Source organism: Castanea sativa, chromosome 2 (genome assembly GCF_040712315.1).
Source record: "Castanea sativa cultivar Marrone di Chiusa Pesio chromosome 2, ASM4071231v1".
NCBI classification, from domain to species: Eukaryota; Viridiplantae; Streptophyta; class Magnoliopsida; order Fagales; family Fagaceae; genus Castanea; species Castanea sativa.
In genome coordinates, this window is record NC_134014.1 from 11,389,622 (window position 1) to 11,450,569 (window position 60,948).

Genomic DNA, 60,948 nt, shown 5'->3' on the forward strand with positions numbered 1-60,948 from the left:
ACACTGATACGGCGATACGGCAATTTTTGAAAAACAAGGACACGACACGGCATGGACACGGCAATTAAATAATTAATTAAATTTTATATTTAGGCATATTTTTAGTCATAAAATACGTTTATGTCTAGAATTTAAATTATCTAAGAACTACAAATAAGTAAACTAACACTCAAAGTAGTACAATAATACACATAAAATGTTTAAAGTACAAACCAAAAGTTTAAATAAGCTACATTCAAAAGCTATCATATTCATTTTCAATTTATACTTTCAGTATTTATTTTAGTAAAATCATCTATAATATTTAAGTTTAACTTTAATAAATTAATAAAACTATAGAAATAACAATATTATATTATAACAATTAACAACATTATATTTGGCACATAATGACAATAATAACATTACATTATATCCCACTCTCACAAAGTGACAGTGATAGTGGGATTTAAAAAAAAAAAAAAAGAAGCAAAAGCACGTTGTGCTTATAAATAGTCACTTATAATAAGTGACTATTTATAACTGATCCGTTCACCCAATGACCCAAACGTCACCGGCCAAATATCTAAAAGAAAAGAAAAGAAAAAAAAAAACAACAACAACAGAGAGAGAGACGGGACGTTAATGGAGGTCGGGGACCTGATGTCCACGCCGAGAGAGAGAGAGAGATCGGGAGGGACTGGGCACGGCGGCGACGTCTATGGAGCTCGCCGATCGGCCCGATCTAGCTCCGGCGATGGACAGAGGGCAACGGCAGCGGCAGCGGCAGCGAGCAGAGGTCAGAGGGAGGGTGGGTGGGTTGAGAAGTGAGAAATTGAGAATCTGAGATGTGGGTTTCGGTCTGACTTGAGAATCTGTGATTTTCTTCTCTTTTTTCTTTTTTTTTTCCACTGCTGCCGTGTCGGCGCCGCGTCAGAGCCGCGTCGGCGCCGCGTCGGAGCCGTGTCGGTGCCGTGTCGGAGAAGCGAAAAAAAAAAAAAAAGAGACACTGCTTGGACACCGGAGTCCGGCGAATCGTACCGGTTCCGGTGTCCGATACGTGTCGGACACCGACACGATGCCAAAAATGGCGTGTCGGTGCAACCCACTTTGAATAGTCTATATCAAGGCTCAAGCTTCAGGCAACTGTGGAGGCTGTTTTATTTTTTGTATGCTTGAGGGTTTTATTTACTGTCATTGATATCTAAATATTATTTATGATAAAGAGCTTAGAATCTAAACTTGTACGGTAGTTATAAACTCTAAATGACTGGAAAATTTTGGTTGTCTTGAACAGGACATGCAGTGGAAAGTATGTTCTGCCATGGATATATCATATTTTGGTGAATCATGGTCATCATGTCATGTCTCAGGAGCCTGCATCCCAGATGCTTAACTCCTTATGCAAGGTGAAATTTTTTGAATTTTTTTACCTTATTGTTCTTAGTTATATTTTACATTATAAATTTGAAAACTTGGAGCAGTCATTGCCTCTAATAGCAACATTTCTCTTTGTACTTATATTATAGGTAATTATATAACTAGATGTATAGAAGTTGTAAAAGTTGAAATTGATGAAATATTTATTAAATGGGAGGATTTTTTTATTTTTTTTGATAAGTGAAGGGGAGGACTGTAAAGTGTCAAAAAGGCCAAAACAATAAGCTTTTACCCCCCTGCAATTAAAATTTGATGTAAGGAGCCTAGGTGGCCTGCTTAGTAGCAGAGGCATTCAGCAAATGGGAAATTTTGTATGCCATGAGATTCATAAATTTTCCATTTTTTGGCTTCCCTGAATGGGAATGAATATGTGAATGTGAGTTCAAAGTTTATAGGTAACCGTGCTCTCTGGATCAGACTATCCGTGGTTTGTGCAGTCTATTATGAAAGACATTAAATATCTTTCAAGAAAAAGCCCAGATAGGACAAACTTAACTCAAATTTTTCTTCTTTCAGATTACCAAATGCAGAGGTGCTGCAATCCAATCTTTATTGCAATTATCTGGTCGTTTGCAACTTGTGATGGCACAGGTTTTTACTTTACATTCTCTTATGAGTGCAGAATTAGCTTGTGAATTTGTTTGTACTTAACTGTTCATGTTCTTTTAACAGATTGACAAGGCATCACAAAACAAAATTCAAATTTTGGCACATGATAACAAAATTGATGAAAGTGAAGATGAGGATGAAGATGTCGATGAAATTCTCTTTGGAGAAGAAGATGATGAATCTGAGTTAAGCAGTGATGAAAATAACTAGGTGGAATCTACCATAAGAGGTAAATATTTTTGTAAGCACAATAAGCTTTTTCTTTATGAGTTACTTGTTCTAAAAGTTTATATATTTAGTTGGTAAGCATGGTTGGATGAGAAGATCATGTGAACCTCCTTCTATATTGTGTGGTTTGATTGACATTTATCTGGTTAAGGCATTTAGAGTTTGACTTTAAGGTTTCTATTAATGTTTGGAGTAAATATTTTATATTCTAATGCTGGTAGGATGAACAAAATCTATGGTGAGAAACTTTTTCATCCTGTGGGATCTGCCTTTCTAGCAGTTTCAAGAGAATCAAAACAGAAGGCTTAGCATGGTGCAGGGTGTACTTCAATTTGCACTGGGCTGTTTACTGACGTTGCTGCAATATAAATCTGGTACCGACAACTTCAACCTTTCTTTGGTCAGTGCTGTGTCTTGCACTGTCTTTTGCCTACAATTTTGTTGCAATCCAGTTTTCCTCCTCTCTCATGGGAACTAAATTAGGTTTTGTTCAGACATGTCAATTAATTCTTCCTCTTTTTGTTCTTTATTATTTTTTGCCTGTAATTTGGCACGGTTTTGTAAGCATATATTTATTATAGTTTATGAAGGGCTAAGCAATTTTGTAAAGAACATGTGCTTCTTATGCTTTTCCCCTTTATTCTGTAGCTGCCTTTTTCTTTTTTAATGTATCAAGTGCATCTATGAAAGCCAATAAATTAGGATTGCAGTACGGGAACTTCTTGAAGAGTTAAAGATCAGCGTTAGACGTGTCAGATTTTGACACTTTACGTTATTTTCTACAAAAGTTCAATTAATGGTTGTTTTATTTCATCTAATTTTTCTTGACGCTAGTATATAAATTAATGCTGTCTCCGTTAGTGCCAACTTTATAATTTTATCGCTTCCCATGTCTGATTCTAGAATCTGTACTAGTATTTATCCGTTGTTGGAATGAACATTCTATTATTTGAGTTAGGGGAATGCTAATTTTAGCTAATCAGTATCTGCATCATGTACTTGTGGGACACTTAAATCTAGAACTTTTTTTTCCCGTCAATTTGACATGGACAATTTCCTTTTTTGAATCTTCATTTGTGGGGTTCACAGGAGCCCATGGATGTTGATTGAAGGAAACTAGCTGCCTGCATGGGGTTTACTGTAGTTAATTAGTTGCATACTTGTACCATTATGGTCTAGATGATGCAAACCCTTGGTGTATAATGTGCATGAACATAAAATCATATAAGGAGATAAATGAGCTATAACACCTTGATTCTAGTTCTTTTGTTGCTAAGGGAATTATAGGAATGTTCATGTAGATCAGAAGCATTGTGATGGTGATTGGAATATTTGAGATGACAGGGAACTGTAAGAATTGTTGCAGACCTGCAGTTGTTTAGATCAATATTAGTTCTAAATTTAGCCATGTCCATACGAGATAGATGGGGATTTCTGCATTTTAGGCCCTTGTGATGGTTTTTCTGCCCTCCTGCATCATGTATCTTGTAGGTTTGGACATTGTTGTGATTATAAATGCCATAGCAGTTGCATTCACTTCTTTGTTAAGTTGAGATTGGAAAGAATGGTTCAGAAGTTTAAAGTAAGACTTCTTTATATTCCATGCAATGGGTTACTGATATTGTTAGGACCTGTTTCCAGCATCCGATCTGATGTTATTCACTGGCAGAGTTGATTTTGTATATATAGTTGATTGCTTGAAGAGAAACTCAGCTTGGGGTTTTTTATTTTTTTGGGTAAGGTCATTAGAAATCATATTGATACATAATTTTTCATGTGCAAAATTTTTTCAGAGATAATAGAAACTACAGAAAATAATAGTGATTTTTCAAAAATGGAAGGCTGCGAAGTATACTTCTAAAAGATGATAGCTTTACCAGATTCGTTGAAAATTAACGATTATCAGGCAGTATGTACAAACCTTCTCATAAGGGGAATCCAGGAATAATGCTTCCTGCACTCACAAGCTTAGAATCTCATTCTTTCCTAACATTCTCACATGCTTATTAGAAAATATTACTGTTCCACCAAATTTAATTATTTTACTAATAATTCCCATTAACTTTCTTGCCAAAGTCTCTCTTGGAGGCGAGAGAAAGAGCCTCCCTTTCATACAGGCCTTTATGTCTTTTACATTATCCTACAAGCATTTGGATTTTCATCGCTAAACATTGATGTGATATTTCCATTGCCATTATTGCTGCTGTGATAGTCCTCACTGTAGTCCATCCTACTGTAATGTAATTGTCGTGGTGGTGACCAGACATACTCATATTCAGTGACATAAGGTGATGGCTTGTATGTGTTGTAGCTGTGTGTGACATAGACGGGTGGTGGTGGTGGTTCTTGTGGCAATCCTTGGCCATTATGGTACTTCTGCCAATGGCCACCATAACTGTGATCATAACCATATCGGTAGCCATAGTCAGGTTGATGGTGGTGTATGACATGAACCTGTCCTACATCTTTTAGTACTGAAGGGTTCTGTGCTGGCTGGCCCGTGTTACTTTCTGGAGCCATGGGGGGTGGTGGTGGTGGTGGTGGTGCAGTGTCTGGCTGTGGATTTTCAGGTGGCGGTGGTGGCTCTTTTGGTGGTTCTGATGGTCCGGATGTTGGAGCATCTGGTGGGGGAGGCTTTGCTGTATCAGGGGGTGGACCAGCGCCTTCAGGTGCTTGTTCTGTTGGTGGAGCAGGTGGCTCTGTCGGTTCAGTGTGTGAACATATGGTGGCAATTTTCCTTGTCTTCTTAATTGCTTTGACAATCTTTTCTGGATCTGCCCACCCTATTATTGTCAGTTTTTGTTGAGGGAAGTCGATATAGAGATCATATATACCTGTGGAGCATAAGAATTAACTCAACATGTGCCATATAGTTTCATTGGAAATTTGGAAGAACAAAAAAAAAAAAAATTAAGCACTGTTCAATATCAATTGCTTACCATTAATGCCATTTAGTGCTTTCTTAATCTTCTGTACACACCCGTTACAGTCCATCCGGACCTGTATCTCTGTGACCCGAGGTTTCTGCATTTGACAAAAAAACTTGATTGATTAGAATAAGTGCCTTGTGATGTATGAAAAATGAAGATAACCCTTTATATAAAATGATATAGGTGGTTTGGAGGTATTAATATTATACCTCTAACTCGGGAACCATGAGGCAATGGAAAGGGAAGAGAGAAATCCAGAGGAGCGAGCTTTGTATTGTATGGAATGGAGATAGTCCTGAGTGAATGAAGAATCAGTAGGTTGGCATTTATTTGTACAGAGGGCAGGAATACTTGAAAGGTTAATAAAGGTGTGGGACATGCAAGGAATCTTTTTTTGTGAGAGATGGGAGAGTTAAGCAAAAAGAGAAGGGTATTGCATGGTTAGCCTCAATAAGTCATTGTCAAATCTTAAAGGGGGCATAGAGAGTGGGTTTAAGAAAGGGGTCGGTGTTTTATAAGGACCTTGGAATGAGCCAAAGCCTAAGGGAATTTGCTTTATGATGGATGGCACATCTATAATTGTGGGACGTCTGTGAGGGAGGCTAGGATATCCAAAACCGACCATGTAAATTTTTTTAAAGAAAGATAGAAAAATTTAAAGTGAGAGCAGATGATAGATCTTTGTATATATGGTTCATTGGTCAACAAAATCATGGCAGCTTTTTAAGCTCTCAAGGATATCCACTATCAAGGAATCCTTTATTCACAAGAAACCATTCTAAATAAAAATGGCAAAAAAAGTACTTCTATATTTCTAATGTTACTTTTAATAGGTTGGAAGGCACAAACCTTCTTTCATTTTTGTCATAAAGGTTGATGGAGATTGGAGAACAAATTCCCTCACTGGCATTATGAAGTGAACGACTCTCCAATCTTTGGTTTTTATTTTTTTATTTTTTTATTTTATGAATCAATCTTTGTTTTTTACTGATAAACTGTGGATTGCTTTTATTTGAGATTGAGATACAAACGCTATTCAGCCAACATTAATTGTTATTTACCATTGATTATCTGTAACTAGAAGGTTGCCCGCGCGTTGCGCGGATAATGCTGTAAACTTTTATGTAAAATGGTTTTAGAAATTTTTGTACATATATTATAGCATAAATAATAGATATTTTCATTGCTAAAATCACCTACAATTATAGTAGAAACTTCAGAGTATGTAGGCATATTTTGTTGCCTACCATCAGTTGATCATAAACCAATTAATTGCAAGGATACATTATGCATAATTGCGTATCAAACTCCTTGAACCTATCCCTTGTCATACGAAATGTCTAACTAAGGCATTGATCTTATGAAGCATCTTCAATAATATTTTAATTATAGTAGTGCTAAGGTTGCATAGTGATTTATGTCTAGGCAAAGCAACAAACACACACTGATATTGTTAAGGCTCTCGTGGACATCCATACATGATACTTGACCAATAAATAAATAAAGCAAGCAACTTCAATGATAATTGAGCTAGACATGATTCAGCATATTTAACAAATTTTTAACAAAGGTGTATCAGTATAATATATTTAACAATTTTTTTAATACCATTTTGAGTTAATATAGATTATAAGCTAACCTTCAAATAATGGAGACACCACATAATTTTTTTGCCCACTTAGTTCTTAATTTGTACCTTTGCGGTTCTCATTGTTTCTTTCTTTGTTCCTATTTTTAACAATTGAGTTTTTGTTATTTAGTAGGACATAGAATATGTGTAGATTGTGTTGATTATTTTAAAACTTTGCTTCCAACTAATACTTAACCTCTCAATAGGTAAAAGACAATTATTCACCTAAAAATAATAACAACTTTCCAACCCGTAGTTAAGTTAATTTGTTTCATTGTCAATTATATAGGCTGCTACATCATACAATCAAATAAAAATTATAAATTTTCTTCAAGCATTTTATCAAACACTATAGATTCAAAATAAAATATATAATTATTCCTGGGCTCTTAGCACTTCAAATCCCACAAAAGTTTTGGCTCCATTGGCGTTTTGAATGTGATCCAATCCATATAGATACATGGGTATGTGCTCCAACTACATGTGGCATGGAGGACCTTGATTTGTTGATTAAGCTTCTTCCTCATTGTTGATCTTTCTACCTGCCTAACAAAACCGGATTATATACTCAACTTATCTTTGCCTTAGGGTCTAAATAGTACCCAATTCAACTAATTTTCTTAATCACATCCTCATGTAACATATTTAAATCACTCACCAAAAGCCAAATTATAAATTATAAAAATGGTGTGGCTCAGTAAAAATCTTGACCGCAAATAGTTCAAATGAAAAGAAACAAACTACCATCTAGTTTGATTATCAAAAACCCATTACCTCTTAGCTACTAATGTAGAGTTTTAGTATTTCATACCTCTTAGATACTAAATAAGGGTATGATAAATTAGGGGCCGGTGGCTTTTTCTTCTTGGGTTTAGTGACTTTAGTCTCCAACCAAAATAGGTAAAGTTGAAGCTTCAATCTCCTCAAGTCAATCTTCTCTCAAACATTGCAAAACACAAACTCGGTACCTCAAATAATTTTTTTTTTAAATGAAAGAAATAAACAAAGAGTGAGAGTCGAGAATATTTATTGATTTATTTATAGACACTGAGAAAGGAGTTTTTGTCCATGAACTCGTAGTGGAATTGTTGATCCATTAATAGAAGGAAGATCCATCAATTGATAAAAGAAATAGGTACATTAGTGTGTGTTTAAATTGAAAGGGGAAGTGAAATAGTTTTTATTTATTTATTTATTTTCTAAAAGAACTGAAGATTTAAGGGAGAGAATAACTGAATAAAAAAATTTAAGATGGGTTGATCTTAACGGAAATATATTAAAATTTAACAGTGCAAAGCTTGGTCTCACTTTGCCAAGTGCTTATCCGTAATGTGCATTTAAATTTGAACATTTAAATTGGTAGATTTTGTTATATACCTTTCTAAAAAATTCATGCTTATAGTACTGTTGGAATAAATAACAGTCACACTAATAAAAATAAAAATGGAAAGAATTGACTTGTAATTAATATATATATATATATATATATTCTTAAATGTTTTGAATTATTCTAATATCACTCACACATACACAATCAAAATGTTGCAAAATGGGCATCACTTAAGATAAATTTCATAGCTACAAAATTCTCCTGTCTTGTTTTTTTATTTTGTTTTGGTGTAGTGACAAAATTGTCAAGTTAAGCAAACCATAAAAACTATAGAAAAGAAATCAAAACCAAAATAGTGTTTATTTGAAGCAATTTACAACGTTACTTCTAGCACAAACCATATTTATTGCGTATTGCTACAATTTACAATATGAGCACATAAAAAATAGTTTGCTACTCCTCGCATTAATCGTTGCCTATAGCAAAACACTCAACTATTTTATCAAACAATTTGCGTACATATAAATAAAAGGAAATTGCGTCCAAACCAAAATTACAAAGTAAAATTAAAGATATCAAAGTAATAAAGTAATAATTTAAAAGACTAACAGAGAAAGGGTTGTTTTAGAGATTATATACCCACCTTTTAGAGGAAGAATGACCTTACGATTCAATTTGGGATCTAAAGGATAGCTCCAAGAAGAAGATATAATGGTTTAAGCAAATTGGCATCAATGGAGCTAGAAAGGGTAGAGGTATCTAATGGGATTTGGGTTATTGTCCAAAGAATTATTACATTGATTTATTTTTCTCAGTGTCCAGCAAGCTTTGAGGGCTACAGATAATATATATATATATATATATATATATATATATTGATTTAAAAAGAAATATATTAGTGTGCTTCAAATTTAAAGGGGAACTGAAGAGTTAAGAAAGAGAAAGAGGTGAATTTGATTTTGCTAAACAATGAGTAATGTGCATCTTTTCAATTTCTAAAAGGATGTTGGAATTTATTTTTCAAGTGAAGGTGATTTGGGAATGTTAAATGCAATAATTGGTCTAATAGAGCTCAAATAGAGCGCCACATGGCAGGACCTCATGCTCTTCCGCATGAGGTCTCTGCTTTTATATATATATTGATAGTGCTAACAAAAAGATTGGCTTGATTGTATGAGTTTGACAGCTGAATATATTCTTGTGCTAAAATTTGGACTCCTGTCTTTGTTTTTGTGTAACCTCAAGTGGCACCATGGATTTGGTTTTGAGTTTGAAATCATTAAGTAGAAGAGTATTTTGTTGAGTAATTTGTTAGGGCCTTTCTGTATTTATAGTATTTTTATATGGACTTTTAGATCTACTTATGAATTTATAATTAATGGTATTTTGGCGCAGCGGGAATGTGATCATCTCTATTTATTTTTTTGGAGAATTGATCCTCACCATTTTGAGAGTCTATTTCATTGTGAAAATGATAGTTTTTAGTGTCATGTCATTTAAAACGATAAAATATAAATGATATGACACTGGATACATCTTTAGATTTATAATGTTTTATTTCAACCATAAAATCAATCCATTTTAAATGGAGAGGATCTTAATATGGTATCGTATTGTTGTACCTAATTTTATTGCATATTGGAGAAGTTATGCCTAAACAAGTCAAACCCATTTTAGTGATTATTGTAAACAATTATAATGTGCACTAGTGCGTATCACACCCTCCTAAGATAAATCTTACTTGTAAGTCCTGTATATAGAACCTATCCTTATTTATGAGGGAAGAAGAATAATGCAACGGGTCTATAGAACACTTTCTCTAATCACATCATAAGTAGGAGATTCCTTCATACAACTTGATGCCCATGAGTTTTGATGCTAGCCCAGTTTTTTTTTTTTTGACATTTTGATTTGAACATAGTGCATGAGCTTGATGCAAGTGATAGACTGTGAGGCCTGACCACGTGGTGCCTGCCAGATGTCTGCTAGACATTGCAGTACCAAGTCAATTGTTATACTTTCATTTAGATTAGTGGCTAGTTTTTTTAAATTCTAAGCACCTGATTGACCAAAAAGCTATTTGCCAACAAGAGTACATGTTTAAATTGTATTCAGTTTGGCTTTTGAGCAGCTCAAAAGTTGGGTATTGTTTGATATCGCTTGCAGTTCAAAGATTCAATCCAAACTGGCTTGAGCTTGGCTTTTTGAGAGGTACCTCAATTAATATGTTCTATTAGTGGTCCTACTTTATAGATTTTCTTTTTCTTCTTCTTTCTTGTTTGTTTGTTTGTTTGTTTGTTTTTTTTTTTTTTGGGGGGGGGGGGGGGAACTGGGGGCCATACATATTAGTTAAACAATGATGCCACCAAGGTTAGATGAAAAGTTCTGCAGTGACACAGAAGGTTGAGACTCAGATTTTAGTTCTATGCCATGGGAGATTTTGTTAGAATATAATTGTGAAAAATATTGATTACATTTTTTTTTACCTGTAATAGTCTCATTCTTTTTGGCTTTTAGGCTTTAATGTTAGGGGTAGGTAAGCTTTAATTTGAAAGAGAATGAGTTTTTTTTGTGTGGATGAATGAATTTATGTCATTTCTACAAGAATAAGAGAAACAAATGTACAATCAGATTTCACTACAAACAAAAAAAAACGAATAGCATTGATGCTGCAGATGTCTAGCTTTAAGGCCAAACCAAACAAATGTACACACAGATCCCACTACAAACAGAATACAAAGCAGCACTTATGCTGCTGGCCTAATGTACGAAATAGGACATTTCGTTTTTTCATCTAATAGTGAATGTGCAATCAGTATCACATCAATTAAAATTCTGAATGACATAGCACAACATATGTCTTTGGATTTGTAAATTTGTTTTATACTATAAAATTTACTCTTTTCATTTCAAATGAAAAATGGGGATGATCCTTATCCAATTTTTTGCAACATTTTAGGCCCGTTAAAAGACACTGGTCTAAGTGCATTAGAAGAAGTTTGCCTTCCCTTCGAAATAAAAATGATCGTTTGTAACGTTACCCTCATGTATGTGACATTTATTTGCTCGCATGAACCCTATATGCATGTAAAAATGATGTATACATAGAGTATTTATATCTAGTCTAGTTTTGAACTCGAATTTTGTTAAAGAATGTTATATTTATAAAACTAGAACTATAGCTGATCCGTATGGTATTAGAATCTAGTTTGCTTTCCTTCTAAATCTAGGTTTTGGCTACACAAATGAAAACTCTTCAAGTACTGTTGTCACCAATCATATGACATCATACTTTTCCGTGATAATTTCTTGTGGTATTGGGAAAGGAATATTTGCTATTTATGACAACTACGTTTGCTTGGTGATTAGCCAAAGTGATAAACTCTCTTTTATCTCAGAGTCAAAAGAATATTATAGCCAAGTGGGAAAAAAAAAAATCACCTCCTATCCTATGTTGAGGCGGGTTTCTGGTCTTCATGTGTAAGCATTTTCCTATTGACCAATCTGATAGGATAGAGAGCTCTATGATTGAAGCAGAAATTTAGATGGGTTGGAACAGGTGTGCTTTATAAATATGGTCCATTTGTAAAGAGTAAAGAAAACTGACTGGCTTTCAATTTTGTTGGATGGACGTTGATTATGGGGAATATATACAGGCTGGCTATGCAATTGTCATCCTTGTTTTGTTATGGACATAAGGCATCTCAAGAAAAACACAGTGAAAATGAAAGCAAGCACTCTCTGAGTATTTCAATATAACATTTGACTTGTACCTAGCTATTCCATGAGTTTTAACCAAGATAAATGCTGATGAACAACTTATTAATGATGGTCTGCCTTCTAAGTTATGGTATGACGCATTCTAGACCTCCTTCACTGACAGAGAAATCGAATATATGGTGCCCATGGTCCATCACTTCTGTGTGATCCTTAACTTGGCCAAATTCTTTAGCAACTAGACCATTCTATGTCAAGGAACAAGTAATAAGTATCTTGTTAGCATGGTTAGCCTTTGTTCATGACTAAGACATAATAATCAAATTTTGAATAGGATTCATTATGTTGAGGGCAAAAAGTTCTTGACAGTGTCAACATCTTCATCACCTTCAAAGATGTGATTGCTCAACATGACCTCAGTCAGGAGCATAGCCACAAGATTATGTGGGTTGCAAGAGAATTAAATCTTCTGTAGTTCTTAGCTAGGGAACTTTATCCATATTTACTAAAATTCTATCTATTCATTTTGAAATGAGTTGATTGGATTTTGCTACATTGTTAATAATTTAAATTGATTTAATATTTATTTAAAAGTTGACAACGTATTAAAATCCAACTCACACATCTATATAATATCTAAAAGCGAAAGTGTAGCATTTATTGTTACTACGCTCTTATTGAGCCCATTTGTTAGGATTAGTGCCCTTAAATCCTATTGTATGATGCTATGTATGTTATTATTTATGACATTATGTATGACTTAATGTTGTATTTAATAAAGTTGTTTTATTATTATCTAAAAATAATGGTAACATGAATATTGGAATATTATCATATAGTCCATGAGATGCATAGTATGTGATTTATGTGAAAAGTTACAGAAGATATAAATCACAAATTCTTTGTAAACTCAGAAGTTTAGTTTGCAGTCGGTGATGAAATTGGGCATTTTATCTGCGAAGACTATAACATATCAACTAAGATGATTTGTCTTAATCATGGAAATAGAGATTTCTAGTTGATATGTTGACATGTTTTAAGAGTTAAAACATATTGAACTAGACCAGTGTGAGATTTATTATTCTCCTAATGACTGTCAAATGAATAATAAACTCACGATTTATATTTGCATGAAATCTTAATCCTGAGAGAATAATGAACTTGATCATGAAGTGTAGGTTGTTTTGATATATCAGGAGTGAGATCTAGAGTTACGGTCAAAATCTCAGTATGTTAGGCAACCACATTTAATGTTGATAGAACATATATTCTCAAGATGGAATTCATAGTTTTTTAACGGAAATACAAAATATTCCCTTGAGATAAGTTTAATGGGTTTGTTATTCAGAATGTTAGGCTTAACTACTTTAGTAAATAGTTACTAAAGTATATATTTATGAAATTGGATTTCATAAATATATTATGAATAACTTAAAAAATTAAACCGGGTACTCAAGGATAAGATGTAGTAATCTACAAAGTGGCAGTCTACATTCATGACTTTGTGTTACTACGAATATTTTATAAAGGAGTTGTATGTACAATAAAGTCTTGGGATATAATTTATAGATAAGACCTAGAGTGCAACTATATTTATGTAGTGGTATTAAATATAATTAATGGTAACTTTGGACTTGTCAAGAGTTGACAAAAAAGCCTAAGGCCCATTGGAGCTAGTGTCTTATTGGTCCCTTTTGGTTCCACTCCAAGCCACACACTTAAGCCCAATTGGAAAGGCCCAAAAGACTAGCTCAATTAGATAATCGGTTAGACATAAAGGGAGAAATATACAGAATTTTCAGAAGAGAATTTTGTAAGAACACTATTGCAAAGTGATGCAAAAAAAAAAAATGTTAAACACTTTGACATTTTTTTTTTCCTTTGGAACTGATTGAGAGACTACATATTTTGGGCGTTAGTGGAATTGGAGTGAAGATTGAAAGTCTTCCTAAGTGATTTTGATCTTCGTTTTTTTTTTTTTGAAATTCACCGCTCCAAGGTACACTCTCTTGTTCTTAAATTTTGAAACTTATATAGTACATGTTAACTTTTATGAATGAAGTAGATCCGTTTGTTTTTCGCTGCGCACATGCATTTTTCCATCAAATGGTATCAGATCGATTTTCATTTTGTATCTGTTTAACATGTTTATAGTTTTGGAATTATAGACAATAGTTTCATGTTGTTAGAAATTTGTTTTCTGCATGATTGTTGAAATTATTGTTTGATAAAAACTGATTTTGATGTTATGATGTTGTTTAATTTTTAGTTTTAGTATGTTAAACTGAACTTTAAGGCTATAACATCAATGTAATTCAGTTTTGATATCAATTTATGTTCATTATGATCGTATGTTGGTTGTTTTGTACATGAAAACGTAGAAAAACTATCTTAGAAAAATTCTGGAGAATTCAAAATTCGTGACGCTCGATTAAGCGAGGATCTGTCGAGCATCTATTGAGCTGACAGAAGATCTCTCGATCGATCGAGGATCTGTCAAGAATCGATCAAGCTTTGTAGAACTTATTCTCGATCGATCGAGAATCTGTCGAGGATCGATTGAGGACTGTGGATTCAAAATTTTTCCTAAGTGTTTTTACATATATAAAGAGCAAGGCAATGTGTAATTAGTTTATGTATGTTTTAAATTTAAAAACCTTTATCTTAAAACATCTAGTGAGAGAGAGATACAAGAGTTGGATCTCATGGCCTCTATTGTTAGTTTATAGTAGTGTGAAATATATACTTTGTCTTTGCCTTGAGCTTAGCATTCCATGCGGAGAGTATTTATTTCATGGTCCTACAAGATTGAATTTCTTGGTTTATAGTGGTTTGATCAAACGCCTTGTCTTAGCTTCAAGCTTTGCATTCCATGCAGAGGGTGTTTGTATCATGGTACTACAAAATAAGCTTGTTAAAGGAATGAAATGTGGCTATACATGATTCTAGACAATGGTATACACTAGACTAAGTATTATAGTATCATTTATGCTGAGTTTTTACTAATATTACTAAGAGGCTAAATGTAAAACGGCATATTATTAGTGTTTGGTAAGAGTTATCATGATAGCATTAATAATGAGAATAGTTCTCAATCAATTATAGTATTTAATGTTCATTCTATGCTGAGGAATATTGAATATGAGATTGGGTTGTCGTTGCATATATTATGTTATGGTTTTATTAAGGTTCCATACTATATGTTTATATGCTAAATTGATAATTTCCAGTTTACTTATTATATTCATGTTTATTATTTTCAGATTTGAACATGACATCATTTAGCTCACTTGTTTCTATTCTTAATAAAAAAAAAACTGACTGGATCCAATTGTGTTGACTGGAAAAAAAATTTGGACATTGTTTTAACAGCTGAAGAGCACAAATATGTGCTTACTCAACCATGTCTTACTTTCCCTTCATTAGATGCTCCTCTTGAGGAAAAACAACGATATGATCGTTGGCAGAAATCTAATGAAATGACCAAGTGCTATATTCTAGCATCCATCTCAAATGTTCTACAGCATCAAATGTAGGATGTAAAACTTGTTCTGGACATTATGCATAGTTTGAAGGAGATGTTTGGTGAGCAAGGCCGTTCAGCAAGTCAAGAAACCATGAGGCAAATTTATAATACCAAAATGGCTGAAGGTACTTTAGTGAGAGAGCATTGTCTTATAATGATCTCTAATCTGAATACATTAGAGGTTTTAGGTACTGACATTGATGGAGAATCCCAAGTGGATATGATACTCCAGTCACTACTGGAATTATTCAAGGAATTCAGACTCAATTACAATATGAACAAAAATATTTATTCTTTGTTTGAATTAATGAATGAGTTAGTGGCGGCGGAAGACATCCTTGGTACTTCTAGTGTTGAAGCCAATGTTGGTGAAGCTTTTACTTTTTAACCTAAGTCGAAAGGCAATGGTAAGAAGAAGAAGAAGAAGAAGGACTTCACTAAGCAAGAGGGTAAACAAATTGCCTTGGGAGTTGCTGACAAAGGAAAGAAGCTCAAAGGAAAGTGTTTTCATTGTGGTGAGAAAGGACATTGGAAGAGAAATTGTCCAAAGTTTAAGGCTGCCAAGAACAAGGGTATGTAAACTTCCTTTCTTCTTGAAATATGTTTGGTACTAAATCCCATGGATTCCTGGTGTGTGGATTTAGGTTGTACTAATCATATCTGCAATTCTTTGCAGGGGTTTCAGGAGACCAGAAAGCTGAGTGAAGGGGAATTGTTTCTTACTTTGGCTGATGGGAGCAGAATTCCGGTTGAAGCTGTTGGTGTTGTTAATTTGTGTTTTGAGTCTAGGGTTTTAATATTGCAAGACTGTCTGTTTGTACCTAATGTTCATAGGAATTTAATTTCTGCAACTTATTTAGGTAAACATGGGTATTGTATTATCCTTAAAGACAATGTTGTAATAAAGAAGGGTAAAGTATTTATCTGTTCTGGCAATATTGTTGATGGTTTTTATATTTTAATTCCTGATAAGCATGAATTATACAATTACGAATTAGATAATAATTCACATGTGAAATTATTAAAGAAAAAGTTTCCTTCTACTAATGAAGCATATCTTTGGCACTTGCGTTTGAGTCATGTTAATTCAAACAGAATTCAAAGACTTATCAAAGATGGACTCTTACAGCCCATGGAATTTGATGAATTTTCAGTTTGTGAATCTTGTTTGGAAGGTAAAATGACCAAATAACCTTTTAATGCAAAAGGTAGAAGAGCCCAAGAATTGCTTGAATTAGTACATTCAGATGTACGTGGTCCTATTTCAATCCAAGCAAGAGGTGGTTATGAGTATTTCATCACCTTCACTGATGATTACTCTAGATTTGGTTATGTGTACTTAATGAAACGGAAGTCCAAAACTTTTGACAAGTTTAAAGAGTTTAGGGCTGAAGTTGAGAATCAATTGGGTAAACGCATAAAAGCCATTCGATCTGATCGAGGTGGCGAATACCTTCTTGGAAAATTCAAGGATTACTTGACTGAAAATAGGATTATATCCCAATTGATTGCATCTGGAACTCCACAACAAAATGGTGTAGCAGAAAGAAGGAATAAGACTTTTTAGATATGGTTAGATCCATGATGAGTTATTCAACTCTACCAATTTCCTTTTGGGGATATGCTTTAAGTACTGCAATGTATCTTCTGAATTTAGTACCTTCGAAGTCTGTTCCTAAAACACCTGTGGAGTTGTGGAATGGGCATAAGCCTAGTATAAGACATCTCCATATTTGGGGTTGTCCAACACATGTGTTAAAAGGAAACTCTGACAAGTTACAGTCTAAAACAGAAGTGGTTTTCTTTGTAGGGTATCCAAAAGGAACAATTGGAGGTTTATTCTATAGTCATAAGGATAATAAAGTGTTTGTTAACACAAATGCCAAATTCTTGGAAAATGACTGTATGAATAATTTTACTTCTAGAAGTAGAGTTGTCTTGGATGAAATGAATGAACCTGTAGTTAAACAACCAATGGATGAAACTAGGGATGATGTGATTGTATTGGATACACCACAAGATACTATTCATGAGATGTCTAGTACACAGGGGCCTCGTCGTAGTGGGAGAAATGTTCGACCTCCTGTGAGATTCATAGGTTTGGGAGAAACTTATGAAGCTATCTCTGAAGAGGCTGAATCAGATCCTTACACTTATGATGAAGCAATAAATGATATAGATGCATATCATTGGGTCCAAGCTATGAAATCTGAATTGGATTCTATGTATTCTATGTATTCCAATCATGTGTGGGATCTTGTAGAGGTGCCTAACGGCATTAAACCTGTTGGTTGCAAATGGGTTTACAAGAGGAAGAGAGGGATAGATGGAAAGGTTGAAACTTTTAAAGCAAGACTAGTGGCGAAAGGGTATACACAAAAAGAAGGCATTGACTATGATGAAACTTTTTCGCCAATAGCCATGCTTAAGTCTATCAAAATTCTCTTATCTATTGCTGCTCATTATGATTATGAGATTTGGCAAATGGATGTCAAAACTACATTTCTTAATGGCAATCTTGAAGAAGAAATCTACATGTTGCAACCGAAAGGTTTCATAGCAAAGAATCAAGAGCATATGGTATGCAAGTTGAAAAGGTCCATTTATGGACTTAAGCAAGCATCTAGGTCATGGAACATTAGATTTGATCAGGCAATCAAATCATTTGGTTTTGAACAAAATCTTGATGAACCATTTGTGTACAAAAGACATCAAGACAACATAGTAATGTTCCTAGTACTTTATGTTGATGACATTCTACTCATTGGAAATGATGTAGGGGTAATGTTATCAGTTAAAGTTTGGTTGTCAAGCCAATTTGATATGAAGAACTTGGGCGAAGCTAACTATATTCTAGGGATCAAGCTTTGGCGAGATCGAAAGAATAGGATGTTGGGTTTGTCACAAGCTGGATATATAGATAAGGTTCTAGAACGGTTTAGCATGCAAAACTCCAAGAAATGATTACTTCCTTTTAGACATAGAGTTCCTCTGTCTGATGACCAAAGGACTAAGATTCAAGAGGAAGAAAACATGATGAGACAAGTTCCCTATGCTTCTGCTGTGAGAAGTCTCATGTATGCCATGCTTTGTACTAGACCGAATATTTGTTATTCAGTTGGCATGGTCAGCCGATATCAATCAAATCTAGGACCTAAATATTGGCAAGCTGTAAAACATATTCTCAAGTATTTAAGGAGAACTAGGGATTATATGCTTGTTTACCGTTGTGAGGATTTGATTCCCATTGACTATATAGATTTGGATTTTCAGTCGGATCTAGATTTCAGAAAATCCACGTCGGGATGTGTTTTCACCTTGGGAGGTGGAGCCATAAGTTGGGGGAGTGTTAAGCAATCTTGTATTTCTGACTCCACCATGAAAGCCGAGTATGTTGCTGCTTGTGAAGCAGCAAAAGAGGTTGTTTGACTCAAGAAATTCCTTTTTGATCTTGGTGTTATGAGAATTGAGCAAGTTCCTATTACATTGTTCTGCGACAATAGTAGAGCAGTTGCACAATCCAAAGATCAAAGGAATCACAAGAAAGGAAAGTACATTGAGAGAAAGTATCATATCATTCGAGACATTGTTGCTCGTGGAGATGTGGTAGTAGCAAAGATTGATGATGCAAAGAATCTAGTAGATCCCTTTACCAAAGCCTTGCCCCAAAGGACTTTCGAGTCACATTTGGAGGAGATGGGAGTTAGATTAGTGCACAATAGTCTTTAGGGCAAGTGGGAGATTGTTAGGATTAGTGCCCTTAAATCCTATTGTATGATGCTATGCATGTTATTATTTATGACATTATGTATGACTTAATGTTGTGTTTAATAAAGTTGTTTTATTATTATCTAAAAATAATGGTAACATGAATATTGAGACATTATCATATAGTCCGTGAGATGCATAGTATGTGATTTATGTGAAAAGTCACAGAAGATATAAATCACAAGTTCTTTGTAAACTCAGAATTTTAGTTCGTAGTCGGTGATGAAATTGGGCATTTCATCTGCGAAGACTATAACATATCAACTAAGATGATTTGTCTTGATTATGAAAATAGAGATTTCTAGTTGATATGTTAATATGTTTTAAGAGTTAAAACATATTGAACTGGACCGGTGTAAGATTTATTATTCTCCTAACGATTGTCAAATGTATAATAAACTCACAACTTATATCTGTATGAACTTTTAATCCTGAGAGAATAATGGACTTGATCATGAAGTGTAGGTTGTTTTGATATATCGGGAGTGAGATCTAGAGTTACGGTCAAAACCTCAGTATGTTGGGCAACCACAATTAATGTTGATCGAATATATATTCTCAAGATGGAATTCATAGTCTCTTAACGGAGATACAAAATATTCCCTTGAGATAAGTTTAATGAGTTTGTTATTCAGAATGTTAGGCTTAACTACTTTAATAAATAGTTACTAGAGTATATATTTATGAAATTGGATTTCATAAATATATGATGAATAACTTAAAAGATTAAACCGGGTACTCAAGGATAAGATGTAGTAATTTACAAAGTGGCAGTCTACATTCATGATTTTGTGTTACTACGAATATTTTATGAAGGAGTTGCATGTACAATAAAGTTTAGGTATATAATTTATAAATAAGGCCTAGAGTGCAACTACATTTATATAATGGTATTAAATATAGCTAATGGTAACTTTGGACTTGTCAAGAGTTGACAGAAAAGCACAAGGCGCATATTGCGAAGTGGTGCAAAAAAAAAAAAAAAATGTTAAACACTGACATTTTTTTCCTTTGGAATTGATTGAGAGATCACACATCTTGGGCGTTAGTAGAATTGAAGTGAAGATTGAAAGTCTTCCCAAGTGATTTTGACCTTCGGTTTTTTTTTTTTTTGAAATTCACCGCTCCAAGGTACACTCTCTTGTTCTTAAATTCTGAAACTTATATAGTATATGTTAACTTTTATGAATGAAGTAGATTCGTTTGTTTTCCGCTGCGCACATGCATTTTTCCATCACCATCAACATAGCATTTCGGTCTATTTAGTAGATTCTTGATAAAATTACATTTAACTTTTATGAATCAAGTTTGGTCTATTCTGTCTATTTTGGTCTAGTTCAGTCCATTCGGTCCACTTCGGTGATGCTTTGAAAGGAGTGATTGATGTAGAAAGAGGAGTTGCTTCATTGAAAATTATGTCACTTTCTCAGCATAATGTTAGTAGATTCTTGATAAAATTACATTTTTTATATGTTATTAAAGTCTTGTATTTTTTTTTCTAATATAATTGATGGATTTACATGTATATGCTTTTTCTTTAGGCTAATTAAGATGTATAGAGAATGGACAGTCTGTAAGGAGCATAATATGTAAAAATTGAACCGTAATATTTATTGTTGAAATACTCTTGTTGAGCCACATTAGCGTAGCATTTTGGTCTATTGTCTACAATAGTTATGCTTTGAGAGGTGAGATTTGTGTAGAAAGAGGAGCCACTTCATTGAAAATTATGTCACAAAATAAGCATAATGTTGGTTGGTTCTTGATAAAATTACTTTTTCATATGTTATTAAAGTCTTGTAATTTTTTTTTTCAAATATAAGTAATGAATTAATTTACGTATGCTTCCTCCTTAGGCCATTTAAGATGTTTATGCCATTTAAGATGTATAAAGAATGAGTCATTTGTAAGGAGCATAATAACTAAAGGTAGAAGCATAGTATTTATTGTTATTATGCTCCTATTGAGGTATATCAATATAGCACTTCGGTCTAGTTTGGTTCACTTCAGTGCATTCGGTCTACTTTGGTCATTTTCACTCCATTTTGTCTAGTTCAATCCATTCTAGTCCACTTAAATCCATTCCGGTCTACTCCGGTCCATTTCGGTTCTATTCAGTGATGCTTTAAGATGAGAGGTTTGTATAGAAAGAGGAGCCACTTTATTGACAATTATGTTAAATTTTTAGCATAATGTTGGTAAATTCTTGATAAAATTACATTTGTAATATGTTATTAAGTATTTTATTTTATTTTCCTAATATAAGTGACATTTGCTTATATATGCTTCATCTTTAGGTTATTGAAGACGTATAGAGAATGAACCGTTTCTAAGGAGCACTAAAAAAAAATTTCAACTACACATTATGTTATTTACAAAATATCTCACTTTATATAATAAGTAATGTGGGAGCATTTTTTGCAAATGTTGGGCTGGGCTGCCTCCTGCTGCACTAGACCCTAAAGTTTTCTAGATTAGGGAGTTGAGACTGGTCCAATAGCAACCCTCCTTGGTTTGGTTTGTGCGCAAATAATGCCTCCATTTACCAAGATTGTTTATCACTTGCCCGTGGCAGACAGAGCTGTTATAATAGTTGCGACAGACAGATATAATAAAGCCAATAACAAAAATTCTTTCGCTATTCTGACAAAGGTAAATAATGGGCTTGGATAATGAATACTCGTCTTATGAAAAAAGCAACAAAGGATAAGTATTGAATGAATAGCAATAAGCTTATTAAAAGAAAAAATGTTAGTCTGCTGTATCAAGTTACGTTGCTAGGTCTAAGTCAAGAAGGGGCACCATTTCTTCAACGCGACTAATCTCTTTGAAGGAGAAATTAACTACTTTGAAGGGGCGTGCCTGAATGACTTGTATTTAGAGAGGTCCTTTGCCGTTATCAGAGAACATGGGTCAGAGAGGGAGAGGGAGATCAATCTATTTGGTGCATGCTTGCCACTCTATTCTTTCCGTTTTTACTTTTCTTTCTATTCTCTCCAATTCTTTCCTTTCTTTTTCTTTGTTTTTTCTTTCAATGTTTTTTTTTAGTTTTGGTGATTCTCTCCCCAGAGGTCGCTTTGCCCCCGTCGTGCACAGTAAGGGCTCCTTATATAATGCCAACCGTGGCTGGCTTTTACCATTTTAGCCCTTAACCATTTTTGTCTTGTGCGGGTGTCCTTGTCGACCATTACTGATTGGTCAGTCACCCAACCAGCGCCATTTACCTGTGCTGGCCGCGCCACTCAACCTCACCAGACAAAGAAGTCTCTTTTGTTTGTTTGCTTGCTGTGACATCCTTACCTGCCATAGTATAAGTACTCTCTTCCTCTTTGTCCCTTATAGCATGCACCTAGTGGTTCCAACTCAGCTTTGCCACTTTTGGGTGGTATGTCATCCCAACATGACATTGCCTCCAAAAGAGCCTGAGTAGGAAACACGAAAATAAGTTTTCCCCTTCCCCACTGCCAGACTATGCTCTCTTACCTCTGAACCATGACCCAACACTTCCTGTATTGGTTGGGTACAGGCTGGTGGTGTTTGGATTTGTGCGTGCCTTACTTTCATTCTCGTCCAAAATTTGCCTGCTGCTTGCCGTGATTTGAAGATTTACTCGTTCTTCTGTTTGTTTTTAACTTCTTACAGCGTGGGCTGCTTTATTAATCTCTGATTCTTTATGGCTTGCTGGGCTTTGCCTGATTGTGGGCTTCCTTTCCTTCGTGCCCTCCTCCATGTTCTATTGCTAGCCTTGCTATTACTTCCTGCCGCGTTATTCTGTCATGCCTGCTGTGATGTTTACTTGACCTAGGGCTACTGGGATTCTTTGGGCTTGCTGTTCATCCCTTTTCTAATGGCCTAATAAACTTATTGGACATTTTATTACTTGCGGGATCCCGCTTCCCGCTTATTTCCTTTTGGGCATCATTGGCCCGTTTACTTTCTTGGGGCATCCTTGGCCCTTTCCAGTTTTGTGCTTCCCATGGGCTTTTACTAATTCCTTGGGCTTTCTTGGCCCAAGTACTTCATACTTCATCTTTGTGGCTTATGGATTCTCCATTGCCCCTTACTCTCTTTACTTACATTGCTTTGGGTTTGCTGTGGTCCATTTTCACTTTTCTACATCCATACTGCCGATGGGTTTGCTATTTCTTTCTTTCTAGGCCTTCTTAGGCCCATTTACTTTTTCATGGTCCATTTGTTTGCTTTATGGACCCATGATCCATTATTCCTGCCACTTAGGCTCAATGGTATTTCCATCCCACTTTCTGCTGCCCACGTCTTTAGGCTTTCTCCTCCTGCTGGGCTTCTAAAAAATGAGCATCTACAAGTGAATGTAAAATGTATTATGTTTCCTTAAAAAAAAATACTAAATTCAAAGTACTTTCAAATAAAAAATAAATAGCTTAATTTAAAAATCTAATATATAGTATTATACTTCGTTAGAAAATAATCACATCACTTTAAGAAGGGTAAATGTTGATGGTGCTGTCTTTTCGTCACAACATGAGGCTTAGGTTGGGGTTATTATTCGTGATGATTAGGGGTTGGTTATAGTTGCTCTTAGCAAAAATATTAACTGTTGGGTCCATTGGAGATTGAAGCTAAAGCTTCTAACGAAGGAATTCTTTTTGCTAGGGATATTAGATTTTGAGAGTTTGTACTTAAAGAGTGTTGATGCTCATTTTGAGAAGCCCAGTAGGGAGAGGAAGCCCAACAATGTGGGCAGAATAGAACTAGCAATTGGATAGAAAGACCATTAAGCCCAAGTGGCAGGAATAATGGATCATAGGTCCATAAAGTAAATAAATGGATCTTGAGGAAGCAAATGGGCCTAAAAAAGCTTGAAAAGAGAGAAGTAGCAATCCCATGGGCAGTATATGACGTAGAAAAGTGAGAATGGGCCACAACAGCCACAGCGGGCCCGAAGTAATGCAAGTAAAGAAAGTAAGGGGCAATGAAGAGTTCATAAGCCCTAAGGATGAAAAAATAGAATAATTGGGTCAAGAAAACCCAAGGAGTTAGTAAAAGCCCATGAGAAAAGTAGAAAGGGCCAAGGATGCCCAAGGAAAGTAAATGGGCCAAGGATGCCCAAGAGGAAGTAAATGGGATACAGGAGCCCGAAAGTAATGTAGTGAAAGGACCAATGAGCTTATTGGGTCGTAAAAAAGAAATAAGTAGCAAGCCCAAAGAGGCACAGCAGATCTGGGTTAAATGACATCATGACAGGAATAGTAGAATGATGCGGCAGGAAGTAATAGTGAGACTATAGGAATAAAGCACGAAGAATGGCCTGAAGGAGGAAAGATCCACAATCAGGTAAAGCCCAGCCCCTAAGGGAGCAAGCCATAAAGAAATTAGGAAACGACCCACGTCATAAGAAGTTAAGGACGAATGACAAAATGAGCAGGCGGACATTCAAATCACAGCAAATGCATAAGCAGCAGGTAGATTTTGGACGAGCATGAAAGTGAGGCACGTACAAGGCCTAGACACCACCAGCTTGTATACAGCCAATACAGAAAGTGGTGGGTCATGGGTTAGAGGTAAGAGGGCATGGTTTGATAGTGGGGAGAGGGGAAAACCTATTTTTGTGATTCTTGCTCAGGCTCTTTTGGGGGAAGTGCCCTACTGGGATTACATACCGCCCAAAAGAAGTAAGGATGAGTTGGAACCTCTAGGTGCATGCCATGAGAGATGGAGAGAGAGAATACCCATACTGTGGCAAGTAAGAATGGCACGACAAGAAAATAAACAAAATAGTCTTCTTTGTCTAGTGTTGTGGAGTGGCGCGGCTAGCACAGGTAAGTGGTGCTGGCTGAGCAACTGACTAGCCAGTAATGGTCGGCAAGTAAGGTTGTCCATCTCACCCGCTGACCTGCCGAACCCGACTTGCTACAGCCTGATTCGACAACTTCGGTGGTCGGACGCAGGTCCCAAGCTCCAAAACCTGACGCCGGCGGTTCAGTTTCGGTTCCATTCCTTCAAAACCTATTCAATTCGACCCGCCCGAAAAGAGAAGGACCCCCTACGATTTCAAGCTTTTCGGTAAGTTTTCCAATACGATTTCGCAGATTTCGGAGACCAAAACACCAGATCCGGAGATTCTAGGCACGATTTGGGGGAAAAAGCGTCAGATTTGGCGAAATCTTTGGCAGATCCGGCTAGATCGCACCAGATCTTGGACCAAACAGGAGAGATCTTGCTGATTTCTCCTTTTTTTGGTGCTCTCCGGCGGGTTTCGGCCTCACCTGAAACCGCCGCTCACCCGACGGGAAACCGACGGGTAAAACCCGACCCTAATATGGGTCAGTTGCGAGTCCGGCACCTCCCTACCCGATCTCTGGTGGGTTGGCTGTGGGTTGGCTGTGGGTTGGGCACAACCTGACCCGCCCAACTCGTGGACAGCCCTATTGGCAAGGACACCCACACCAAACAAAGATGGTTAAAGGCTAAAATGGTAAAAGCCATCCGCGGTAGGCATTATATAAGGACCCTTGCTGTGCATAATAAAAGGGGGGATGGCAACAGTAACCTCTAGGTAGAGGATCACAATAACTAAGCAAACATCGAGAGATAAAAATGAAGGGAAAAGAAAGAAAGAAAGAACTGGAGAGAATAGGAAAAACAAAAAAAGAGAGAATAGAATGACAGACATGCACCAGATAGGTTGATTTCCTCTCTCCCTCTTCGACCCATGCTCTTTGCTAAAGACAAGAGACTTCTTTGGGCACAAGTCATTTAGGCCCGTTCCCTCAAAGCAGTTAATTTCTTCCCGGAGAGTTTATTCGCATTAAGGAAATGACTTTCTTCTCGACTTAGACCCCGTAGCATAACTTGACACGGTAGATTGATATTTCCCTTTGATTTAATAAGCTCATTACTACCTCTACCATATTTATTTTTGTTTCTATTTCATAAAACGTGCATTCCTTGTAATGACTCATTATTTGCTTGTGTCTAAATAGCGAATGTATCTCTTTTATCATCTTTGTCAATATCTGCTTGCCGTAATTATTAAACCAGCTCTGCCTGCCATGGGCATGTGATAAAAAATCTTGGTAAACGGGGCATAGTTTGTGCACAAGCCGGACTAAGGTGGGTTGCAATTGGATTGGTTTCAACTCCCTGATCCAGAACACTTCTGGCCTAGTACAGTAGGAGGCGGCCTAGCTCAATATTACAAAAAGGCCCACCACAAAGAGAATTCTCTTGTGGATGTTAATGCAATTGCAGGAAGTTCCCTCCTCCATTTGTTATTAGTGGAATTACTTATCTGTCACAGGAGTTTCGTGGATTTGAGGCCTGTCATACTTGTAGGAATGGTAATGAACCAGCCCATTTGTTAGCAAAATATGCTTTAGGTATAAAATATTATGTTACTTGGACTGAGGAGAGCCCTTATTTCTTAGAACACGCTCTCTTAAATGATGTAATTTCTTTTCGTTCAATTCAATGAAATTCTAGCCTTTATATCAAAAAAGAAAAAAGAAGAAGAAGGGTTTCAAACTAACACTTATAAGTCTCGTGTACTATTTTCATTTTTAATTTAACCAAAAAAAAAAGTTGTCAAATTTTTTTACACTTTGCGTGGGCCTAGGACTAGTTTTATAATAAATAGAAACAACTTTAGGAACTCTATAGGGGAGTTACTTGAGAACTCTAGAAGATTCAATAGCTGTTCCCTCCAATTAGATACGAAATTTTGTTAGTGGTAGTTACTGAGCATTTGTTAGCATAAGCTGTCAATTATAGATCCATAAATCACGCTTGAACTCCGTGATTATTCAAGCTAGTTATGGAATATTGTTAGTGAGTGATTAAGAGTTGTATAAATATAAAAACAGTTTGTATTGTATTTAATTATGAATGATATACAAGTTTTACTCAGAATTCTCTAGCTTTCTTCTCTCTGTTCTTTCACTCTCATTCTTCCATTGTTGTTTAGCTTGAGAAATACAAAAAAGTATTCAATGTCCACAGGGATAAAATTGTTTTAGATGATGAAAAATTGTCGATATTAACCTGAAATACTTTTAAAGTATAAACATCATTATCACTGAACATTATTTGAGAAAAAAAAAGCACAAACAACTAGTCTTATAAGACCTCCACAACATGAGGAAATGGAATAGTGGTGTGCCCAACACAAATTTGTCCCTTGGAATTCTATATAAATAAATCTGATACGTATTAATCATCATTGACCGTACCTTCATATTTATTTTCTTCATTCTATATCACATAACAAAGATGTCTGGGACCATTGTTGATGAGTACGCGTCTCCCATTTCTGTTGAAAGGCTATGGAGGGCAGGCATTTGTGATTTCAAGAACCTCATGCCTAAGCTTCTTCCCCAGGTTTTATCAAGCATTGAATTTCTTGGAGGAGATGGTGGAGTTGGCACCATTCAACAATATAAATTAATAAAAGGTTAGTATGCTACATAATGAAAGCCTTATTATGCAAATCATGTAAACAAAGTATTGTGATTATGCTAACTGTGTTATTTTTTTTTTTCTTGACATGATCATGTGCAGCTGATGAGCAATTTGGTGATGTTAAGGATCGAATTGAAGTAATAGACCACAAGAATCATATATTCAAGTACTCTATCATTGAAGGTGGTCTCGTTGGTCTCAAATTGAAGTCTTTTGTGGCTGAGATTACCCTCAATTCTACTAGAGAAGGAGGCTGCTTAGCCAAGATGAAAATTGAGTACGAATCATTGGAAGACAGCTTACTGTCCGAAGAAGAAATTACACGCATAAAAGATGGGACTTTGGCAATTATGAAGGTCATCGAGGGGTACCTTCTGGCAAATCCGGATGCTTATGCATAAAATTTTACCAATAAACAAAATGGGCTTAAATAGGCTCCGATGACTATGTATTGTCTGTTGTCTTAACAGCATAAACATTTTATTGTCTAAAATAGGTTCCTTTGGCAAGAAGATTTGATGCTACAGTTTTATTGTTAGTGTGAAGAAATGGTGATGGCATGCTGAATTTTTAATCTGTCACAATAGAAGAATTTTCTATCTCAATCAATCTGTTGTGATAACGAAGTGCCACTCTGTAAAGTATCGATAACATCTTAAGGAGACTCGAAAAAGAAACAAAAAAAAAAAGTAAAGGAGTTTCAAACTACACATCCAAAAACTTAAAAAAGGACCAAGAGCTCTAAATCTGACTCTCAATGTGTATACATACCCTTTTTACTCTTTATGGGGCATATAATAAAGAACAAGCAAAGAACCATATCATGTATGGAATTGAAATTAATATTTGAGAATTGGGTGTAAATTTATATTTAGGTCCCCAACTAAGCATAGACTTGAGGGTTCTCCAAGAGGTAGGCTTCCACAACTTTGTAGATCCCAATAGCACTGTCCTTGCCTGCCTTAATTTCTTCTTCTTTGATTTCAAAATCACCAATAGTGTTGTATTTGCTTATCATCTTGCAGATGCAACCCCCATCACTAGCTGCCTCAAACTTGACCTCGTAAGCAATAGATTCAAGCTTGTCACCCAAAGCATCCCCCTCAATCATAGTGTACTTGCACACAAAATTTTCCTTATCAAGCTCATCAAGTCGATGTTTCACATATTTAAAGTGGCTAGCTACATGATTAACAAACAAAACAAACATTAAAGTCATTGTATGAAAAACACTGCCACAATTAAAATAATTTTTGATAGCTAGTTTGAGAACAAAGTTTCTCTCCAAACTAGTTTGGAGAGAAACTCTTCAAACTTCTCATATATCTCTTTTTTGATGTAAATTTTGAAAATGTAACCGTTAAATTTCATGTTCCTTAGGTTCTTAACATGCATATCAAATTTTGTTCAAATCAGATGTTATTTACTATTCGATCAATAAATTTATGTTTTATACATAATTTTAGATCATAAAAATTTGAAATTTTAACATTTGTTTGATGACATAGTAATTGATCTTTGACCTTATTGAAATTTTATAAGCATGAATGATATAGTAAGAACATGCAATTTAACGATTAGATTTTCAAAATTCATACTTAATATAAAGATATATAAAGAGTTTGTAGGTTTTCTATACAAAGAGTTTGTAGGTTTTTTCTCCAAACTAGTTTAGAGAGAAACTTTATTCTAATGAGAAATAGTTATTGCATACACACTAACACACAACTTACACACGTGATTTTAAACTGAAATTGTGATTTCAATTTAAAAACGTGTAATAGACAACGACAGTGCTCTAAAATAATGACAAAAACTCAAACTCAAGGGATAAAGTCAATTTTTTGGATATTAATTAGTTCGTTTTTCTATTGTTTTGAAGTACCATGTCAGCTGTATTCATGATGTACCTAATAATTTTCCTGTTAGATTACTAACCTTCAGTGAAGTTGACTTGTTCAATGCTCCCAGCTCCTCCATCTCCTTGAATAACCTCAACACTTTTTATGAATTTAGGCAAGAGCTTTGGAATCAATTGGTTAGACTCTAGGATCAATGCCTTGAACATTCTTGATGGGGCAATTGGACATGTGAACTCTTGTGTAAAGCTGGTGACCCCCATGGCTTATAGATTTTAGTGAGAAGAAGGGATAAATAAGAGGATATATGGTAATGAAAGTCACATAGAGGATAGAGCTATATATACATTATTAGATGGCGTGGGGTTTGGTGACAAGTCTCACTGGGAAAAATGGGAAGTTAGATATACAGCCAAAGAAAGTAGACTTTCAAACTTAAAAAGGCTTTTCAATTTTTGTGGCTCTTGGAATGATTACGTTTCAATGTTCAAACATATGGGCGGCGCATACTAGGTTGAATGGGCTTTCGAGCTCGCGCATATAGCCCAAGTTTTGAGTTCAGCTATCAAGCAAAGTTATAATTGTAGCCAATTTTTTAAATTTTATTTTTAAGGTTAAAATACAATTTATATACTTTAAATTTTACTTTAAATTTTGGTAAGTTATTGATATTTTAATTTTTTTACCAACCATTTGGCACAATTAAGAAAGAAATGATGACAAATTATTTAAAATATGCGTTCTTTGAATTTACTACCATCTCAACAAAAATTTTGAGGAAAAAGAAATAAAATAAAATATATTGATATATAAAAAAATGCATGAGTGCATACACACATAAGAGTAAACAATTATTTTAGAATTGAAAGAAAAATAGTGAAGGACCTAAGTTTCTTATTTCTCATTTTGCCTTTAATTTTCTAATGATTAAGAAAAAGAGTTTTAATTTTTATTACTAAAGAATTTTAAGCTATACAATAAATGTGCTTAGCCTTGTTTATTTTGCGGAAAATTTACACTTTTCACATAGTCTTTTCTGTATTCTTGAAGTGAAACTGTTATTTCAATAGTTTTTTTAATATTAAATTTCAATAGTTAAGCTATGTGCCAATATTCAATGTTCAGATGATTGATTGTTGCAATTTACCCCCCCTTCATCTTCTTCATGCACGTGGATTAAACAGACTAATCCTACATTAGACACTTTTTATTATTATTATTATTATTATTATTATTATTATTATTATATATAAGATAGAAATTCTATTCTAACCTAATTTAAGTGTATATGTGTGTGAAACTCATTCCTAGAGACTTGAACCTCGGCTTCTGCCCCTCACATTCCACGAGCACTTACACTTGTAGAGTGACCATCACATCTACATTAGACACTTAAAGACTAATAACTTTAAACATATAAACTATTAAGGACTCTCTTTCCTTAGGGATGTGAGATTCAATTTTTTATTAAAACACTAACTCCTCACTTAAAACTTAAAACTTATTAATCACGTGAAATTTTCACTTCTCATTTAACTTATTAATTTATTGTGGGTTCCAGTTAGCTTAATTGGTAAACTCTTTGATGGTTGAATAAGAGATTTAGAGTTCTGTTCTTGCTTACACCAAAAACTGATTGGTGTTCTGGTCTGATGATAAGACGCTATAAATTGAAATTAAAAAAAAAAAAAAAAACTTACCATCTTATTCTTTCTCAAAAAAAAAAAAAAAAAAACTTACTAACTTATCATTTAAATTATTTTTTAATTTCAAAATGCTCCAACATTCTTTTCCTTTCGTTTCCTTCATTTTTTTGTTGTTGATACTTTTCGTTTTCTTTCATATGTTTGTTTATATAAAAAAAGGCAAATCTTGAGTGACGTGTGGCGCCAAATTGGCATATTTATAACTTGTGCAAACTATGTGGCAACCAAGCATTGGCTAGGATGACAATGGCAAGGAGATTAGGTATAACTTAGAACTTGACTGGGTGGCTAATCAAAAATTAGGAATTGAAAATAAAGGTATCAACTACTCTGGCTCCACCAAAAATTGCAATTATGACTTGTTAATTGTTAAGTACTCTTCCCACTTTGATAGAAAAAATAAAACAAAAAACTCCACCCTTGACTTGAGAACAATGAAACCAAATACAAAAAAGAGGGAAAAAAAATTGCTCCACACGTTGCAAAGTCTATATTATGTCAATCACGTTATTCATGTCTTGTGTTTTTTTGCCTTATCCCAAATTTACCCTTATCATTACTCAGGTCACAACCCTTTTTCTAGCTAATCACATTTTCTATTTTTTATATTTTAAACTTTCTCACTGCACTTTAATGGCCTGTTTGGAAGTTAAAAAAAAAGAGAGGAGTAGAGTAAAGAGAGGGAGTGTAATTCAATTACCTTGTTTGGAAGTTTTTTAAGAAAGGAGGGAGAGAGATTTGAAGGGGTTTCTACTCCCTCTAACCCTTTATTTTTAATTCCTCCAAATTGGAGAGATTTGGAGTGAGAGGAGAGTAGATAAATTATTGACCAAATGAATTCTCCAATTTACCATTTCTAAATTAACAAAATTACAAACTAATTATAAAAATAATCTTCATTTGTTTCCTGAGAAAATTTAAGGTGGATGAAAAAAAAAATTTGAATCTCATTATTTCACTGACACTGAAACTAAACATCCATGTCATTTTTGCTAAAAACCATTGAAAGACCACGAAAATGAAAAACTAAATAATAAAACATCAATTAAATAACTTGAAATTTTTGAATTTTAATGAACTAAAGTATTAATCTGGATTGCTCAGATTTCCATTCCTGTCCTTGGTGAACCTCAACCTCTCTTTGATTGCGGAGAGACCGAAATGAACCAAAACGATGATGAAGAGGAAATGGATCCAGAGCAAAGGAGAGCCTTTGGCGATGTGGTTGATTGTCTTTTTGAAGAACTGGTCGTCGTTCAGAGAAGCAGTGCCGGCGTAGAGGTTGATAGGGAGAATGAGGAAGATCGAGAGGAGAGCGATGGAGGAGAGTACGACGAAGCTTCCGCCTTCGATCAGGAGGAATTGAGCGGCGTTGGCACCGTAGTGGCGGGCGATCTCGCGACACGTGGCGTGCCAGATGGCAAGGAGCTTGGTGAAGAGGGCGGTGTTCCCTTTTTAATTCCCCAATTTCTTAGAAAAGAGAGTGGTGTTAGATGGAACAGGCATACAAAGTTTTCTTTTTTCTTTTTTCTTGGCATCCAAACAGCGAAAGAACAGATTAAAAAAAAAAGATTTTGCTTTATTAATTGGATAAAAAAAATCAAATAGGAGTAAATTTGTCTATTTAAATAATTTCCTCTCATTTCCATCTTAATTTTTAAAACATCCAAACAAGAGAAAAGACTAATTACTCCCTTCTCTCTTACTAATTTTAAAAACATCCAAACAAGGTGGAGGGTAACCATTGACCTCTACTTTCCTCTCCACTACTCTCCTCTCCTCTCCTCCCCTCTACTCTCCTCCATCTCTAAACTTCCAAACAGGCCATAACTTCAAGGCTTAAATTAGCGGGTCCTATAATTTACCCAAAATAATAATAATAATAATAATAATAATAACCAAAACAACTTATGTCCTTATATGGTAGAAAGAAAAAAAAACTTTCTTTTTTCATATTTTCTCTTTTCAAAAGCAATCAAGGTGGTGAGATACGAATACAAAATATAGTACAATACTCTTAACACTTGTTTATTGATTTATTGAAGGAATTATATTAGATATTTAAATTTTATGTACTTAGATGATTGTTATTAACAATGAATTGATTATTTTTGTTCATTTGTTTTGATAATATGAAATAAAGATTTGATTATTTTAATTAACAATTAATTCTTTGTTTATTTTGTTATTAATATTGATTAATATTTTTTAAGTTAAATTTATCTTTCAATCTTTCTTTTTAAATTTTGCCCCCAAGATTAAAATCCTTGCTCTGCCACTAGCACTAGGTGTCATAACTCATAAGAGGTCAAGTAGCAAGCAACACATGGCCTGTGATAACTGCCAATAACCAAACAACTACAATCATGCCTAAGTCTAATACTTTAAGAGAAATATAAGGGTAAATGAGCAAAAATATAGGAGTCCAAGGAGTTGGACACCTATATTTTAAGAGAGAATTTTGATATTTTGCTTATCTTTCTAATTTTCTTAAAGTATTAATGTTATGTTTGGATGTTGGGGGAGTAGAGTAGAGAGAGGGAGAGTAATTTAATTACCTTATTTGGATTTTTTTAAGGAAGGAGGGGGAGGGATTTGGAGAGGTTTGGAGGGGTTGGAACTTCTTCTAACCCCTTATTTTTAATTTCTCCAAATTGGAGAGATTTGGAAGGAGAGTGGAGCATAAAAATGCTTAACCAAATGAATTATCAAATTTACTTTTACCATATTAACAAAATTACAAATGAAAAAACTAATTATTCCCCTCCCCTTTACTTAATTTTAAAAACATCCAAACAAGGTGGAGAATAACCATTCCTCTCTACTCTCCTCTCCACTACCCTCCTTCCCTCTACTCCTCTCTACTCTCCTCTCTCTCAAAACTTCCAAACCATGTTTGTTGTTGTTTGGTTACATCAATGGAGGTAAGTTTCCTTTTGATGTTATTTTTCCAGCACTTTAGCATTATAGTTTATGGCATACTTCCTTTGTCATTTTGTTTTTATGATGAAACGAAGTACCATATGTTAGTTTAATCTTGATTCCCCTGATTTACATTTTGCAATAATTCACAATTAATTTAATCATCGAATCATTTTAAAGGTATTACGCCTTATCCAAAGTCATTTATGTTGAAATCTTCAACGTTCATAAAAAATGTTGAAATCTTCAACTACCAGTCAAATAACGTAGTTGAAGTCACCTCAAGGCAAGGGTGAGACTCAGTTTTGAAACTACCTTGAAGCAAGGATTTCACATTGATCAAACCGGTAAAACTTGATACACAAATCATTTTGCATACATGTCAGTATACACAGGTTAATTTGAACTGAAATTGTGAATTGAAGACACTATTTCAAACTAATTAACACTGCCCGAACTGATATAATAAAAGATGAACTGAAAAATACTGTTTAGGATGCTGCTGATTATTTGGGTTTAAAGTGTCAGGAATTTAGATGTTTCAATCTTTCTGAACCACAAAAAAGTACAATATCCAAAGACAAGGCTAACCCGTTTCTGGTAAACCTCAATTCACATATTAACAAATTGCAAATACTCATTGAACAGGAAGAAATTTTTATAAAGAAACATAGAAATAGTGTGTTAAGACTTCCAAAACAAAATACAATCCTGAAAATCATCACATAATAACCTTTTCAAGTGTCCCTAGCATTACTCATAGGCATGAGGGTGTGCCAAGAGGTAGGCCTCCACAACTTCATACATCCCTATGGCCCTGTCCTTTCCATGCTCAATGTCCTGTTCTTTGATCTCTACGCCATCCTTTACTTTGTACTCACTGGTCATCTTACACATACATCCTCCTCTGCCATATCCCTCAAACTTAACCTCATAAGTAATATATTCAAGCTTGTCCATTAAAGCATCACCTTCAATCAAAGTGTGCTTGCACATGAACTTCTCTTTATCAAGTGCATCAATCCTGTGTTTCACATATTTGAAAGGACTTTCTGCATATATAGCGAAACAAACAAAACATGTTAATTTCTTATGTAAAACTTACAAGTAAGTAATACACAAACATAAGAGTTTTGTATCCTAACCTTCAGTGAAATTAATCTGTTTGATGCTTCCAACTTCTCCGCTGCCTTGAATGAATTCGATACTCTTTATTGATGAAAACATGAGCTTGGGGCAAATGTTATGAGAGTCAAGGATCAAGGCCTTGAACATCCTGTCTGGAGTTACCTGAGTTGCAAATGACTGAGAAATTTTGGTGACACCCATAATTGCTAAGACTAAGAATCAAGAGGGAAAGTTACGAAATGGAGGAAATGAATCAATTGGATCAATGGGGGAGGATTGTTTTAAGAGGGAGTATAAGGAAGACCTTACTTTTGTAGCTATGTAGAAACTTAGGTAAAGGTCGCTTTGGCTTGAATTTTTATGTTAGTCCAGAACTCCACGTTCAAAGTCCATGTGCTGATCAATTATAACATATACATTATAATAATATGGGTCTAGAAGTCGAATTTTTCAACACGGGATGGAATCATGGAACAGTTCTTAATAGGAAAATCTGCAAGGCTTCTAGTAGTGGGCCTAGTGGCATAAAAAGTTCACGCGTTCAGATTGAATCATAGGAAAATATTAAAATGCAAAAACATCAAGGAAGTCCCACAAAATGAGAAATTTGATTTAAATAAACAATAAGTTTAAGCGCACACAATACGTATATTCACAATTGTTATTAATGATGCAAGAAATCAATGGGCTGATTGTTCAAAACAAGATGCGATGGAAGACATGAATAGATGTAAGAAATATAATAAAAGTGCACCGTTGTAGTGCTGACAAAGGATCCTTTAATAGTTAAGTTAGAATTTTTCTAGAGATCTCCCAAAAATTCTTATGTGGCGTTTGGTACGGAGTAATGTTTTGGAATTCTCAAGAATGTTTAAAGATTCTCATGTTTGGTTGCAAATCGTACTAGGGAATCAGATGCCAAGGGGATCTGGTTCCCTCTCACCTAGGAATGTAGATTCTTTTTAAAACAGGTGGATATCCAGATTTTTAAGTTTGAAGGAAATTGTATTTTTTATAAATTGACAATTATAACATTTTCTTATCATTTAAGCAATTGAGATAAAATATAAAACAAATCATCAATATCTTTTCTCTTGTCTTTATCTCTTCCTACCAAAACAACATAAATAGATAGACAACTCTATTGATATATTCATCAACAAAGTTTTATTTAAGTTTCATGTGTGAAAAAAAAGTTTGATTAAGCTCTTTTAAAAATTATTGTTACGAATAAATAAGAATTCAAATAGTTATTTTTGTATTGTATTTGTCATTTTAAAATATTAGATTATAGTTTTAATGAATTTGTCATAATTTATAGTTTATATCTTTTTTTTATTATTTATTTAGAGGAATATTTTTTAAATAAAAAAAAACTTGATATTGGATTTACAAATCTAAGGATAGAATGAGAAAAATAAATAATTCATTTAAGATTCTTAGAAATAAACTAAACATTATAATCTCACATTCCTAGAAATCTTATTAGATTTCCAATTATATCAAATATAGGAATAGTTACATTTCTAGGCATCCATATTGCAAGGCATCATATTTCCAGTAATTTGGATGCTAGGAGTAATGTGGATTTCTCGTACCAAATGCCACCTTAGTGTTTAAGATTTTGAATTTTTCATGTACCTCAAAATTTAGTGAGGTTTGACTTTTATTTAGGGGATCTTGAGTGGGTCTCCTTGTTTTACGCCACTATACTCGTGGGAGACAAGTTCGCTTAGTGTGCGTTTGAAATTGACTTAAAAGGCTAGCTTTTTTTACTATTTAGCTTATTTTTGATATTATTTATAGGTTCTATTGAACTTTTCAGCACTATTTATAGGTTTTACTATACTATTTTAGCTATTTTTTAGCTTTATCTATAGTAAAATTTTTTCAGTTTCAGCTATATAAGCTGTTCCCAAATAGACACTTAGGGCATGTTTAGTAGACTGTAATAGTAATTACATAGGAATATGAATAGGTATTATAAGGAATACAAGATGTTGTAATGTAATACTTATTACTGTTCATTTGTTTGGTAACAATACAATAATAAAACTCTGAAGATAATGAAATGAAAACATTTTAAATCAAACTTAAGATATATTTTAGGAAATATTTTACTCATATAGTTATACTTTCTAAAAAAATTTTTTTTAAATTTAAAAGAGAGATTAGTTATTTTTTATGAATTTTATTTTCATAATTGTTATGTAAATAGTTGTTACAATCCTTTTAAAGGTGAATAGTTATTCCTCATTTTAAAGAATAGCTAGTCGTAAGGAATGATTATTCCTTATAATAAAAACGTAACCAAATTACTAAATAGCTAAATCATAAGAATAACTATTATTTTATAGTGCCTATTACAGTCTACCAAATGTACTCTAATAGTTATTTATATGATTTAGCTATTCAGTAGTTTGGTTTTTGTTTTTATTACAAGATATAGTAATTCCTTATGAATAACTATTCTTTAAAATGAGGAATAACTATTCCTCCCCAAAAGGGTTGTAATAGTTATTCTTTAGTAGGTGTATTAATTTCTAAAATTAATATATTTCTATATAAATAAACTTTCCATATATACATAACAATTATAAATATAAAAAGTCATAAAAAATAACTAATATTTCTTTCAAATTTTTATTAAAAAAATTATTTTTTTAGGAAATACAATTATATGAGTAAGATATTTCCTAAAATATAAGTTAAATTTTATTCTAATTTTACATTTTAGAAAATTTTATTTAAACATTCCATTATTTTAAGGATTCTATCTTTATGTGGTTACCAAACAAATAAATAGTAATAAGTATTACATTACAACATCTTGTATTCGTTGTAATACTTTTTCTTATTCCTATGTAATCACTATTACAGTCTACCAAACGTGCCCTTAATGAAAAAAGTAGGAGTGAATTTCGGGGAAACCACTCCCACATTCTGAAGTAGTTGGCTTATGTGATAAATTCCATTCCTGTCAAATTTGGCTAGATTTATGAGAGTATTGAATTCCACTTCTTATGGATGAGCATGATGTCTGGATGACATATACATATTGTGGACGGTGCTATGTAAGCTTAGACGACCATATCAGTTATCGTGACTGATGATGATGAAAAGTCCACCAGTTGTCACGTGGTCCTTACTTTACTCGAAATAACACCTGCACAACAACAGACAAGACCAAACAAAGTGCACCGGTGTGGTGTCGGCCAAAAACCCTCCGAAGGTCAAGTTAGAGCTTCTTTTCTTTTTCATAACCCTAAAGTGTTAGAGCTGAAGTGAATTATGTGTACTGTGGTTTATGAGGGTTTTGGGGTATATATAGTAGTGTGGAGCCGAAATAAGCACATTGGTGAGGAAGTACTTTCCTTCTAGGAGAGTAATTTGTGAATTTTACATATCTCCTAGAGCCTTTTTCCTTATAGGAATCTTCTCGACTAGGGCCAAACGTGTAGCGCAAGAACTTTCCTTATATACGCATTCATAGAGGACAATATAGGTTATGGATGAAGGCTTACTTATCCTCTTCAGCATTTCCTTCCGTTAGCCTTTCCTTCCTAAGGTCGTCAACTTACACATCTATCTCCGGAAAGGTCGTCAGCTTAGAACCTTTAGCTTTGACTCCGTCAGCTTTCTTCCTTCAGCCTTGATCTCATTAGTTTTCTCCCTTCAGCCCAACGCCTTCAGACGTGAGGCAGGGCCACGGATGTCGAAAGTGGGATAGTTCGGTGACTAGAGCTGACGGGCTTGTTACTCCTGTTAGCCTTCTCAAAGTGTTAGTAACTTGTAAAATCACCCTCATATGCTACCCCCTACTCCATGACCCCGTCAGCTGTAGCTGACGGGTTATGGAGTTGATGTTATTGGGAAACCATTCATGCGTGGCGATTCGTGCCATCTCCATTAAATGGTGGGACACATGGCTTGGACTGGTTGGCTCCGTGCCTGGACGGGCTTGTCGCTTCGTCTTCCGTGCCCTCTTTTGCCTATATATACTTATTTTCCCTCTTATTTCCAACTTTTCACACCTTGCTGATTTCGAGAGAAAGAGAATGTCATTGCTGATCTTTTTACTCTGTCAACCAGATTGCCATCAACTTCGTGGGGCCGTCCTTTTACTTGTAAGTTCCCTTCATTTTACCTTCTTTTATTTTTCTAGTAATGCCCTTTAGTGAAGTCGTTGGCCTAGGTTCTTAGAATAAACCCATCGTTTGTAGGTAGTCAGATGTCTAGGGAGTTGACGAGTGATCAATCGTAGGTCTGCGACGGAGCGGGTTACAACGAAGTCTTCTAATCAGGCCATGAGCCCGAGGAGGGCCTATCCTGGTCGTCAGAAAGGGAAACGTCAACTCCTTCTTCTGACGGCGAAGTAGGGAGTTTTAGAGAAAGTGAGGTGAGCGAGGACGGTGGAGAGGAGTGGGTAGGTGACGGAGACCAGAGGATCAATGAAGAAAAAGGAAGTACTAGTGACAGGGGTGGGAGTGACGGTAGCGAGGAAACCTTAGAGAGTACCTTGGGAGCTTTTGGTGATGATCGTCCTCTCATCCTACCCCCAGAATGGTCCGTTAACAAATTCCTCCCGACGATGTCGGAAAATATTTTCAAAAGTTTGCGGTCACGTTATCAAATACCAGACGATATCCCAATTCGCCTTCCTGAGGAGGGTGAGAGATATTATTTGGGATGAACCGCGTCTGTTGGCATGTATGATGCCATGTTCGCTGCCGGATTAAGGCTACCGCTGACGGCGTTACATCGTCAGCTAGCTAACGTTCTGGGGATATCCGTCAGCCAGATTGCCCCTAACGCCTGGCAAACCTTCATTGGTGCCGAGATCCTGTGGGGTCGTTTAAGTGGTGGGAACCGTCAGTTAACCCTGGACAAGTTCTTTTGGTGCTACCTCCCTCAGCATATCTCTTCGTCAAAGGGGGTGTATCATTTTGCAGTAAGGGAGAAAGAGTTAAAGTTGGTATCAGACATGCCTGATTCCAATAGAAAGTGGAAGGGCAGATATTTCTTTGTAGAGGGGACGAACTGGGTATGCCGTCAAGAGGAGTGGGAGTCAATGCCTCATGGCCTTTTTGACAACACCTGGGCATATGTTAGGAACTCAGGTTGGTCCCGTCTACTTTTTTACTTTGTCTATCTGTTTGGTCCTTAACCTCGTCTCCTTTTCGTTTCAGCTAACACCCGTCCACGCATTACTGCTAAACAAGAGGATTTCATCCATCGGGTGACGGCTATTCCCTTGGACGAACGGAAGTGTCAGGACCTAATCACGCTAGATACTTTACATTTGTATTGTGGTGGTCCCAAGCCGACGGAGGAGGCTTGCAAACTAAATGATTATTCTCGTCGGCGTGAGTATCTCCCAATTTCTTTCGTCTGCATCCTGACGCTGTTTCTTTTCTAACCCTCTCTATCTTTTGCAGAAATGGAGTCAGCCAGGCAAAGAGTACGGGCTGCCGCTGCTGCCAAGAAGAAAGAACAGGAGAAGGCTAGGGGTGAGTTGACACCGCCGTCTGCCCCGAAACTCGTCGAGAAGGCAGGAGCCAAGAGGAAAACTGACAGCAAGGATGACCGTCCCGGGAAGAAGGTTGCCATGACTCCTGGGGATAAATCTTCAAAGAGGTCATTACCTCCCAGGTCCGTCCATAGGGCAGGCAAAGGGTCGATGACCTCGTCAGGCCCCGTCACCCAAGGATTCGTTCGTCGCCTTTTAACCCACAAAGGCTATGTCGTGGAGGTGATGGAGTCCATTTTAAAGGATGAAGAGATGGACCCTTGTACTGAGCAGGCCACTAACGAGATAGGGCTGTTAGGCCTGTTTGATCTTACTCGGGTATGCCTTTCTCTTTATTTTGGTGCCCGACCAGTTTTAATGTTCTGACGTTGTTTTTTCTTTGGCCATGCAGGCTATGGTTTGCATGAAGGTTTTGTCAGAGAGGTGCTCTGCCAAGGAAGGGGTGATTGCCCATCTGCATAAGCGTATCAAGTACTTAGCTGACGGACAAGCGCAATACAAGGATGCGAACCGTGTCCTAGGTACGGAGCTGAAGGATTTAAAGGAGAAGCTAGCGAAGGAAAGTCGTCGGCGGAAGCTGGAAGAAAAGCCAAGCTGACGGCGGAAAAGGAGCTGAAGTCCATCCTAGTTCACATGGAAACGGCTAGGAGCGATGCTGTGATGGAGTTTAAGGACTCGTCATCCTTCATAGATGCTTGTGCCGCCTACTATGGTGACAGGTTTGAGGATTGCTTGAAACAAGTAAAATCCGTTTATCCTGACTTGGATTTATCTAAGATTTCCATGGATGAGTTTATCCCGTCAACTCCGGCAGGCGACACTGTCAATGAGGAAGGTGACGATGCTAACCAGAGGAATGATAGCGTCGTTCTTGCTCAGCTAGCCGCGAACAAGCCCATCACTTCAACTCTGTCAGCAAATCCTCATGGCGACGATCCAAATGCCGTTAGCCTTCTATTCCTGGCGCCTAGCCTTTTATTGTCGAAGGTGACAGAAGGTCTCAAGATCCCCCCGCTTCATGAACTTCAGCACTTCTATTTTTTTTTTTGGGTAAAATGTAGACAACTTTTAATGTTTGACGCCCGTTTCTCTGGGCTTTTGTAAAGACATCATTTATGTTAATCTTAATACGTTGTTTTACATTCGAGGCATATTTCTCTCTTCTATCTAAGTTAAAACCATTTGCTCGTGATGAGCCCGTCAGCCTATGGGTGATGATGTTTTTTCTGCTGTTTATCAAAGTAATAACGGCGTCAGCCTTCTTTTAGTCGAGACTTCGAGCTGTTTTTATCAATCCGTCAGCCTTATGGGCGACGGCGTTGGATCAAAACTTAGCCGTATGCCTGTCAGATTTTAACGGCATCAGCTTTCTTAGTTGATTCAATACAACTTATTTGTTTGCCATATATTCGTCATTTTTACGAGCAACGTCGTCAGCGTTCTTCATTTTACGGGCAATGGCGTCAGCTTTCTTTTAGTTGATTAATAACTTATTTTAAGTCGCCGCCATATACTCGTTAGCTTCTAGGGGTAACAGTGTCAGCTTTTTCGTCTGGCCAACTTATTTAAAATTGTCTTTATATACCCATCACTTTATATGTGACGGCGTCAGCTTTTTCGGCTGACACTTGTGGGTGACGGGTTCAGCTTTCCTCTTTGCTGATTATTCATCAGCTTCATGGATTTTAGTAAGTTTATTTATTTTGTAGGTTTTATAATCGATTTGTCCTCTTTTTGGACGTTATACTGAACCCGTCTGCTTGTTGTCCTCGTCCACTTTGTGGCCTTGGTAGTAGATTCGTCCACTTTGTGTACTTAGTGATACGGTCGTCCACTTTGTGGTCTTAGCGATAAGGTCGTCCACTTTGTGGTCTTAGCGATAAGGTCGTCCACTTTGTGGACTTGGTGGTAGATTCGTCCATTTTGTAGACTCAAAAGATAAGGTCGTCCACTTTGTGGACTTTAGTGATGAGGTTGTCCATTTTGTGGGCTTGGCAATGTTGTCTCCTTGAAGACATAACAAATTTACTAGTCGTTTCTGAATAGAACTCCTTTTAGTATGATGAATGCATAAGTAGAACATTGTTCTGAAAAGAATAAACTTTCAGCCCTTTGGGTTTAGAATGTATTATAGACAAGAATAAACTAGGACAAATAATTAAAAGACATAAACTGGAAATGAGGAGTAGTGTTCTTCATGCTATCTTTTACAGGTAGTACTTCCTGAGATGCTTGGCGTTCCATGGGTGGCGTAGCCTCTGCCCGTCAAGTGTCTCTAAGTGATAGGTGCCCTTCCTTAGCCATGATGTTATCTTGTAAGGTCCTTCCCAATTTGGGCCAAGCTTTCCTTGTGCGGGATCTCTAGCGGCGCCCATCACTTTCCTTAAAAAGAGGTCTCCAACTTTGAAGTCTCGGTGTTTGACTTGGGAGTTATATTGCTTGGCCATAAGGTCCTGGCATCGTGCGAGTCTCTGCTCAGCCATCGCCCTGACCTCATCAGCTAGATCAAGCTATAGATGTAGCTCTTCGTCATTTCTTCCCTCGTCGTGATTGTCCACCTTGTAACTCATGAGTCCAATCTCGGTTGGGATGACCGCTTCACTCCTGTATGTTAGCTAGAATGGAGTTTCTCCCGTAGGAGTCCTTACCGTCGTTCTGTATGCCCATAGTACGCTAGGCAGCTCCTCGGGCCATATGCCCTTTGCCCCCTCGAGCCGAGTCTTGATGATTTGAAGCGAGGATCGGTTCGTGACTTCAACTTTTTCGTTTGCTTGAGGATGGGCTGGGGAGGAATAGTGGTTCTTGATTCCTAGCTCTGAGCAAAAGGCTCGGAAGAAGTCGTTGTCAAATTGCTTACCATTGTCCGAGATCAAGACCCTTGGAATTTCGTACCTGTAAATAATTTTTTTCCATACGAAGCTCCGTACATTCTTTTCAGTGATCGTGACTAAGGCTTCAGCTTCAACCCATTTGGTGAAGTAGTCAATGCCGATAACGAGAAACTTCAACTGCCTTGCTGCTATTGGGAATGGTCCCATGATATCCAACCCCCACTGGGCGAATGGCCATGGGGCGGTTATTGGGGTCAATTCTTCCGTTGACTGTCTAATGATATTGCTGAACCTTTGACATTTGTCGCAAGCTTTTACATAAATCTGGACATCATTTTGCATTGTCGGCCAGTAGTATCTGGCCCAAATCAACTTATGTACCAATGACTGCGACCCTGAGTGGTTGCCGCATATTCCCTTGTGTACTTCTCTCATGACATAGTCTGCTTCTTCAGGGCCTAAACATCTCAAGTACAATCGAGAGAAGCCCCTCTTATACAAGATGTCCTTTATCAAGACGAACCGTGCTGACTAGACCTTCAGCTTCCTTGCGGCCTCCTTCCCGTCAGGCAACGTGCCATCTTTTAAGTAGGAGATCAGGGGGGTGGTCCAATTGTTTTCGGAACCAATCTCCTGTATATTGACAACGTCAATTAGTGGTGAAGGTGGAATAAAAGAGAGTACCATGTCGAGGGTGATCATAAACTCTGTAGACGAGGTTTTGGCAAGACGGTCAAACTTTGCAGACGCGGTTTTGGCAAGACAATCGGCCTGCTCATTTTCTCCTCTTGGGATTTGGACTATCTTGGCCTGTAGCTCATCTACCCTCCTCTTCGCTTGCTCCTAGTACTTCTTCATCTTTTCGCCCTTGCATTCATACTCGCCGTTCACTTGGCTTATGACGACCTGGGAGTCACAGTGAACAACCACGTTCGCAGCCTCTACAGCCTTGGCAAGGTCTAAACCTGCTATCAGGGCTTCATACTCAGCTTCATTATTAGTTGTAGGGAAATTGAGACGAATCATACATTCGACCTCATCACCTTCTGGAGATTTAAGTACAGTCCCTGCCCCACCAGCCTTCTTGTTGGACGACCCATCTGTAAAAACGCTTCATTGGGGATTTTCTGCCTCCTCGCCTTCCGCGCTGGTGAGCTCCGCAATGAAGTTGGCGACCACTTGTCCCTTAATGGCAGTGCGGGGGCGATATTGTATGTCAAATTCGCTCAACTCTATTGACCACAATGCCATTCGTCCGGTGGCTTCAGGACTGCCCATTGCTCACTGTAAAGGTTTGTCAGTTAGGACGACTATCGTATAGGCTTGGAAGTATGGCTTAAGTTTACGGGCCGCCGTGACTAGAGCGAATGTGAGTTTTTCCATGGGGGTATATCTTTCTTCTACACCATGAAGCGCCTTGCTGGCGTAGTACATGGGCCTTTGGACCTTGTCGTCTTCTCTAACTAAGGCTGCACTGACGGCAGCCGGGGAGAAGGTCAGATAGAGGAAGAGTTCTTCTCCTGGTTGTGAGGGACTTAGTAACGGTAGCGAAGAGAGGTAGACCTTCAAGTTTTCGAACGCTTGTTGACATTCGGTCGTCCATTCAAAAGACTTCTTCAGTGTGCGGAAGAATGGTAGACACCTATCTGTTGCCCTCGACACGAATCTATTAAGCGCGACGACCTTGCCATTAAGGCTTTGTACTTCCTTTATATTTTTAGGAGGCGCCATCCCCATTATGGCCCGAATCTTGTCCGGGTTAGCCTCGATACCTCGTTGGGATACCATGTACCCTAAGAACTTTCCCGCCGTCACTCTGAAGGCACACTTTCCTAGGTTAAGCTTCATGTTGTAGGAGTGAAGAGTATTGAAGGTTTCTTTGAGATCCTTCAAATGATCTTCTTCCCTTCGAATTTTAACTAGCATGTCATCGACATATACTTGGACGTTTCTTCCAATCTGTCGTGCAAACATCTTGTTCATGAGCATTTGATAGGTTGCGTTAGCGTTTTTCAAGCCAAAAGGCATGACTTTGTAACAAAAAAGTACTTGTCTTGTTAAGAACGAAGTCTTTTCCTGGTCGGCTTCGTCCATTCAGATTTGGTTGTATCTGAAAAACGCATCCATGAAGCTCAGCAGCTGATGTTGGGCCGTAGAGTCCACCAGGATGTCAACTCGCGGGAGGGTGTAGATATCTTTGGGGCATGCTTTGTTTAGGTCCTTGAAGTCGATGCACATCCTCCATTTTCCGTTGTTCTTTTTGACCATCACGACGTTTGCCAACCAATTAGGGTAGTAAACTTCCCTGATAAATCCCGCCTCTTGCAACTTGCGGACTTCTTCTGCTACTGCTCGATCTCTCTCTTGGGCGAAGATTCTTTTCTTCTGTCGGACGGGCGGGAAAGATGTTGACACATTCAACTTGTGTACCATGATTGATGGGTCAATTCTTAGCATATCTTCATGGCTCCATGCGAACACGTCCCGATTTTCTTTTAGGAAGGTCGTGAGTTCTTGACGCACCGACAGGTCTGCAGGGGTGCCGATTTTGTTAATCTGTTCCGGTTGGGAATCGTCAAGAGGTACGTCTTTGAGCCACTCAACGGGCTCCGTCGCTGCCTGACTTTCTTCTATGTTCATGGCCTGAAGGTGGTCGTCCATCTCCATCATGGCTACGTAAAATTCGCGTGCGGCTACTTGATCTCCTTTCAACTCTCCTACTTCATAATCAGTAGGGAATTTTATCATTAGATGGTAGGTTGAGGTTACAGCCTTCCATGAGTTGAGGGTTGGACGTCCTATGATGGCGTTGTAGGCTGAGGAGCAATCGACTACGAGGAATGCTACATTCTTGGTGATCCACTGTGGGTAGTCTCCAATGGTTATTGCCAAAGTGGCGACGCCAAGTGGAAGTACCCTCATTCCTCCAAAGCCGACGAGTGGGGCGTTGGTCGGAACTAGTCGCTCCCTTCCAATCCCCATTTGTTGGAAAGCAGGGTAGTAGAGGATGTTTGCTGAACTACCATTGTTGACGAGGACTCGGTGCATGTTAAAGTCTCTTGCCTGTATGGTGACGACGAGTGCGTCATCATGGGGATGGTGAAGATGTCGTGCATCTTCTTCTGAGAATCCAATGAGGGGCTTGTCAATTCGTGACATTTTGGGCGTGGAACTCGTCATCCGGATGTTCTGAACCGTTCTGAGGTATGTCTTTCGGGCTTTCTTCGATGACCCGACAGTCGTGGTGCCCCCTACAATCATCCTTGTATCTCCTAGGGGTTGCCTGGGGCGATCATTATCTCGTCGAGGATTTTGATTTTGTGGCGGGTCTGCCCTTTCCTTGGTGAAGAACCTCTGCAGCCTTCCTTGTCTAATGAGAGCTTCTATTTGCTGCTTCAAGTCATAGCAATCAGCGTATCATGACCATGATCTTGATGAAAATGGTAGTATTTGTCCCTTGGCCTCTTGTTGGGATCCCCTTTCAGCTTGCCAGGAAAAGTCAAGGCTCCTTCATCCTTAATCTACGTCAGTACTTGGTCAATAGGAGTGGTTAGAGGAGTGAAGCTTGTGAATTTCCTCGCAGGTGGTCTAAGGCGCTGATCATCCCGTCATTCTTTAGTTCTAACCTTCTTTTGCCCCCTATCCGAGCGTACGTCTTCCTGTCTTTCCTTTTTTCTAGGCTTTTCCTCTCTGGCCAGTAACGCATCTTCCGTGTTCATGTACTTGGTTGCCCTGTAAAATACCTCAGACATAGTCTTTGGGTTGTTCTTATATAGAGAAAACATGAACTTATCCTTTCGCAGCCCGTTTGTGAATGCTGCTACAAGTATCTTGTCATCTGCCTCGTCTATTGAGAGAGCTTCCTTGTTAAAGCGAGCTATGTATGATCTTAGAGTCTCGTCTTCTCGTTGTCTAATGTTCATTAGACATGTGGTAGACTTCTTATGTCGGCGACTCCCGATAAAGTGTGATACAAATTGCGCGCCTAATTCCTTGAAAGTGCCGATGGAATTAGGCATCAGTCTACTATACTAGTCCCTCGCAGGACCTTTCAATGTAGTGGGAAATGCCCTACACATGATCTCATCCTATACACCCTGAAGATGCATTAGGGTCTTGAAGGATTCCAAGTGATCCAATGGGTCCTTGGATCCGTTGTAATTCTCCACTTGAGGCATGCTAAATTTTGGGGGAAGGGGGCATGAACTTACAAGTGTTGTGACTGGACCAGGTCATCTAAGTCGCTGGAGATTCAACCTCTGAGGGCGTTCATCATCACATCCATCCGTTCCCTCATCTCCTGTATCTCAGCTGCTATGTGAGGTGGTAGGGTGTCCGAGATGGATGGCCGGTTAGTGTCTTGTCGCTCTGGTCTACTCGGAGCGTTGCTACCCTCTGGCCTTTCCGGGCTTCTCCCATCCGCGCTTGCACCTTCCTGGTCCTCCTCTGGTGCGCTAAGGTGTGTATTCCTTTGCCACAGTTGCTCCTCTAGATCATGATTCTGTTTGGTCAAGCGCTCAACCGCCGCCGTAAGTGTTTGGACTTGCCTCTCCAAGACTGTGGTGTGCAGTTCGTCGCCTTGATTGTTGGTTGTTGCCATCGATCGAGTGAGTACCATGCAACTTTTGTCTTAGGGGTAGAGCAAAGGCTGATGTTGATGAAATTTTCTCACAGACGGTGCCAACTGATGATGATGAAAAATCCACCAGTTGTCACGTGGTCCTCACTTTACTCAAAACAACACCTGCACAACAATAGACAAGACCAAACAAAGGGCACCGGTGTGGTGCCGGCCAAAAACCCTTCGAAGGTCAAATCAGAGCTTCTTTTCTTCTTCATAACCTTAAAGTGTTAGAGCTGAAGTGAATTATGCGTACTGTGGTTTATGAGGATTTTGGGGTATATATAGTAGTGTGGAGCTGAAATAAGCACATTGGTGAGGAAGTACTTTCCTTCTAGGAGAGTAATTTGTGGATTTTACATATCTCCTAGAGCCCTTTTCCTTATAGGAATCTTCTCGACTAGGGTCAAACATATAGCACAAGAACTTTCTTTATACACGCATTCATGGAGGACAAGATAGGTTATGGATGAAGGCTTACTTATCCTCTTTAGCTTTTCCTTCCGTCAGCCTTTTCTTCCTAAGGTCATCAACTTACACATCTGTCTCCGGAAAGGTCGTCAGCTTAGAATCTTCAACTTTGACTTTGTCAGCTTTCTTCCTTCAGCCTTGATCTCATTAGTTTTCTCCCTTCAGCCCACGCCGTCAGACATGAGGCAAGGCCATGGATGTCGAAAGGGGGATAGTTCGGTGACCAGAGCTGATGGGCTTGTTACTCCCGTTAGCCTTCTCAAGGTGTTAGTAACTTGTAAAATCACCCTCATCAATGACATATTGCTATTGGTATATAATAAAAATGAAATTCTAATAAGATTAGAATTAGATTAGATTAGATTAAAAGATGAAATTAGTAATAGTGTAGCTCAAGGCCCCCGATAAAAATATCTCATCCCAATAAAAAAGCCCCCACCTTGTAAATTAATAATTGGTTTCCCAAAAAAAAAAAAAAAAAAAATCAATCCCAATAAAAAGAGCCTCATTCCAATATTCAGAAGCAAGAATCAGTTAAGAAAGATGAATGGGTAGGTAACTCGATGGATGAGCCTGGTAGCTTCACCAACTCTCTAGTGGATGGGTTCCATAAAATGAAGACATTGGGTCCGTTTGGATAGAACTTATTGCTGAAAACTGAAAACACTGTAGCAAAATAATTTTTAAATATGTGAATAGTACCGTAGGACCCATTTTTAATGAAAAAGTTGCTGAAAAGTGAAATTTGTGGGTCCATGAACAGTGCACGGATGCACTGTTCATGGGGGAATTGGTCAACAACTGCGGCTGAAAAAAAAAAAGTTGAAACGCCCAAACGCAAAACGCAGCCAAGATAAGTTGGATCCAAACAGTCACATTGTGTTTAGGAGTTGTGCATAGCAAACCATTACAAGATCCAATAGTGTTAAGAAAGATGAATGGTTTAGGAATTTCAAGATAAGCAAGCTCCTCTACCACACCATTTAGCATGTCGTACACCACATAACAAAGGTTCCCTATGAGCATGAGCTTCTCTTGGATGATAAAATTTTCGAGGTGATTTTTGACAAATTGTGGTCCAGAAATAAGACCACGCCAGGCCTTGCAAACACATGTTGATTGTAGGAGACACTTGACAGGAAGTCTGGACAGAATGTTCCCTATGAGATCCAGTGGAAGGTTTGACAATGATCTATTCCTTTGTTTTTCATTCTTTCTCCGATCCTCTATAGTGACACAGCAAAAGTAAAACTCTGACACAGCTCAACTTGATTATTGATGTAAGACAATTCTAAAAGTTCAAGGTAGGTTACTTGATCCCATCATCCCATTAAGACCTTGATAGTATATGCGGTATTACCTATTATTTATTGCCGTCACGTGATGTGGGGTTGATGAGTCCATATTGAAAATCCTTCTTTTATTAAGCAAAAAAAGAAAAAAAGAACACATGTACTTGTAAAAATTATTAGCTTAGTTTGGTCTATGAACGTAGGAAGATTAAAATCAAAGGAACTTGCAACCTCATTAGTCTTTTATACAACTAGTTATCTTCAGTTTAGACTGTTCCCTCAAACATCTTTACATGGAAACTCTCAAAGCAAAACAGCAGCGTTTGCACAATTCCAACATCCTTCCACCCCATTTATCCTCAAAGTTTTCTCAGCTCCCAAACAGCTAGAGAAAACCAAATTTTTGTAATTTTTTAAGGATTAATGGATTAGATGTTTTTGAAAATTTGTTTTCAAACTTGATGGAAAAATGAATATGTGCGGTTTGTGGGATTCAGGTTCTTCGTGGCCCGGCCTTATAATTAATTGCTAATAATTTTTACACGTATACTTCAAAATCCTACAAAGTAGACTTTTCGATTTTTTATTTTTATTTTGATGTGAGACTTTTAGAATTTAGAATTTGGTTCTAAAATTCTTATATGACTCAACTGTTCTTAAATATCATTGCATTATAAATATAATATAGCATTGTATTAGCCATGGAAAAGACCATACAAAGCAAAGTATGATGCAACCTAATATTGGAATCAATTACTGTCATGGTATTCGAACTCAATCTGTATATGTCTATCATATGATCAAAGTACGTACCTCAGTGCTGTCGTCCTTGTATAGTATGTAAGGATTGTGGCAACCGGCCTTTGCGCTCAGAAGATTAGACGTGGTTCAATGTGTGGCATTGCTTAATGAGAGCTAGGGAAGTTTACAAATGTACATACACGGCACTAATTAGTAATTATACCTAGAGAGGTTATACATATTTCATTGTAGTTATTTATGTAACTTTAGTAATCTCACTTACCTAATCATGCTAGGAACATTTTATTTGACTAAATTTGTTTATGTTAATTTTATTTAGCCAAAAAAAAGTCAAACTAAAGCGTAGAGAACCATTAAGTGATAGGTAAATCACCTGATCCTCATGATCAAAATTTGCGAATGATATTCTCACGCTTGCATTGAGCTGCAACGAGAGCTAGCTAGCGCCATTATCACATATGTCCATTCCACAGCAGGGCAGCACCACTGTTTCGCTGGTCCGGAAACACTACCCTCATCCGTCATCACAGAGCTGACTAATTTGTAATTCCTCAAATTAAGAATGGTCTGATTTTCTTAGAGTATTTTTTAATTGACTATTTTAAAAAAGTTTTGATACTAATTTTATAAAAAATATAAAAAAGTCAAAAAAATTCAAAGTTTTTATTTTATTTTTAAAAAAATTTCTAAATTTTTTTGAATAAATCAATGGACAATCATTCACTTTTTCCAATTAAGAAATTACCTTCAGACTCTACAGTCTACCCGCATCCGCAGCTTCTGCCGTAGTCTTCGAGATGCCAAGGCCCATACATATGCGTTAAGTAACAGCATTTGTGGACAGAGCAGACCACAGTATATGTACATGACTTTCTCAGCATTTTGTTGTTGGCAGATGCTGCAAGTTCATTCAACCCCCGCGGTGGTGTTGATTAATTGACCAAAGTGAGCAGAAAATAGAAAAGGTAAATACACTAGCCCATGCATTATTTTGGAAAGTTAATATTTTTTTGTTGATGGGGATCGTTATTCACGTTGATTTAGCATTTCTTTAATTAATTCTGATCTGATTCTAAAAAGTAAAAACAATTAAATGACAAAAAACATGACCACTTTTTCTTTATGTAAGGAAGAAAAAACGTGGTTAACTCAATAAATGTGTAATGGGGTCAATAAAGACGGGGAAATAAATGTGGGCTGGGTTTATTCTTAGGAAGTTCACATATTCTCTAAGTCAGAGAACCATTTTGTCTTCTTAGTTCTTACCCCCCTAAAAGAAGAAGAGTCAGAGAACCATTCGACTTCAGGATGAAGGGAACAACATAAAAGAAAGAACACAAACAATTTAAGGCATTATAATGGAAGGTGAACTCAAGAACTTGATCAAGGTATGGCTCATAGTCCTAGCCTCTCTATGCTACACTTATTTCATTGCCTCAAAAATCCCAAAAGGAAAACTCAGGCTCCTCTCTCTCATCCCAATCTTCTTCCTTTTTACCATCCTCCCTCTCTCTCTCACCACTGTCCTCCCCACAGGCATCACTGCCTTCTTCATCACATGGCTCGCCAACTTCAAGCTCCTCCTCTTCTCCTTTGGTTTAGGCCCACTTTCATCTGACCCACCAAAGTCCCTCCCTCTCTTCATCTCCATTGCTTGCTTCCCCATCAAAATCAAGCAAAATGATAAATACCCATCTCACCAAAACACCCAGAAACACATAAACTCATCTCCAATTTTAAAGGCACCCCCTAAACTGCCTCTGAATTTTCCTACCAAAGTCTTGCTTTTTGCTCTATTAGTGGCTGCCATAGATTACAAACGTGTGCACCCAAAGATTGTGTTAGGCTCATATTGTTGCTTGCTCTATTTCCTCGTGGACATAGTTTTGGGTTTGTGCAATACTATTGTGCGTGCCACTCTTGGAATTGAGCTAGAACTACCGTCAGATGAGCCTTACTTTTCAACATCGTTACATGATTTCTGGGGCAGGAGGTGGAACCTCATTGTAACTAATATTCTGCGCCACACTGTATACAAACCCGTGCGGTCAATCTCGGAAACCGTGTTAGTCAAACTCAAACAACAAAAGCAAAAGTGGGCCCCACTGCCTGCTGTGTTGGTGGCTTTCATAGTCTCTGGTCTGATGCACGAGCTCATATTCTTCTATATTACACGTGTGAATCCCACGTGGGAAGTCACGTGCTTTTTTGTGCTTCATGGGGTGTGTTTGGTGGTGGAGTTTTGGGTGAAAAATGTGTTATTGGCACGTGGGTGTTGGTTGCATTGGGCAGTGGCTGGACCATTGACCATTGGGTTCGTGGTGGTCACCGCCAATTGGTTGTTTCTGCCCTCACTGGTGAGGAGCGGCGCGGATATTAAGGCCATTGAGGAATGCAAGGTCGTGATGAAGCTTTTGAAGGACAAGATGTTATGGACTTTGAAAAGTTTGTAATTGGTATAATAAATGTATAAAAATACCGTCAATGTTTGATTTAGTTTCAATTACATCAACTTCAAGGACCAAATGCTCTACTCAGCCAAAAAAAATTAGAGACCAAATGCTAGCTCTTTCTGAAAAAAAAATGTAACTCATTTTGTTTACACCTCATTCTTTTTAGCATAAACATCCGTTATTTTAATTTTTACTATTCATAGATGTGTAATGTGTGGAAAAATTTGATAACTTGTTATTTTATTTAGTGAAAAATGAACATAGTTGTTGATGCTCATTTTGGAAAAGTCCAACAGTAGAAAGAAATCCAACTATATGGGTAGGAAGAGAGTTAGTGGATTGAGAGAAGAAACTCATTAAGTCCGAATGACAGGAATGATGGGTTTTAGGCCCCATAAGGTAAACAAATGGGTATTGGGAAAAACAAATGGGCCTACAAGAGCCCAAAGGAAGAAACAATAAACTCATAGGTATTATGTGATGTAGAAAAGTGAAAATGAACCATAGCAAACCCGAAGTAATTAAGTAAGAAAGTAAAAGGTTGATGGAAGACCCATGAACCCTAAGGATGAAAGATATAGTAATTGGGTCAAGGAAGCCCAAAATAGTTAATAAAAGCCCATGAGAATGTAGAGTTGGAAATGGGCTGATGATGCCCAAGAAAAGAAAATGGGCCGAGGATGTCCAACGAGGAAGAAATGGACCAAAGGAGTCCACAAGCAATGCAATAGGTCAAGAAAACCTGAAGTAACATGACTATAAACCCAATAACAATATTGAGACATTGTAACTAATTGAGGGAATAGCATACATTAGGCTCGAAAAAGGCCTAGTAAGCAGGGAACAAATAGCACCATAGCAAGAATAACAAAATGGCATGACAAGAGCACTAGCAAGCCAGCGGAAGGACATCCACGCCCAGACAGGTAAGTGGTGGTGACCGGGCAACTGACAAACTAGTAAGAGGTCTGGAAGTACATCCACGCCTAGAAAAAAGTTATTAAAGGGTAAAATAGTAAAAACTAGTCATGGCAGACAGTATATAAAGGGCCATCGCCATGCACAGTAGCATCATCGCAACGATAGTGACCACTAGGAGAGAATTACAGCAAAACCATCACCATAACACTACGTAAGTAAGCACTGAGAAGGAAAGAAAAGAGTGGGAAAGAATCAAAGTAACAAAACAGAAAAGAAAAAGAAAGAGAAAGAGAATCAGGAAGAGAGAGTGTAGATTGGCAGGCATGCACTAATAGGCTAATCCCTTCTCTCCATCTCAAAAGCCTACCCTTTACTATGGATAAAGGATTTATTTGAGGATAAGCCATTCAAGCTCGTTCCTTCAAAGTGGGTGATTTCTAAAAGCAGGATCCTTCTGTGAAGTTACCCACATTGAAGAAGTGGTTCCCTGCTTGGACTTGGTTCTGTTACATAGTTGAATGCGAGCTGACCTCTTTCTTTTGCTTTTATTATTTATCAGAATTATCTCCTTTTCTTGTCTTTGTAATCTCACCCATAACGTGTTTCTTATTGCCATATCATTATTTTTTTAAGGATTCTTTGTTTATTTCATCTAACGGGAAGCATATTCCCTTTACTATTGTCATATTGTACTTGTCTGCCATAACACTTCTGCCACAGCTTTGCTTGCCATGAGCATATGACCAAAGTTTCAGCAAAAGGGGCATAGTTTATGCACAAGTCGGCCTAAGGTGGGTTGCAATTGGATCAGTCTCAACTTTCCTATCCAGAACACTTGGGCCTCAGTACAGCAGAAGGCAGTCCAACCTAAAATCACAAAAGGCCCACCACAATAGTAAAAGAGATTTAGTGCCTGTTTGTTTAAGCTTTTACAAGCTGAAACGCGCATTTTCAAGCCAAAAAAATAAAAAGTGCGTTTGGTAAGCTTTTAGAAATTTGCGTTTTCATAAAGCTGCGTTTTCATTTGTGAAGGAAAAGCTCAAATCCAGAAAGCAGCCCCTTGCTCCTTTGCGAAAAAGCGCTGAAGCGCGTTTCAATATTACCGTTGGAAGTTGCACAAATTCCCCAAATTGCCCACTATTTTTTCTAAAAAACCCAAATTTATCCCTTTCTTTATAACACAATTTTACAAGAACCCAATAATGAAATCAGAACCCAAAAAAAAAAAAAAAAAAGTGATCAAGTAGAGCAAATGAGATCAAGCAACGGTGAAGGCAGAGCAAATGAGATAGAACCCAATAAAAAAAATCAGAACCCACAATTTTACTGCATGTCGTTGTAAGTGGGGAAGAGATCAAGCAACGGTGAAGGTAGAGCAAATGATTTGACCCATTTCTTCTTCTTCTTTTTTTGTGCTGCTTCTTCCTCTTCTCTTCTCTATTTTTTTTTTGATTAACGTCTTACATATCTAATCTAAAAAAAAAAAAAAAAAAACATTTTGAAATCAATAGAGTTTTTGATAAATGGAACCTTTGGAGACATGGAGTAGAGAGAGGGAGCTCGAGAGAGAGTTTAGACTTGTTTGTGTGTGTGTGTAGGTGGCTTTGCTTGGAGGAAAGTAACAGATTGGGAAGATAAGAAGATGAGGACAAAGTGAACGTGTGGATGAGGAAAAAAGTGAAAGAAAAAAAGAAGAAGAGTTTTTGGGTTTGGCTAAAGCAGCGTGGAAAAAAATATAGAGACTAGGAACACAGATTATTTTACAACTTCTTTTTCATAACTGTGATGTTATAGAGTATGTGGTGGAGAAAAAATTGTGGGTACTAGAACACCTCATTTAAAGGATAAGTGTTAATAAAATTTTATTTTACAAAGATTATTTTTAAATTAGTATTGTGAAAATATTGTGACATTTTGTTATATATTTAAACTTTTTTAAGTTAGTACTATTTTTCTTTAAAAAAAAAAAGTACTATCGACAGAAAATTTTAATAACAATTCTCTCTATATAGACATTGTCATTTTTAGTAATTTATCCCCTCAAACTGCCATTTTTATAAGTGCTAGCCAAACACTCAGTTTTTTTAAAAAACACTTTTTAACAGTTTTTACCAAACACTCAGCTTTTTGAAAAAACACTTTTTCATACTACACTTTTTAAAAACTCCACTTTTAAAAAAAACCCAGTTTCAAAAAGCTGAAACAAACTCACCCTTATGCGTATTAGTTCCATACGCTTTATAATAATATTATTATTTTCAAATAAAATATAGTTTTTCTTAGAAATAAAATAAAATATTGTTGATAAAATATATTAGATTTTTTAAAAGAAACTATCTATATTTGTTATTTGAAAATATTTTAAATTTTGTTAGTATTTTTTATAGCAAACATAATATATTTTATTTTTAATTATTATATAAGTCAACATATTTTTAAATAAAATAACGTGTGGTTAGAATTTGTTTCTAATATTTGTTACAAAACGATTTATCATCTGTACATTTTGAATGGCTTAAAGAGGAAGCATATATAAGCAAAAATCCAAAACTTTTAGTACTCCTTTGAAATAGTTCATTCTCTACATGTCTTAAATAACATAAGAGAAATAATATATAAGTAAATCCATCACTTAAACTAGAAAAGAATACAAGACTTTAATAATATAAGAAAAGTATAATTTATTCAAGAATATACTAATATTACATTGAGAATGTGACATAATTTGTTAATGAATCACCTCCTCTTTTTACATAAACCTTTTACCCAAAGAATCACTTAAATAAACCGAAATGGACCAAAATTTTACTATATAGAATGAACTGGACCTTACGGACAAAAGTAGACCAAAAAGACCGAAATAAACCAAAATGGATCAAATGGACAGAAATGGACCAAGATGAACCAAATGGACCGAAGTAGACCAAGAAGAGTGAGATGGACTGAAATGAACAGAAGTTGATTGAATTGACCGAATGGAATGAAATGGGCCAAGGTGGACCGAAGTGGTCTTTGACGATGCCGAGTTTTCTACCTCCATGTTAGCAATTGCATGCCACCAAGAAGACAAAGTAGAAGATGAATTTTGGATGTTGCATCTCTCTCTCTCTCTTATGTTTTTCTCTCTTGTAGTCGTACCTCTGTCTCTCCTCTCCCTAATAGGTGGTGAAATAAAAGCAATGAAGCATAAACTCGCGAAGCACACAACGATGCTTTCCAGCAGCCTCTAATCCTAACCATATTAATTTATTTTGTCCAACATCAAAGCCATACTTCTTTTTCATGAAAAATTGAAATATAAGGAGTGTCTTTATTGAGAGGAGCATTACATGATTACAATCAACCAACAATCACAAGTGATTGAGGCTTATTATCACTCCATAAGAACATTATAGATATAGACAAAATCAAAAACCACACCATTAAGCATAAGGCATAAGCATGGATTGACGAGCAATGGTTTTAAACACAAGTACTAAGCATAGACATCAGGGTTTTGGAGGAGGTAGGCTTCCACAATTTTGTAAATCTCCAAGGCGTTATCCTTGCTGGCCTTGATTTCCTCTTCACTGAGCACAACATCAGCCTTGGTGTAGTACTTGCTTGTCATCTTATTTTTACTGCCACCCTCAGGTGTTGGCTCAAATTGGACCTCATAAGCAATAGATTCAAGCTTGTCCGCTAAGGCATCACCATGGATGTAAGTGTACTTGTATGAATAATTCTCTTCATTAAGCACATCAATCCTGTTTTTAACACTCTTAAGTTGGTTGCCTGCATGGAATGCAATCATGTTACATACAAGAGTAAGACTAATGTTATCACTCCCTCCCTCTTCGGTTGGTTTATTTAGAAAATCCACTGTTTAAAGGAATATCATTTAAGGCCAAAATTTATTGCCTTTTGAATAAAACGGTGCAAATTTTCAAAACTTCCCTCAATTTATGCTCTAATAAAATAAGGGTATTGACTTTTTGAATATGATAAAGGTAAGTTAGAAATCTACCAACATTATATTCCTTTTGAAAAAGATCACATTTTGGGACATCCTATAGTAGAATATAAGACTAACAATTTGTGATGGTGGAAGTTTTATCCTTTTAAGTGAAGCTTTTGTAAATATATTATCATATGCAGTGTCTTTACCTTCAGCGAAATTGATCTGCCTGATGCTACCAACCCCTCCATCACCTTGAATGATTTTTGTAAAGTTGTAATTTACAACTATTTTGTGTTGGCTTTAATTCCGTGCCAAATTTGATTGTAATTTTGTTCAATCTTTTGTACCCTGTATTTTATGTAGGATTTATTTGTAAAGGTTGTGTGTGAGAGAGAGAGTGTGAAGACTCAAGGCATCTATTGAAGACAAAGGAGTTTTCACGGGTAGCTCGCGACTAGCCATCCTGCGAAGTGATGCATGTGCCCAGCACATGACTGGAATGTGAAGAGTCATGACAGATGGTGACAGTTGGTTTTCACGAGTGTCTTGCTAGTAAAGCCTTCTAGCGAGATACCCGTGAAACAGTCTGTTTTGTTGTTCTGTCCTATTTGCTCCACTACATCCTTATACACATTATATATACCATCATTATCCACATATTGAGTAGAGAGCTTTTCAAAGAGAAAGCCCTAGCCTTAAACCCTTGAGAGTGTGAGATTGTCATACCCACAATTCTTTACACCATCCATTGTGGTTTTCTTCTACTCTAACCTCTCAATTTCCAAATCCTTGAGAGGGCTCAAACTCTTACCACACCCATACTGAGTGTCTAGTGAGTTTTTGGTGCTGCTGGGAAGTATTGGAAGAAGCCAAGTTTTGGCGAATGCAATCGGGTGCATTGCGGGATTTGGAAGGCTAGACAAGACACGGTTTCGAGAAGCCTTGTTGGAGTAGGAGTTTGGAGGGCTTAGGTGCACTGGGTAGAGTAGGCTTGGAGGGTCTCTTGCTATTCGTGTATCCCAACTTATTGTTTAGTGGATCGATTTATCACTAGGAGGGCGGCGGAGAGGTTTTTTGCCGAGTTCCTTGATTTCCTCTTCAATAACACATTAGAGTGTTATCTTCTGTTTGCATCTTTCTTCCCTACTCTTTTAGCTTTCATTTTACTGTTGTGATTTGTTGAATATGATTTAGAGTAGTTGTTTTGTTTGTTCACTCACATTTACTCTATTTCGTACTTAGTTTAAGTTAGAGTAAAATCAATCGAGCCGTAATTTTTTAATTTGGAGTCTAAACAGTTCTTGTGTTTTTAACACAAATCCGAGCTTTCAATTTCTATGCTTTTAACAACTTGGGGAAAGATTTTTGGGATCAAATTGGGAGCATCAATGACCATGACTTTGAACAACCTGGATGGATGGATTGAGGAGGTGTACTCATCGGTATATGTGATAACACCCATGATATGCTAATGGATATTGATTAGTTGGGAAACTTGAGGAAGATGAACTAGGACTGAAGTGAATTTCTTATGTCTGGCAGGGAAGATAGTAGGGGAATGGTATTTATAGGTTTAAGTTAAGGCCTTTTTGTTACTAAGCTCGTTTCCTTTTGGTCCTAAGGCATTGTCCTGATGTGCATTTAAATAATGACAACACAAAGGGGGGGTGTCATTCTCAAGGCTAACTTTCCTAAGATCAGAGAGAGGGAGAGTTGAGAACAAGTTTGTTCCAAAAGGGTTTTCTAGTTTCCTTGACCGCCTTAAGCCCTTAATGTTTTTTTTTTTGGCCCCATTAAAGATCCCTTAATGCTGTGCTAATACAAATGCAAAGAACAAAACTATGGATCTAGTCATATTTAATATTCATTTTTTTTGCTAAACGAGAGAGGGGGGGGGGGGCAGGGGTGACCATTGTGACTTGTCCCTTGGGCATGACCATAGGGGCACCTTCTGCTAGAGAATGTTGAATTGAGCCATAGATACTGTAGTCGGGGGTGATCACAGACCTTACCCTAACCTCAAGAGAGAGCTAGTAAATCAAGAGTTAGTTGCAAGAGGCAACCCCACTCCCCGCTAGGGTTTGAACGTGGGTGTTTAAGATAGCGATTACACACCTTGACCACTAGGCCACCCCTCTTGATGGTGTCATATTTAATATTCATAACTCTCCTTTTTGTTTTGGAAGAGTATTCCATCATCATCCTAAGATTAATTAATAAAGAGTAGTGTACAAAAATATGGATATCATCTCAATAACCTGAAGCATGTAAATGAAGACAAATGCCGGCATCATGAGAGTGAAAACTAAGGATAATTGACAGTGGCGTTGCTACTTGAGATAAAGGCATGTGGTTCTTAATTTACCTCTCTCAGTGTTTCTAAAACAGAATAATCTACTTTGCTTTCCCTTCCTCTAGAGAGAAAAAAAAAGAGGATCAATTTTATTCAGTTTTTAGGAGTAAATAGGTCTTGTTTAATTATTTAACCTTAAGGTTAATTTGAGCTTATAAGGAGTTTGGACTCTTTGGACCTCATACATCATAATATGTCCGACAGGAACGACGTCCATCACGAAAAACAATGATTACGAGTTTGGACCTCTTAAATCATAATATGACCGACAGGAAAAATGAATTTAATAACTTAAGAGGTGTATTGGTAGTTCGTCAAAAGAAAAAAGAAAAAAGAAAGAGGTGTATTGGTAATTTGAGAAGCCTGGGAGAGGATGTGACATATCAGCATATCCCATTTTGATAAATATTATCTGTTTGGAGTTTAGGAGGTTTGTCAATAAGTCCCCATCTTGTTGGAAATTTCAAGTAAGCGTATTGGACATTACGTTATGTCCTCAAGCATATCCCCTGATCCTATTTGAAGGATCAGATTAGCTGGCTATTATATTAGACAAGGACAAATTT

At 36.8% G+C, this 60,948-nt stretch overlaps 7 protein-coding genes across 9 annotated transcripts in view; 3 read left to right on the top strand and 4 right to left on the bottom strand.

Moving 5' to 3' along the window:
• The window catches only part of LOC142625728 (uncharacterized), an 8,968-nt gene extending 6,103 nt beyond the window's left edge, over window positions 1-2,865 (top strand). The window contains exons 9-12 of one of the 2 annotated variants that reach the window (XM_075799431.1): window positions 1,277-1,388; window positions 1,936-2,010; window positions 2,092-2,257; window positions 2,537-2,865. In XM_075799431.1, the coding sequence (XP_075655546.1) occupies window positions 1,277-1,388; window positions 1,936-2,010; window positions 2,092-2,238 (334 nt within the window). In that variant the 3' untranslated portion in view covers window positions 2,239-2,257; window positions 2,537-2,865. Of the gene's footprint in view, window positions 1-1,276; window positions 1,389-1,935; window positions 2,011-2,091; window positions 2,258-2,477 lie in introns of both variants that reach the window. The other variant, XM_075799432.1, reaches the window with a different exon arrangement.
• Window positions 2,866-4,278: 1,413 nt separating this feature from the next.
• On the bottom strand, window positions 4,279-5,545 carry LOC142625744 (uncharacterized). Of its 2 annotated transcripts, XM_075799454.1 has the most exons (3): window positions 5,396-5,545; window positions 5,196-5,280; window positions 4,279-5,090 (listed from the first exon to the last, which is right to left on the bottom strand). In XM_075799454.1, exons 1-3 carry the CDS (start codon window positions 5,411-5,413, stop codon window positions 4,387-4,389), a joined length of 807 nt encoding a protein of 268 aa, XP_075655569.1. In that variant the 5' UTR covers window positions 5,414-5,545; the 3' UTR covers window positions 4,279-4,386. The 2 variants fall into 2 exon arrangements, with proteins under 2 accessions (XP_075655569.1, XP_075655570.1); XM_075799455.1 differs by lacking the exon at window positions 5,396-5,545 and having other exon boundaries at window positions 5,196-5,286.
• Window positions 5,546-27,273: 21,728 nt separating this feature from the next.
• Window positions 27,274-28,141, top strand: LOC142623797 (major strawberry allergen Fra a 1.07-like). The gene is made up of 2 exons (XM_075797254.1): window positions 27,274-27,585; window positions 27,693-28,141. The coding sequence occupies exons 1-2, from the start codon at window positions 27,405-27,407 to the stop codon at window positions 27,992-27,994; spliced, it is 483 nt and encodes a 160-aa protein (XP_075653369.1). The 5' UTR covers window positions 27,274-27,404; the 3' UTR covers window positions 27,995-28,141.
• Window positions 28,142-28,208: 67 nt separating this feature from the next.
• Window positions 28,209-29,776, bottom strand: LOC142623796 (pathogenesis-related protein STH-2-like). Its single transcript, XM_075797253.1, has 2 exons — window positions 29,532-29,776; window positions 28,209-28,775 (listed from the first exon to the last, which is right to left on the bottom strand). Exons 1-2 carry the CDS (start codon window positions 29,713-29,715, stop codon window positions 28,477-28,479), a joined length of 483 nt encoding a protein of 160 aa, XP_075653368.1. The 5' UTR covers window positions 29,716-29,776; the 3' UTR covers window positions 28,209-28,476.
• A 4,810-nt stretch (window positions 29,777-34,586) lies between these two features.
• LOC142623785 (major allergen Pru ar 1-like) lies at window positions 34,587-35,598 on the bottom strand. Its single transcript, XM_075797245.1, has 2 exons — window positions 35,226-35,598; window positions 34,587-35,132 (listed from the first exon to the last, which is right to left on the bottom strand). Exons 1-2 carry the CDS (start codon window positions 35,407-35,409, stop codon window positions 34,834-34,836), a joined length of 483 nt encoding a protein of 160 aa, XP_075653360.1. The 5' UTR covers window positions 35,410-35,598; the 3' UTR covers window positions 34,587-34,833.
• A 16,334-nt stretch (window positions 35,599-51,932) lies between these two features.
• Window positions 51,933-53,273, top strand: LOC142625910 (putative long-chain-alcohol O-fatty-acyltransferase 5). The gene has a single exon (XM_075799664.1). The coding sequence runs from the start codon at window positions 52,074-52,076 to the stop codon at window positions 53,166-53,168; it is 1,095 nt and encodes a 364-aa protein (XP_075655779.1). The 5' UTR covers window positions 51,933-52,073; the 3' UTR covers window positions 53,169-53,273.
• Window positions 53,274-57,564: 4,291 nt separating this feature from the next.
• Window positions 57,565-59,491, bottom strand: LOC142624264 (major allergen Pru ar 1-like). The gene is made up of 3 exons (XM_075797791.1): window positions 59,365-59,491; window positions 58,236-58,292; window positions 57,565-57,863 (listed from the first exon to the last, which is right to left on the bottom strand). The coding sequence occupies exons 1-3, from the start codon at window positions 59,489-59,491 to the stop codon at window positions 57,565-57,567; spliced, it is 483 nt and encodes a 160-aa protein (XP_075653906.1).
• Window positions 59,492-60,948: the final 1,457 nt, after the last annotated feature.

Bases quoted from the DNA above. Each gene is read 5' to 3' on its own strand.
- LOC142625744 (XM_075799454.1), bottom strand. The intron at 5,091-5,195 runs GTAAGCAATTGA...TATGCTCCACAG, and splicing joins AGCACTAAATGGCATTAATG to GTATATATGATCTCTATATC.
- LOC142623797 (XM_075797254.1), top strand. From the start codon at position 27,405: ATGTCTGGGACCATTGTTGATGAGTACGCGTCTCCCATTTCTGTTGAA. The intron at 27,586-27,692 runs GTTAGTATGCTA...GATCATGTGCAG, and splicing joins ACAATATAAATTAATAAAAG to CTGATGAGCAATTTGGTGAT.
- LOC142623796 (XM_075797253.1), bottom strand. From the start codon at position 29,715: ATGGGGGTCACCAGCTTTACACAAGAGTTCACATGTCCAATTGCCCCA. The intron at 28,776-29,531 runs GTTAGTAATCTA...TTAATCATGTAG, and splicing joins ACAAGTCAACTTCACTGAAG to CTAGCCACTTTAAATATGTG.
- LOC142623785 (XM_075797245.1), bottom strand. From the start codon at position 35,409: ATGGGTGTCACCAAAATTTCTCAGTCATTTGCAACTCAGGTAACTCCA. The intron at 35,133-35,225 runs GTTAGGATACAA...CTATATATGCAG, and splicing joins ACAGATTAATTTCACTGAAG to AAAGTCCTTTCAAATATGTG.
- LOC142625910 (XM_075799664.1), top strand. From the start codon at position 52,074: ATGGAAGGTGAACTCAAGAACTTGATCAAGGTATGGCTCATAGTCCTA.
- LOC142624264 (XM_075797791.1), bottom strand. From the start codon at position 59,491: ATGGGTGTTATCACATATACCGATGAGTACACCTCCTCAATCCATCCA. The intron at 58,293-59,364 runs AAATTGAAAGCT...ACAACTTTACAA, and splicing joins CCAAGTTGTTAAAAGCATAG to AAATCATTCAAGGTGATGGA. The intron at 57,864-58,235 runs GTAAAGACACTG...CATTCCATGCAG, and splicing joins GCAGATCAATTTCGCTGAAG to GCAACCAACTTAAGAGTGTT.